The 72,089-nt window shown below is 40.9% G+C and overlaps 2 protein-coding genes across 6 annotated transcripts; both read right to left on the bottom strand.

Annotated features, from left to right (window-relative positions):
• Nucleotides 1-43,678: 43,678 nt before the first annotated feature.
• Nucleotides 43,679-62,213, bottom strand: LOC309620405 (inter-alpha-trypsin inhibitor heavy chain H6-like). The gene is made up of 4 exons (XM_082376746.1): nt 55,225-62,213; nt 53,353-53,522; nt 48,219-48,335; nt 43,679-46,801 (listed from the first exon to the last, which is right to left on the bottom strand). The coding sequence occupies exons 1-4, from the start codon at nt 55,340-55,342 to the stop codon at nt 46,745-46,747; spliced, it is 462 nt and encodes a 153-aa protein (XP_082232872.1). The 5' UTR covers nt 55,343-62,213; the 3' UTR covers nt 43,679-46,744.
• A 102-nt stretch (nt 62,214-62,315) lies between these two features.
• MAGED2 (MAGE family member D2) lies at nt 62,316-70,564 on the bottom strand. 5 transcript variants are annotated; one of them, XM_082376627.1, is made up of 13 exons: nt 70,414-70,564; nt 68,833-68,906; nt 67,971-68,462; nt 67,092-67,400; nt 66,908-66,971; nt 66,571-66,650; nt 65,931-66,025; nt 65,160-65,239; nt 65,024-65,066; nt 64,617-64,679; nt 63,416-63,530; nt 62,637-63,043; nt 62,316-62,450 (listed from the first exon to the last, which is right to left on the bottom strand). In XM_082376627.1, exons 2-12 carry the CDS (start codon nt 68,875-68,877, stop codon nt 62,645-62,647), a joined length of 1,785 nt encoding a protein of 594 aa, XP_082232753.1. In that variant the 5' UTR covers nt 68,878-68,906; nt 70,414-70,564; the 3' UTR covers nt 62,316-62,450; nt 62,637-62,644. The 5 variants fall into 5 exon arrangements, with proteins under 5 accessions (XP_082232753.1, XP_082232756.1, XP_082232754.1 ...); XM_082376630.1 differs by lacking the exon at nt 70,414-70,564 and adding an exon at nt 70,347-70,371; XM_082376628.1 differs by lacking the exon at nt 70,414-70,564 and adding an exon at nt 69,782-69,858.
• Between the last annotated feature and the right edge of the window lie 1,525 nt (nt 70,565-72,089).

Here is a 72,089-nt window from a genome sequence, read left to right as displayed (position 1 = left end):
AGCCATAAATAAATAAATTTAAAAAAAAAAAAAAAAAAGAAAATGGTAATAGGAACATACATGTCAATCATTACCTGAAACTTGAATGGATTAGACGCTCCAACAAAAGACACAGGCTCGCTGGATGGATACAAGAACAAGACCCATATATATGCTGTCCACAAGAGACCCACTTCAGACCTAGGGACACATACAGACTGAAAGTGAGGGGATGGAAAAAGATATTCCATGCAAATGGAAATCAAAACAAAACTGGAGTAGTAATTCTCATATCGCACAAAATAGACTTTAAAATAAAGACTATTACAAGAGACAAAGAAGGACACTACATAATGATCAAGGGATCAATCCAAGAAGAAGATATAACAATTATAAATATATATGCACCCAACATAGGAGCACCTCAATACATAAGGCAACTGCTAACAGCTATGAAAGAGTAAATCGAGAGTAACACAATAATAGTGGGGGACTTTAACACCTTACCTACACCAATGGACAGATCATCCAAAATGAAAATTAATAAGGAAAAACAAGCTTTAAATGACACAGTCGACCAGATAGATATAATTGATATTTATAGGACATTCCATCCAAAAACAGCAGATTAAACTTTCTTCTCAAGTGCACACGGAACATTCTCCAGGATAGATCACATCTTGGGTCACAAATCAAGCCTCAGTAAATTTAGGAAAATTGAAATCATATCAAGCATCTTTTCTGACCACAAGGCTATGAGATTACAAATCAATAACAGGGAAAAAACGTAACAAACACAAACACAAGGAGGCTAAACCATACTTTACTAAATAACGAAGAGATCACTGAAGAAATCAAAGAGGAATTCAAAAATTACCTAGAGACAAATGACAATGAAAACACGATGTTCCAAAACCTATGGGATGCAGCAAAAGCAGTTCAAAGCGGGAATTTTATAGCAATACAAGCCTACCTCAAGAAACAAGAAAAATCCCAAATAAACAATCTAAACTTACAGCTAAAGGAACTAGAGAAAGAAGAACAAACAAAACCCAAAGTTAGCAGAAGGAAAGAAATCTTTAAGATCAGAGCAGAAATAAATGAAATAGAAAAAAACCAGTAGCAAAGATCAATAAAACTAAAAGCTGGTTCTTTATGAAGATAAACAAAATTGATAAACCATTAGCCAGACTCATCAAGAAAAAGAGGGAGAGGAGTCAAATCAGTAAAATTACAAATGAAAAAGGAGAAGTTACAACAGACACGGCAGAAATACAAAGCATCCTAAGAGACTACTACAAGCAACTCTATGCCAAAAAAATGGAAAACCTGGAAGAAATGGACAAATTCTTAGAAATGCACACGCTTCCAAGACTGAACCAGGAAGAAATAGAAAATATGAACAGACCAAACACAAGCACTGAAATTGAAACTATGATTAAAAATCTTCCAACAAACAAAAGCCCAGGACCGGATGGATTCACAGGTGAATTCTATCAAACACTTAGAGAAGAGCTAACACTTATCCTTCTCAAACTCTTCCAAAATATAGCAGAGGGAGGAACACTCCCAAACTCATTCTACGTGGCCACCATCACCCTGATACCAAACCTTACAAAGATGTCACAAAGAAAGAAATCTACAGGCCAATAACACTGAGGAACATAGATGCAAAAATCCTCAACAAAATACTAGCAAACAGAATCCAACAACACATTTAAAGGATCATATACCAACATATACCATGATAAAGTGGAATTTATCCCAGGGATTCTTCAATATACGCAAATCAATCAATGTGATACACCATATTAACAAATTGAAGAAGAAAAACCATATGATCATCTCAATAGATGCAGAAAAAGCTTTTGACAAAATTCAACACCCATTTATGATAAAAACTCTCCAGAAAGTGGGCATAGACGGAACCTACCTCAACATAATTAAGGCCATATATGACAAACCCACAGCAAACATCATTCTCAATGTTGAAAAACAGAAAACATTTCCTCTAAGATCAGCAACAAGAAAAGGATGTCCATTCTCACCACTATTATTCAACATAGTTTTGGAAGTGTTAGCCACAGCAATCAGAGAAGAAAAAGAAATAAAAGGAATCCAAATCGGAAAAGAAGAAGTAAAGCTGTCACTGTTTGCAGATGACATGATACTATACATAGAGAATCCTAAACATGCTACCAGAAAACTACTAGAACTAATCAATGAAATTGGTAAAGTAGCAGGACACAAAATTAATGCATAGAAATCTCTTGCATTCCTATACACTAATGATGAAAAATCTGAAAGTGAAATTAAGAAAACACTCCCGTTTACCATTGCAACAAAAAGAATAAAATATCTAGGAATAAACCTACCTAAGGAGACAAAAGACCTGTATGCAGAAAATTATAAGACACTGATGAAAGAAATTAAAGATGATACAAATAGATGGAGAGATATACCATGTTCTTGGATTGGAAGAATCAACATTGTGAAAATGACTCTACTACCCAAAGCAATCTACAGATTCAATGCAATCCCTATCAAACTACCAGTGGCATTTTTCACAGAACTAGAACAAAAAATTTCACAATTTGTATGGAAACACAAAAGACCCCGAATAGCCAAAGCAATCTTGAGAACGAAAAATGGAGCTGGAGGAACCAGGCTCCCTTACTTCAGACTATATTACAAAGCTACAGTAATCAAGACAGTTTGGTACTGGCACAAAAACAGAAACATAGATCAATGGAACAGGATAGAAAGCCCAGAGATAAACCCACGCACATATGGTCACCTTATCTTTGATAAAGGAGGCAAGCATATACAGTGGAGAAAAGACAGCCTCTTCAATAAGTGCTGCGGGGAAAACTGGACAGGTACATGTAAATGTATGAAATTAGAACACTCCCTAACACCACACACAAAAATAAACTCAAAATGGATTAAACACCTAAATGTAAGGCCAGACACTATCAAACTCTTAGAGGAAAACACAGGCAGAACACTCTTTGACATAAATCACAGCAAGATCCTTTTTGACCCAACTCCTAGAGAAATGGAAATAAAAACACGAATAAACAAATGGAACCTAATGAAACTTAAAAGCTTTTGCACAGCAAAGGAAACCATAAAGAAGACCAAAAGACAACCCTCAGAATGGAAGAAAATATTTGCAAATGAAGCAACTGACAAAGGATTAATCTCCAAGATTTGCAAGCAGCTCATGCAGCTCAATAACAAAAAAACAAACAACCCAATCCAAAAATGGGCTGAAGATATAAATAGACATTTCTCCAAAGAAGATATACAGATTGCCAACAGACACATGGAAGAATGCTCAACATCATTAATCATTAGAGAAATGCAAATCAAAACTACAATGAGATATCATCTCACACCAGTCAGAATGGCCATCATCAAAAAATCTAGAAACAATAAATGCTGGAGAGGATGTAGAGAAAAGGGAACCCTCTTGCACTGTTGGTGGGAATGTAAATTGATACAGCCACTATGGAGAACAGTATGGAGGTTCCTTAAAAAACTAAAAATAGAACTACCATGTGACCCATCAATCCCACTACTGGACATATACCCTGAGAAAACCATAATTCAAAAAGAGATATGTACCAAAATGTTCATTGCAGCTCTATTTACAATAGCCAGGACATGGAAGCAACCTAAGTGTCCATCATTGGATGAATGGATAAAGAAGATGTGGCACATATATACAATGGAATATTACTCAGCCATAAAACGAAACGAAATGGAGTTATTTGTAGTGAGGTGGATGGAGTTAGAGTCTGTCATACAGAGTGAAGTACGTCAGAAAGAGAAAATCAAATACAGTATGCTAACACATATATATGGAATGTAAGGGAAAAATAAAAGGTCATGAAGAACCTAGTGGCAAGACGGGAATAAAGACACAGACCTACTAGAGAATGGACTTGAGGATATGGGGAGGGGGAGGGGTAAGATGTGACAGGGTGAGAGAGTGGCATGGACATATATACACTACCAAATGTAAAATAGATAACTAGTGGGAAGAAGCCGCATAGCACAGGGAGATCAGCTCGGTGCTTTGTGACCACCTAGGGGGTGGGATAGGGAGGGTGGGAGGGAGGGAGATGCAAGAGGGAAGAGATATGGGAACATATGTATATGTATAACTGATTCACTTTGTTATAAAGCAGAAACTAACACACAATTGTAAAGCAATTATACTCCAATAAAGATGTTAAAAAAAATCCTAAGAAAGGCACTGATCTTCCCCCAATACCGTTTACATGAATATTATAGGAAAGTTGCTCCAGTGAAGTCAGACAGTGTGAACATTAAGACATAATAAAAGTGGGAGACTGGGAGAAAAAAAAAAAGAAGCATGTACCACAATACTCATTGCAACACTATTTACAATAGCCAAACCTTGGAAGCAACCTAAGGGTCCATCGACAGATGAATGGATAAAGAAAATGTGGTACATATATACAATGGAATATTACTCAGCCATAAAAGGAAACGAAATTGAGTTATTTGTAGTGAGTTCAATGGACCTAGAGTCTGTCATACAGAGTGAAGTAAGTCAGAAAGAGAAAAACAAATACCATATGCTAACACATATATATGGAATCTAAAAAAAAAAAAAAAAAGAAACATTGTTCTGATGAACCTAGGGGCAGGACAGGAATAAAAACGCAGAGGTAGAGAATGGACTTGAGGACACTGGGAGGGGGAAGGGTAAGCTGGGACGAAGTGAGAGAGTGGCATGGACATATACACACTACCAAATGTAAAATAGATAGCTAGTGGCAAGCAGCTGCATAGCATAGGGAGATCAAATCCGTGCTTTGTGACCACCTAGAGGGGTGGGAAAGGGAGGATGGGAGGGAGATGCAAGAGGTAGGAGATATGAGGATATATGTATATGTATAGGTACTTCACTTTGTTATAAAGCAGAAAGTAACACGCCATTGTAAAGCAATTATACTCCAATAAAGATGTTTTTAAAAAAATCCTAAGAAAGGCACTGATCTTCCCCCAATACCGTTTACATGAATATTATAGGAAAGTCGCTCCAGTGAAGTCAGAGGGTGAGAACACTAAGACTATAATAAAAGTGGGAGACTGTGAAAAAAAAAAGAAGCATGTACCACAATACTCATTTCAACACTATTTACAATAGCCAGGCCATGGAAGCAACCTAAGGGTCTGTCGACAGATGAATGGATAAAGAAAATGTGGTACACATATACAATGGAATATTACTCAGCCATAAAAAGAAATGAAATTGAGTTATTTGTAGTGAGGTCAATGGACCTAGAGTCTGTCATACAGGGTGAAGTAAGTCAGAAAGAGAAAAACAATACCATATGCTAACACATATATATGGAATCTGAAAAAAAAAAAAAAACATGGTTCTGAAGAACCTAGGGGCAGGACAGGAATAAAGACACAGAAGTAGAGAATGGACTTGAGGACACAGGGAGGGGGAAGGGTAAGCTGGGACGAAGTGAGAGAGTGGCATGGACATATACACACTACCAAATGTAAAATAGATAGCTAGTGGCAAGCAGCCACATTAGCACAGGGAGATCAGCTCAGTGCTTTGTGACCACCCAGAGGGGTGAGATAGGGAGAGTGGGAGGGAGACGCAAGAGGGAGGAGATATGGTGATATATGTATATGTATAGCTGATTCACTTGTTATAAAGTAGAATCTAACACACCATTGTAACGCAATTATACTCCAATAAAGATGTTAAAAAAAACAAAGATTGGAAATAATAAAAACAAAATCAGAAAATAATTAAGCAAGAATAATAAACAATAAAATTTCAATAAAACAAAAAATTGATTTATTAGAAATTAATAAAAGTTATAAATTACTACACAGATTGACCTCAAAGAAAGAGAACACCCAAACTGCCAATATCAAAAATTGAAAAAGAGAAATTGACTCAGCTACTCTAAACATTAAAAGATAAAGAACAGACGTCATGATATCTTTATCCTAAAAGTCAATTACTTTGATAAAATGCACAAATTCTTTAAAAGGTACAAGTTACCAAACCTCACTCTCAAAAATATGTAACCTGCGTAGTACTACATCTATTAAAGAAATTGAATTTTTAGTTTCTTTTAAGAAAACAAAAACACAAAAACCTCCAAATGGAGAAAACCCCAGGCTCAGATGGCTTCACTGATTAATTCTACCAAATATTTAAGGAAGAAATGACACCAACTCCATTGAAATTCTTCCAGAATATAGAAAGAAAGGGTAACTTCCAGGGTTATCTTCTGAGGCCAGAACTATCCTGATACTAAAGTTAGACATTAAATTTACAAAAACATAATAATACACACTTATGATCCTCATAAACAGAGACCCAAAAATTCTCAAAATATGAGCAAATCAAATTCAACAATACAAAAAAGGGTAATACATCATGGCTAATTGAGGTTTATCCTAACAATGCAAGAATCATTCATCATTTGAAAATCAATCTATATAATTCACCACATCAACAGACTAAAGGTGAAAAATATTTCTTTTCATATCTGTAATGTAGTGTAGTATGGTAGGCAGAATTCTAAAATGGATCCAAAGATTTCTAGCACACCTCCACATGTACAAGCCCTCCATAGTCCCTTAAATGGTCAATTTGATGGATTTTACTCCCATAATTTGGTTATGTTATATGGCACAGTTGACTTGAATAAAAGATTACCCAAGTGGGTTTGAGTTAATCACAAGAACCCTTTAAAAACGGAGCATTTTCTCTGGCTGGTCCAAGAAGAGAAAGTCAGATATTCATAGCATATGAAGGACTTGACACACTGTCACTGGCTTGAACGTAGAGTGGTATATGTGGAAAGGACCTGAGAGTGGCCTCTAGGAGCTGAAAGCAATCCCCAGCCTACACCCAACAAGAAAATAGGAACCTCAGTCCTATAAGCTCAAAGGACTGAAATCTGTCAATAACAAGAAAGAGCTGAGAAGTGACTTTTTCTTCAAATCCTCCAGATGAGAACTGAGTTGACTGACAAACTGATTTCAGGCTTGCAGGATTCTGAGCAGAGAACCTAGCTGCAGTGTGCCAGACTTCTGACCTACAAAACTGTGAACTAATAAATAGGTGTTGTTTTAAGTTGCTAAGTCTGTGGTAATTTGTTATGCAGCAATAGAAAACTAATGCAATGTAGAAAAAGTCTTCATCAAAACTGAACCATTAACGATTTTTTTAAAAAACACCCTCAGCAAGTTAGGAATAGGAGAAAACTACCTCAGTCTGATGAAGGTCATCTACAAAAAAAAACTAGAGTTAACATCAAAGTTTATGATGAAGGACTGAATACTTTCTCCCATACATCAGGGCAAATCCTCAACCCAACAGTCACTGGACACAAGGTCAATACCCAAAAAACAGTTAAATTTTGATATACTAGCAAGGAACAATTGAATATGTACTGAAAACAATTGAAATTTATAAAACATTACCACTCATAATAACACCAAAAACATAAATTACTTAGGTATAAACATTTTAAAATATAGGTTCTGTATACCGAACACTACAACTACCTAAACAATTGGAAAGATATATTATGGTCACCAATTGGAATACTCAAAAATTTTAAGATATCAATTCATGGTAAACTGATCTACATGTTTAATGCAGTTCCAATAAAAATCCCAGCAAGATTTTTTGTAGAATTTGGCAAGCTTCTCCTAAAATTTATGTAGAAAGACAAAGAAACTAGAGTAGCCAACAGGGTTTTGAAAATACGAGAACCATCACTACCTGATCTCCAGAATTACTATAAAGCTATAGGAATCAAGACATCATGGTGTTAGAGAAAGCACAAACATAAAGATCAATGAAACAGAATACAGAGTCCAGAAATAGACCCACACAACTATGGTCAATTAGTTTTCAACAAAGTTTCTTGTACAAAATGTAACTCAAAATGGATCATAAATCCAAAAGTAAACATAAAATTTCTAGAAGAAAACACAGTAGAAATTCCTTGTGATCTCGGTTGGATAAAGATTGCTTAGATAATGACATCAAAGTGTGAGCCAAGGAATGCAAGGAATATAGCTCTAGAAGCTGGGAAAGGGAAGGAAACAGATTCTTCTCTAGAGCCTCTAAAGGGGCCACAGCCTTGCTCATACCTTGATTTCAGCCCAGTGAAACTTGCAGTTTATGACATCCAGAGCTGTGAAAGAATACATTTCTGTCCTTTGAAGGCAACAAGCTTGTGGTAATTTGTTACAATAGCAGTAGGAAATGGATACATCCACTTTCACTAAACCGTTTCAGGTCTATTGTAAAAGCTGTGCCTGGGTACTGACCTCAGAGGGTCAGCAAGGAGGTAAACTACAGGGAAATCCAGAAGTACAACCCTGGGGGTTTGCCCTTTGGAACCACTCCCCCTATTATCGCTATCAAAGCATTATCACTGTCCCCCAAATAAACAATAAACCAGGATGTTACATGCCCTTGGGCTGCAAAGGACCTGAATATCCCCAGAAATCCAGGGGAATTATACAAAACCACACCTATAATTGCCAACCTGTCCGAAGTAGCTTCCCATTGCTCCTGAGCTCCGCCATTACAGTTCCATCCCTATGAAACAAGTCAAATGCACCTGGGAAGGGTATAAGTGAGTTTATGTAATCACCTTTTGGGAGCACCTTTTGATGTAATCACCTTTTGTGACAGAGAAAGAGTAGGAATAGAAAGGGCTGAGCTGAGTTGATCCTCAGCAGCTAAATACCAGTTTAGTTCAGTATGTGGGGAGGGGTCATCATGGCTCACTTCTCCACTCAGCCTATCAGGATCCCTCCAACTGTCTCTTAATGTGTCATGCTTTAACAACTGCTTTCATGGGATTGGGGTCCTGTTTATAGTGAGGCAATGATAGTTATCCTAGGAAAACAACCCTGCATACTCTAGAGTTCCCGTTAAACACCCAGCTTTGGGATTTTCCCGGTGATGTTGCTCCTTAAAATTTTAGTCAGTTTCCTGTGAGCTCATTTGAGGGAATTCAGTCCTACCCTTTGAATTCCTCAGTCTATGAAAAAGGACATCCAGAATGAGACCATCCACTTAAAGCTTCTTTTCCTTTGTAATATTTCCTTTAGAAATGGCTCTCCCTTAGCTCTCAATTTAACATTATATGCCTTAGGATATAATGCCTTAGGATGTGAATCAAAAGCAATTAGCTGGGTGGTACTTTTAAAATTTGGGACCAGATTATATATGCATTTCTCTGATAATTTCAATATTCTGTGTCACCCCAGAGATGATAACTCTTGTCTTTTCCCTTGTGAGATGTTGAGATTATCCTTCAAGTAATTTTGGATTGAATCCTGGACATTTTTAATAGTATGTTATAAGATTCTAGGTCTTGTTTAAATCCTATGAAGAATGTTGATTTTTGTTTATGTTTTAACACAAGATTGACCCAATTCGTTTCAGGTGGCAAGTTTCTACTTGCATTCTGTGATGCTATGGACTGCAATTTTGTGTCCTCCCAAATTTTATGTGTTGAAATCTTAATCACCAATGTGATGGTATCTGAAGGTGGGGGCTTTAGGAGGTGACTAGGCCACAAAAGTGGAGCCCTCATGAATAGAATTAATACCCTTATTAAAGACACCCCAGAGAGCTCTCTCACCCCCTTCTACCACATGAGGATACAGAGCGAGAGAGAAGATGGCCACCTATGAACAAGGAAGCAGGCCCTCACCACACACCAAATCTTCCAGCACCTTGATCTTGGACTTTCCAGCCTCCAGAACTGGGAGAAATAAATGTTTGTCATTTAAGACACCCAGTCTATGCTATTTTTGTTATATCAGCCCATAAATGGACTATGATATGTGAGCTGTGCTTCCAATATAATTTAACTTTTAAAGCCTTTGTAGTGTTATTCCAATCTGTCATGCATGTGTGCCATCCAACAGCTTTTCTAGGCTGTGGGTAGTGGTCTACCCCATAGTTTGGTGCTCAAAGCCTTTGGTAAGTTGCTTAAGGTCAGAAGCTCATACACAAATTTATGAGATGGTTTTATTGAGCTCTCTCATCTCCATTATCTCTGTGACTCTTTATGGTTCTCAGGAGAACACTCCCCCCAACAATGGCCCTCTGACTAGAAAGCCAGGGCTTTAATTTCTCCCACTCTGCTATGAACTTCCCATCTACTACATCTGCCTCTGGGATCAAGCATCAAGAGAAAAGAGAAAAATTAAAAGCAACAGGGATTACCCCCATGTTCTTTGGACAATTGTTATTCTGGTCAAAGAGAAGGGTTTACCTCCCTTGGAGTTTTGTTGCCTGGCTAGACATTGCTACTATTGCTGCTACTGATGCCACAAAATTCCCTAGGAAATAGAGTGGGAGTTTATGGAAAAATAAACAGAGGATATCACCTACTGTTTCTGACCCATAGGGTTTCCCTTTCCTGCTCTTCAGACCAGAAACAGTAACCTTTCCTTCAGCCCTTTATTTCCACACCAGTGCACAATTTTAGGCTGTGTTTGAGTCCAGACTGGGAGATACTGAAGGAAAAAAATTGGAAACCCACCACCAGTCCAGTTATACTTTGAGTTCTGGTTTTCTTCCCCAATTGTAAGTGGCAGGCTTACTATTTATTTAAAGAGTCCTTAGATAACTGTTAGTTGCATTCAGTGGGAAAGAAAGGGTGAAGTGTGCTTACTCTTTCTTAGTTGGAATAAAAACATTTTTCCTTCCTTTTCAATCTTCTGAGACAATTTATAGAGAATTTGACCTGACTGGTCTTTGAAATTTTCATTGAATTCCCTTGTGAAACCATGTGACCTGGTGTTTTTTGCTTTGATATCTTTTTCTATTTCCTGTATGAAAATTCAATGCTTAAACATTATATCCCTAATGAAGTCAATTTTAATAATCCATATTTCCTTAGGAAATTATACATTTCATCTCAGTTTTCTAATTTATTTGCATAAATATATGTAGTCTCCTATAATTTTTGAGGTAAAATTCACATAATATAAAATTAATCATTTTAAAGTATATGATACAATAACATATAGTATATTCACATTGTGCAACCATCACCTCTATCTAGTTCCACATATTCATTACCTCAAAAGAGACACCCTGAATTCATTTAGCAGTCACACTCCAATCCTTCTCCCACAGCTTCTGGTAACCACTAAACTGCTTTCTATATCTAAGGCTTTATCTTTTCTGGATGTTTCATATAAAAGGAATCATACAACATGTGACTTTTTGTGTCTGTCATCTTTTATGTAGCAAAATGATTACAAGGTTCATACACTTTATGTCATATATCAGTACATCATTCATATTTATGACTGAATAATATTCCATTGAATGAATATACCACATTTTGATGAACACTTGTGTTGTTTCCACATTTTGGCTATTATAAATAGTGCTGTTATGAACCTACATGTACACGTTTTTGTTTGAACACCTGTTTTCAATTGTTTGGGGTATATACCTAGGTGTGGATTTGCTGGGTCATGTGATAATTCTACACTTAATTTTTTTAGGTCAACCAAACTGTTTCCCACATCAGCTGTACCATTCTACATTTGCACTAGCTATGTACAAAACTTCCAATTTCTTCACATCCTTGCCAACAATTGTTATTTCTCATCATAGCAATCCTAGTAGATATGAGGTGATATCATTGAAGTTTTGATTTGCATTTCCCTAATATCAGTGATGCTAAGCATCTTTTCATATGCTTGTTGGCCATTTGTTTATCTTCTTCAGAGAAATTTATATTGAAGTCATTTGCTCATTATTTATTTGTTTTTTGTTGTTGAGTTGTTCTCATAATCCTTTTTACCTCTGTAAGGTTGGTAGTAATATTCTCATTTTCATTTTTTATTTTACTTTTTTTTTATCTTCTCTCTTTTACTCTAAAGGTTTATCAATTTTGTTCACCTTTTCAAAGAACAAACTTCCAGTTTCATCAATTTTCTCTATTGTTTTTCTGTTCTCTATTTTGTTTATCTTTGCTGTTATGTTTTGTATTTCCTTCCTTTTGTTAGCTTTGGATTTATTTTTCTCTTCTATTCCTAGTTCCTTAAGGTGTAAAGTAAGGTTATTGATTTGACATCCTTTTTTAATTTAGACATTTGCCACTATAAATTTTCCTCTTATGATTGCTTTTGCTACATCGCATACATTTTGGTATATTGTGTTTTTGTTTTTACTTCTATCTAAGTATTTTCTAATTTCTCTTATAATTTCCTAATGGTTAATTAGGACTGTGTTCTTTAATTTTCACATATTTGAAGATGGCAGATTAGGAAGACCCTGAGCTCACTTCCTCCCATAGGCACACCAAAATTACTATTTACAGAGAAAATATTGATGAGAATGACCTGAAGATTAGCAGAAAAATCTTCTACAACTAAAGATATAAAGAAGGAACCACAAGGAAATGGGTAGGAGGGACAGAGACACAATATACTCAAGACCTCAAGACCATACCACTGGGTAGGTGACCCAAAAATGGGAGGATAATTACAATTGAAGAGGTTCTCCCAAAACAGCAAGGGGTCTGACCTTCACATTGTACTCCTGAGCCCGGAGGTCCTGCACTGGGAAAATGAACCCCCAGAACTTTTGACTTTGAAGGTCAGTGAGGCTTAGTTTTGGTAGGACCAGAGGGCTGCAGAAAATAGAGATTCCGTACTTAAAGGGTATACACAAAATCTCACATGCTCTGAGACCCAGTGCAAAAGCAGTAATTTGGTCAGACAAACTTAAGATCTTAGAGAGCTCCTGTAGAGGCAGGAGGCCACTAGGACTATTTCTGGAGACATAGACACTGGCAGTAGCCATTTTGAGGGGCTCATTCTACCAGGAGGGAACTGCTGCTGGCAAAACCCCTTTTGAAATCCCTTCTCTAGCATATTAGGGCCAAGACCCAGCCATGACAACCAGCCAATCAGCACTAGTTCTGGGATGCCCCAGGCCAAGCAGCTAGCCAGGTGGGGAAACAGCTCCAACCACCAGCAGACTGGCTGTTGTAGGAACCCCTGAGGTCCCAGCTGCCTCAGGACATGGCCCTATCCACTAGAGGGCTCAGGACCTGGCCCCTCCCACCAGTGACCTGACACTAGCCCCAGGATCCTGGGGCCCCACAGCCAGCCATTGGGACACAGCCCTGACCACCAGCAGGCTGACACCAGCTCTGGGACCTAGGCTCACACACCAGTGGGTGGGCATCTGCCAGGGGATGCCATGGGCCACAGCCCCTTTCATCATCAAGCCTACTTCAGCTCCAGGACCCCAGGGCCCCACAGCCACAGACTCCAGGACGCGTTCTACCTATCAGCAGGTCAGCATTAGCCCTGGGACTGGCCTCACACACCAGAGGGCAGGCAGCAGCCCCAAGACTCCCTGGGCCCTGGCCCTGCTAACCAGTGGGCTGAAACCAGGTCTGGAACCCCCTGTAGTAAGATCCTCAAGACTTATCTCCACCCACTAGTGGGTCAACACTAGTGCCAGAACATGGCCTCACCCACTGGTGGGTTGCTACCAGCCACAGGACCTCCTGGGCTATGGCACCACACATCAGCAGGCAGACAACAGCCCCAGGAGCACCAAGGTCCCACAGGGAGCAGTGTCAGGACCAGGCACACCCACCAGTGGGGCAGCACTAGCCCTAAGACCACCAGGGTTTCACAACCAGCAGCCTTGTGACCCAGGTCTGCCCACCAGTTGGCTGACACCAGAACAAGAACTCTCTCAGATGTGCAACCAGCTGTGCCAGGACCCAGCCCTGCCCAACAGCAGCCAGCAGCCTCCACACTAGGCAGAGCCTGGCAACCAACCAAACCATAGGTCAACAATACCTACCAGTGCACCCACAGTAGTCAGCTCACCACAACAGAGGAGATAACACAGCTCACATAGAGGGCACCCCTAGAGCATATAGCTCTGGTAACCATAGGGGAATGTGATGCTGGACCCCATAGGACATCTCCTACATAAGGCTACTTCTCTAAGATTGGGGAATGGAACCAACTTATCAAATATATAGAAATAAAAACAGAAAATTAGACAAAGTGAAGTGACAGAATATGTTGCAAAAGAAAGAACAAGATAAAACCTCAGAAGAAAAACTATGTGAAGTGGAGATAAGCAATCTACCTGATAAACATTTCAAGGTAATGATCATAAAGATGCTCAGACAACTCAGGAGAAGAATGGACGAACACAGTGAGAAGTTAGGAAAGAGAAAATATAAAGAAGAACCAAACAGAGCTGAAGAATACAATAACTGAAATAAAACATACACTAGAAGGAGTCAACAGTGGATTAGATGATACAGAGTCATGGATTAGTGAACTGAAAGACAGAGTAGGGGAAAGCACTCAAGCTGAACAGAAAAAAAAAATTTAATAAGGACAGTTTAAGAGAACTCTGGGAAAATTTCAAGTGTACTAAAATTCACATTATAGGGGTTTCTGAAGGAAAAGACAGAAAGGGGCAGAAAATATATTTGAAGACATAATAGCTGAAAACATCTCTAATCTGAGGAAGGAAACAGACATCCAGGTCCAGGAAGCACAGAGTGTCCCAAATAAGATCAATCAAAAGAGGACCACACCAAGATACATTGTAATTTAAATGGCAAAAGTTAAAGATAAAAAGAAAATATTAAAAGCAGCAGGGGAAAAGCAACTAGTTAGGTACAAGGGAACTCCCATAAGACATTGAGCTGACTTTTCAGCAGAAACTCTGCAGGCCAGAAGAGTGGCATGATATATTCAGTGTTGAAAGGATTTTGAAGGAGAGGTAAAGAGTTTCACAGAAAATCAAAAACTAAACAAGTTAGGCAACACAAAACCAAATTTACAAGAAATGTTAAAGGGACTTCTCTAAGCAAAACAAAGGAAAGGCCACAACTAGAAATATAAAAATTATGAAAGGAAAAATCTCACTAGTAAAGGCAAACACACAGTAAAAGTAGTAGATCAACCACTTATAAAGCTAGTAGGAAGGTTAAAACACAAGAGTAGTAAAATTAACTATATCCACAATAAGTATATAAGGGATACACAAAGCAAAAATATATAAAATACAACATAAAAAACATTAAAAGTGAGAGATAGGGTGGTTAGAATGCATTTGAACTTAAAAGACCATCAATATAAAATTATTATTATTATATTTCTATTTATTAAATATACAATAATTCTATATATGAAAGGAACCAAAAAGAACTACAACAAAAAACAGAAAACAATTAACAGTATTATAGCACATTTTACATTGAAAAAAGAGGCCCATTCTAAGCTGTCTTTAAAAGTTTTGCAACATTATATAATTAAAAAATAAAATATTCTTAAGATAAATAAAATTTTTTTCTTATAAAAAAACAATTAACAAAATGGCAATAAGTATATAACCGTCAATAGTTACTTTAAATGTAAATGGAATAAATGTTCCAATCAAAACATATACAATGGATATAGAGGACCTACAAGATGGCGGAGGAGTAAGACATGGAGATCACCTTCCTCCCCACAAATACATCAAAAATATATCTACATGTCGAACAATTCCTACAGAACACCTACTGAATGCTGGCAGAAGACCTCAGACTTCCCAAAAGGCAAGAAACTCCCCACGTAACTGGTTAGGGCAAAAAAAACAGAGAGAAAAGAATAGGGATGGACCCTGCACCTCTGGAAGGGAGCTGTGAAGGAGGAAAAGTTTCCACACACTAGGAAGCCCCTTCACTGTAGGAGACAGGGTGTCGGCGGGGGGGAAGCTTTGGAGCCACAGAGGAGAGCACAGCAACAGGGGTGCAGAGGGCAAAGTGGAGAGATTCCTACACAGGGGATCGGTGCCGACCAGCACTCAGCAGCCTGAGAGACTTGTCTGCTCACCTGCCAGGGTGGGTGGGGGCTGGGACCTAAGGCTCGGGCTTTGGAGGTCAGATCCCAGGGGGAGGACTGGGGTTGGCTGCGTGAACACAGTCTGAAGGGGACTAGTGCACCACACCTAACAGGGAGGAGTCTGGGAAAAATTCTGGAACTGCCTAAGAGTCAAGAGACCATTGTCTTGAGGTGCGCAAGTAGAGGAGATTCAGAACACCACTTAAAGAAGCATCAGAGATGGACGTGAGCCGCGGCTATCAGCACGGACACAAGAAACGGGCATGAAATGCTAATGCTGCTACTGCAGCCACCAAGAATCCTGTGTGCAAGCACAGATCACTATCCACACCTCCCTTTCCAGGAGCCTGTGCAGCCCACCACTGCCAGGGTCCCATGATCCAGGGACAACTTACAGGGAGAACACACGGCACACCTCAGGCTGTTGCAAAATCACACCAGCCTCTGCCACCACAGGCTCACCCCACATTCTGTACTCCTCCCTCCCCCTAGCCTGAGTGAGTCAGAGCCCCCTAATCAGCTGCTCCTTTAACCCCCTCATTTCAGGGTGAAGAACAGACGCCAGAGGGCGACCTACATGCAGAGATGGGGCCAAATCCAAAGGTGACCGCCAGGAGCTGTGCGAACAAAGAAGAGAAAGGGAAATTTCTCCATGCAGCCTCAGGAAAACGGATTAAATCTCCACAATCAACTTGATGCACGTTGCATCTGTGGAATACCTGAATAGACAACAAATCATGCCAAAATTGAGGTGGTGGACATGGGGAGCAACTGTAGGCTTGGGGTATGCTGTATGCGACTGACTAGTTTCTGATTTTTAAGTTTATCTTAGTATAGTTTATAGGACATATTATCATTGGTGGATTTCTTTATTGCTTTGGTTGCTCTTTTCTTTTTTTTACATAATTTTAAATTTTAATAATATTTTTAAATTTTTTATTTTAATAACTTTATTTTATTTTATTTTCTATTTTTTTCTCCCTTTTCTTCTGAGCTGTGTGGCTGACAGGGTCTTGGTGCTCCGGCTGGGTGTCAACCTGAGCCTCTGAGGGGGGAGAGCCGAGTTCAGGACATTGGTCCACCAGTGACCTCCCAGTCCCATGTAATATCAATCACCGAGAGCTCTCCCAGAGATCACCGTCTCAACGCTAAGACCCAGTTCAACTCAACGACCAGCAAGCTCCAGTGCTGGACACCCCATGACAAACAACTAGCAAGACAGGAACACAACCCCACCCATTAGCAGAGAGGCTGCCTAAAATCATAATAAGTTCACAGACACCACAAAACACAACACCAGACGTGGTCCTGCCCACCAGAAAGACAAGATCCAGCTTCATCCACCAGAATACAGGCATGAGTCCACTCCACCAGGAAGTCTACACAACCCACTGAACCAAACTTACCCACTGGGGGCAGACACCAAAAACAACCAGAACTACGAACCTGCAGCCTGAAAAAAGGAGAATCCAAACACAGTAACTTAAGAAAAATGAGAAGACAGAGAATTAAACAGCAGATGAAAGAGCAAAGTAAAACCCCACCAGACCAAACAAATGAATAGGAAATAGGGGGTCTACCTGAAAAAGAATTCAGAGTAATGATAGTAAAGATGATCCAAAATCCTGGAAATAGAATGGAGAAAATACAAGAAACGTTTAACAAGGACCCAGAAGAACTAAAGAGCAAACAAACAATGATGAACAACACAATAAATGAAATTTAAAATTCCCTAGAAGGAATCAATAGCAGAATAACTGAGACATAAGAACGGATAAGTGACCTGGAAGATAAAATAAATGGAAATGTGGAATAAATGTCTCTGTGGAAATGACTACCACAGAGAAGAATAAAGAAAAAAGAATGAAAAGAATTGAGGATAGTCTCAGAGACCTCTGGGACAACATTAAACACGCCAACATTAGAATTATAGGGATCCCAGAAGAAGAAGAGAAAAAGAAATGGACTGAGAAAATATTTGAAGAGTTTATAGTTGAAAACTTCCCTAATAAGGGAAAGGAAATAGTCAATCAAGTCTAGAAAGTGCAGAGAGTCCCATACAGGCTAAATCGAAGAAGAAACATGCCAAGACACATATTAATCAAACTATCAAAAATTAAATACAAACAACAAATATTAAAAGCATCAAAGGAAAAGCAACAAATAACATACAAGGGAATCCCCAAAAGGTTAACAGCTGATCTTTCAGCAAAAACGCTGCAAGCCAGAAGGGAGGGGCAGGACATATTTAAAGTGATGAAAGGGAAAAACCTACAACCAAGATTATTCTACCTGGCAAGGATCTCATTCAGATTCGATGGAGAAATGAAAATCTTTACAGACAAGCAAAAGCTAAGAGAATTCAGCACCACCAAACCAGCTTAACAACAAATGCTAAAGGAACTTCTCTAGGCAGGAAACACAAGAGAAGGAAAAGACCTACAATAACAAACCCAAAACAATTAGGAAAATTGTAATAGGAACATACATATCAATAACTACCTTAAATGTAAATGGATTAAATGCTCCAATCAAAAGACATACACTGGCTGAATGGATACAAAAACAAGACCCATATATATGCTGTCTAAAAGAGACCCACTTCAGATCTAGGGACACATACAGACTGAAAGTGAGGGGGTGGAAAAGATATTCCATGCAAATGGAAATCAAAAGAAAGCTGGAGTAGCAATTCTCATATCAGACAAAATAGACTTTAAAATAAAGACTATTACAAGAGACAAAGAAGGACACTACATAATGATCAAGGGATCAATCCAAGAAGAAGATATAACAATTGGAAATATTTATACACCCAACATAGGAGCACCTCAATACATGAGGCAAATGCTAACAGCCTTAAAAGGGCAACTCAACAATAACACAATCACAGTAGGCGACTTCAACACCCCACTTTCACCAATAGACAGATCATCCAAAATGAAAATAAATAAGGAAACACAAGTTTTAAATGACACATTCAAAAAGATGCACTTATTTGGTATTTATAGGACATTCCATCCAAAAACAACACAATACACTTTCTTCTCAAGTGTTCATGGAACATTCTCCAGGATAGATCATATCTTGGGTCACAAATCAAGCCTTGGAAAATTTAACAAAACTGAAATCATACTAAGTATCTTTTCCAAATATAACGCTATGAGAATAGATATCAATAACAGGAAAAAAAACTGTAAAAAATACAAACACATGAAGGCTAAACAATACACTACTAAATAAGCAAGAGATCACTGAAGAAATCAAAGATGAAGTCAAAAAATACCTGGAAACAACTGACAATGAAAACACGATGACCCAAAACTTATGGGATGAAGCAAAAGCAATTTTAAGAGGGAAGTATATAGCAATACAGTCCTACCTCAAGAAACAAGAAATATCTCAAATAAACAACGTAACCTTACACCTAAAGCAATTAGAGAAAGAAGAACAAAATCAACCCAAAATTAGCAGAAGGAAAGAAATCATAAAAATCAGATCAGAAATAAATGAAAAAGAAATGAAGGAAACGATAGCAAAGAGCAATAAAACTAAAAGCTAGTTCTTTGAGAAGATAAGCAAAATTGATAATCCATTAGCCAGACTCATCAAGAAAAAAGGGGAAATACTCAAATCAACAGAATTAGAAATGAAAAAGAAGTAACAACTGACACTGCAGAAATACAAAGGATCATGAGAGATTACTAAAGGCAACTATATGTCAATAAAATGGACAACCTGGAAGAAATGGACAAATTCTTAGAAAAGCACAACCTTCTGAAACTGAACCAGGAAGATATAGAAAATATAAATAGACCAATCACAAGCACTGAAATTGAGACTGTGATTAAAAATCTTCCAACAAATAAAAGCCCAGGACCAGATGGCTTCACAGGCGAATTCTATCAAACATTTAGAGAAGAGCTAACACCTATCCTTCTCAAACTCTTCCAAAATGCAGCAGAGGGAGGAACACTCCCAAACTCAATCTATGAGGCCACCATCACCCTGTTACCAACACCAGACAAAGATGTCACAAAGAAAGAAAACTACAGGCCAATATCACTGATGAACATAGATGCAAAACTCCTCAACAAAATACTAGCCAACAGAATCTGACAGCCCATTAAAAGGATCTTACACCATGATCAAGTGGGGTTTATCCCAGGAATGCAAGGATTCTTCAATATACACAAATCAATCCATGTGATAATAACAAATTGAAGGATAAAAACTATATGATCATCTCAAAAGATGCAGAAAAATCTTTCGACAAAATTCAACACCCATTTATGATAAAAGCTCTCCAGGAAGAAGGCATAGAGGAAACTCACCTCAACATAATAAAGGCCATATATGACAAACCCACAGCCCACTTCGTTCTCAATGTTGCAAAAACTGAAACCTTTTCCTCTAAGATCAGGAAAAGACAAGGTTGCCCAGTCTCACCACTATTATTCAACATAATTTTGGAAGTTTTAGCCACAGTAATCAGAGAAGAAAAAGAAATAAAAGGAATCCAAATGGGAAAAGAAGAATTAAAATTGTCACTGTTTGCAGGTGACATGTTACTATACATAGAGAATCCTAAAGATGCTACCAGAAAACTACTTGAGCTAATCAATGAATTTGGTAAAGTAGCAGGATATAAAATTAATGTGCAGTAATACCTTCCATTCCTATATACTAATGATGAAAATTTGAAAGAGAAATTAAGGAAACACTCCCATTTACCACTGCAACAAAAAGAATAAAATACTTAGGAATAAAACCTACCTCAGGAGACAAAAGACCTGTATGCAGAAAACTATAAGACACTGATGAAAGAAATTGAAGGTGATACAAATAGATGGAGAGATATACCATGTCCTTGGATTGGAAGAATCAACATTGTGAAAATGACTATAATACCCAAAGCAATCTACAAATTCAATGCAATCCCTATCAAACTACCACTGGCATTTTTCACAGAACTAGAACAAAAAATTTCACAATTTGTATGAAAACACAAAAGACCCCAAATAGCCAATGCAATCTTGAGGGAAACAAATGGAGCTGGTGGAATCAGACTCCCTGACTTCAGACTATACTACAAAGCTACAGTAATCAAGACAGTACGGTACTGGCACAAAAACAGAAATATAGACCAATGGAACAGGATAGAAAGCCCAGAGATAAACCCACACACATATGGTCACCTTATCTTTGACAAAGGAGGCAAGAATATACAATGGAGAAAAGAGTCTCTTCAATACATCATGCTGGGAAAACTGGACAGCTACATGTAAAAGAATGACATTAGAACACTCCCTAACACCATACACAAAAATAAACTCAAAATGGATTAAAGACCTAAATGTGAGACTGGACACTATAAAAGTCTTAGAGGAAAACATAGGCAGAACACTCTATGACAAATCACAGCAAGATCCTTTTTGACCCACCTCCTAGAGAAATGGTAATAAAAACAAAAATAAACAAATGGGACCTAATGAAACTTCAAAGCTTTTGCACAGGAAAGGAAACCATAAACAAGATGAAAAAACAACCCTCAGAATGGGAGAAAATATTTGCAAATGAAGCAACTGACAAAGGATTAATCTCCAAAATATGCAAGCAGCTCATGCAGCTCAATATCAAAAAAAACCCAAACAACCCAATCCAAAAATGGGCAGAAGACCTACATAGACAGTTTTCCAAAGAGGATATACTGATTGGCAACAAACACATGAAAGGATGCTCAACATCACTAATCATTACAGAAATGCAAATCAAAACTACAATGAGGTATCACCTCACACCAGTCAGAATGGCTGTCATCAAAAAATCTACAAACAATAAATGCTGGAGAGAGTGTGGAGAAAACGGAACCCTGTTGCACTGTTGGTGGGAATGTAAATTGATACAGCCACTATGGAGAACAGTATGGAGGTTCCTTAAAAAACTAAAAATAGAACTACCATATGACCCAGAAATCCCACTCCTGGGCATATACCCTGAGAAAACCATAATTCCAAAAGAGATATGTACCACAATGTTTATTGCAGCACTACTTACAATAGCCAGGACTTGGAAGCAACCTAAGTGTCCATCGACAGATGAATGGATAAAGAAGATGTGGCATATATATACAATCGAATATTAGCCATAAAAAGAAATGAAATTAAGTTATGTGTAATGAGGTGGGTGGTCCTAGAGTCTGTCTTACAGAGTGAAATAAGTCAGAAGGAGAAAACCAAATATCATATGCTAACACATGTATATGGAATGTAAAAAAAAAATGGTTCTTATGAACCTAGGGGCAGGACAGGATTAAAGTTGCAGGCGTAGAGAATGGACTTGAGGACTCGGGGAGGGGGAAGTGCAAGCTGGGACAAAGTGAGAGAGTAGCATTGACATACATACCACATATTCTTAAGCCAATCATCTGTGGGTGGACACTGGGTTGCTTGCATGTCTTGGCTATTGTAAGTAGTGCTCATATGAACATTGGGATGCATGTATCTTTTCAAATTAGAGTTTTTGTTATTTCTGGTTATATACACAGGAGTAGAAATGCTGGATCATATGGTAGCTCTATTTTCAGTTTTTTTAAGGAACTTCCATACAGTTTTCCATAGTAGCTGCACCAATGTACATTACCACCAAGAGTTTAGAGAGGTTTCCTTTTCTCCATATGCTCTCCAGCATTTATTATTTGTAGACGTTTTAATGATGGCCATTCTGCCTGTTGTGAGGTGATACCTCATTGTGGTTTCGATTTGCAGTTCTCTAATAATTAGCGATGTTGAGCATCTTTTCAGTTGCCTGTTAGCCATCTGTATGTCTCCTTTGGAAAACTGTCTATGTAAGTCTTCTGTCCATTTTTTATTGTGCTGTTTGTGGGGTTTTTTTTTTTTGGTATTGAATCATATGAGCTGTTTTTATATTTTGGATATTAACCCAATATCAGTGATATCATTTCCAAATATTTTCTCCCATTCCATGCATTGTCTTTTCATTTTGTTGATGGTTTCCTTTGTTGTGCAAAAGTTTTTAAGTTTAATTAAGTCCCATTTGTTTACTTTTGTTTTTATTTCTTTGCCTTGGGAGACAGATCTAAGAGAATATTGTTATGATTTATGTTACAGAAGGATTTATCTATGTTCCCTTCCAAGAGTTTTATGGTGTCATGACTTACATTTAGGTCTTTACACCATTTTGAGTTTATTTTTGTATGATGTGAAGGAGTGTTCTAATTTCATTAATTTACATGACTTACATGTCTACCTTTCCCAACACCACTTGTTGAAGAGATGGTCTTCTCTACATTGTGCATTCCTGCCTACTTTGTTGTAGATTAATTGACCATAGTTACGTGGGGTTATTTCTGAGCTCTCTATTCTGTTGCTTTGATCTATATTTCTGTTTTTGTGCCTATACCATGCTGTTTTGATTACTGTACCTTTGTAGTATTGTCTGAAGCCTGGAAGACTTATGACTCCAGCTTTGTTTGTTTTTTCTCGTAATTGTTTTAGCAATTCTAGGTCTTTTGTGGTTCCATATAAATTTTAGGATGATTTCTTCTAGGTATGTGGAAAATGTCATGGGTATTTTGATTAGGATTACATTAGATCTGTAGATTGCTTTGGGTAGTATGGCTATTTTAACATTATTAATTCTTCCAATCCAAGAGCATGGGATATCATTCCATTTCTTTGAGTTATATTCAATTTCGTTTATCAATGTTTTATAGTTTTCAGAGTATAGTTCTTTCACTTCATGCTTAAGTTTATGCCCAGATATTTTATTTTTTGACATGATTTTAAACAAGATTTTTTAAACTTTCTCTTTCTGATATTTCATTGTTAGTATAAAGAAATCCAACAGATCTCTGTATATTAATCTTGTGTCCTGCTACCTTGCTTAATTCATTTGTTAGTTCTAATAGTTTTTGTGTGGAGATATTAGGGTTCTCTATATAGAGTATCATGTGATCAGCAGATAGTGACAGTTATACATCTTCCCTTCCAATTTGGATATTTTTATTTCCTTTTCTGCTCTGACAGCTGGGGCTAGAACTTAAATACTATGTTGAATAGAAGTTGTGAGAGTGGACATCCTTGACTTGTTCCTGAATTTAGTGGGAATGTTTTCAGCTTTTCACCGTTGAGGATTATGTTGACTGTGGGTTTGTCATAAATGGCTTTTATTATGTTGAGATATGTTCCCTCTATACCCACTTTGGTGAGAGTTTTTATCATGAATGGATATTGAATTCTGTCAGATGCTTTTTTGCATTTATTGAGATGATCATGTGGTTTTTGTCTTTCCTTCTGTTAATATGGTGTATCACATTAATTGGTTTGCATATGTTGAACCATCTTTGTGACCCTGGAATAAACCCAACTTGATCATGGTGTATGGTCCTTTTTATGTATTGTTGGATTCATTTTCCTAATATTGTGTTGAGGATTTTTGCATCTATATTCATCAAAGATATTGGCCTATAATTTTTTATTTAATTTTTATCAGAGTATAATTGATTTACTATGTTGTGTTAGTTTCAGGTGTACAGCAAAGTGAATCAGTTATACCTATACTTATATCCACTCTTTTTTTTTTAGATTCTTTTCCTATATAGGCCATTACAGAATATTAAGTAGAGTTCCCTGTGCTATACAGCAGGTTTTTATTAGTTATCTATTTTATATATAGTAGTGTGTATATGTCAATCCCAATCTCCCAATTTATCCCTCCCCCTCCCCATCCCCTGGTAACCATAAGTTTGTTTTCTACATCCATTACTCTACTTATGTTTTGTACATAAGTTCATTTGTACCCATTGTTTTAGATTCCACATTAAGTGATATCATTTGATATTTGTCTTTCTCTGTCTGACCTACTTCACGTAGTATGACAATCTCTAGGTCCATCCATATTGCTGCAAATGGCATTATTTTGTTCTTTTTTATGGCTGAGTAATATTCCATTGTATATGTAATTTTTTTTTTTGTAGTTTCTTTGTCTGGCTTTGGTATAAGGGTGATGGTGGTTTCATAGAATTTGGGAGTGTTCCCTCCTTTCAATGCGTTGGAATAGTTTGAGAAGGATAGATATAAGTTCTTCCTTGTATGTTTGGTAGAATTCCCCAGTGAAGCCATCCAGTCCTGGATTTTTGTTTGCAACGTGTTATTTTTATTAGAGATTTTATTTTGCTTTGAGTGATCAGTCTGTTCAAATTATCTGTTTCTTCTTGAATCAGTTTTGGGAGGCTGCCTGTTTCTAGAAACTTGTCCATTTCTTCTAGGTTGTGCAGTTTGTTGGCATATAACTGCTCATAGTATTCTTTCTTTCTTTTTTTTCTTCTTTGTATTTCTGTGGTATCAGATGTTATTTCTCCTTTTTCATTTCTTATTTTGTTTATTTGGATCCTCTTTTCTTCTTGGTGATCCTAGCTAGAGGTTTGTCAATTTTGTTTATCCTTTAAAAAAGAACAGCTCTTGGTTTTATTGAACTTTTCTATTGTTTTTATCTCTATTTTATTTATTTCCTCTCTGATCTTTATTATTTCCTTCCTCCTGCTGACTTTGGATTTTGTGTGCTGTTTTTTCTAAGTCTTTTAGGTGGTAGGTTAGGTTGTTTATTTGAAAATTTTCTTTACTCTTGAGGAAGGCCTGTATCACTATGAACTTTCCCCTTAGAACAGCTTTTACCCCATAAATTTTGTAAGGTTGTGTTTTCATTGTCATTTGTCTCAAGGTATTTTCTGATTTCTTCTTTGATTTTATAATTGACCCATTTTTAGTAGCATGTTGTTTAGTCTCCCTGTGTTAGTTCTTTTTCCTGTTTTTCTTTCTGTTGTTGATTTCTAGTTTCATACTGTTGTGGTCAGAAAAGATGCTTGAAATAATGACAATCCTCTTAAATTTAAAATTGCTGTTCTGTGATCTAGTATGTGGTTTACCTTAGAGAATGTTCTATCAACACTTGAAAAGACTGTGTTTTCTGTTTTGTTTTGTTTTGTTGATGTAGTGTCCTGTAGATATCAGTTAAGTCCAACTGGTCTATTGTGTCATTTAGGACTTCTGTTGCCCTATTGATTTTTCTGTCTGAATGGCCTGTCTATTGATGTCAGTGGGGTGCAAAGTCTCCTACAATTATTGAATTCCTGTCAATTTCTCCCTTTATGTCTGTTAGCATTTGTTTTATATATTTATGTGCTCCTGTATTGGGTGCATGTGTGTGTGTGTGTATATATATATATATATATATATATATATATATATATATATATATATATATATATATATATATGCTTCTATCTCCTGTTCTGTTTAATTTCCATTATTCTATCTTCCAGACCACTTATTTGTTCTTCTGTATTATTTAGTTTTTCATTTGTTGCCTTTTGTTCGGTTTTCATCTTGGCAATAGAGTTGTCTAATTTTGATTGGCTCCTCTTTATAAGTTCTAGTTCCTTGTCACAGTGATCTGCATTTCTATCAATAGACTTTCTTAATTCCTTCAGCATTTTTATTACAGCCTTTTTGAACTCGGGTCTGGTAGACTGGAGAGGTCTGTTTCATTGTTCTTTTAGGGGCTTTCTCTTGTTCTTTTAATTGGGAGTGGTTCCTCTGCCTTTTCATTTTACTTATATTCCTCTGACTCTATGAATTTAGGAGATACATTTACCTACTGTGGTCTTGAAGGACTGTTTTTATGTAGGAACATCCTTGTGTAGGCTGTGAGTTCAATATTTTGGTGCAAGGGCTGTATTTGGTATGGATGCCTGCCATGTCCTTTCTCAGAATGTGTTGTTCATTAGCCCCTTGCTAGTGGTGTGATTGGCGTTGTGGTGACCAAAGCCTGCAGTGGATGTTGGGTGGGACCTCCTCTTTGCTCTGTCAGGAGCAGGGTTTGCTCCCCGGTTGTTGGAGTAGAGGTCCCACCTCTACACTATGGTGTGAGATAAGTGGGACTGGAGCACTCCCACTGGAAAAGGAGCTCCTGTGTTTTCCTCCCCAGGAGCTGCCCCTCAGGACATAAAACTCTATGACATCACCTGTCACCCAGTGTGTTTGCTCACAAAGTACACTGTTGTTGGCACTGCCCTCGGCCCCTCCTAAACTGTGGGGATGCTGGTAATCAGCTCGGATTTCAGCCTCGCTTCTGCCTGTGTGCCCGCAAAGCCTGCTGCTGCTAGCACCCAACACAACCCAGCCATGAGAGCACAGTAATCATCTCAGATTTTCCCAGGTGCTGCACTCACAAAGCCACCAGCATGAATCTGCTGAAGTCGCACACCCACCAGGAATCCGCTTAGATTTCAGCTCTGCTTCCACGTGTGGGTAACCCTCTGGTGCTTGCACAATCCCAGAGCTCTGCTGTATCCCCTATGAACACGCTAAGAATGAGGCTGTTATGGCAGGGCCACACCCCACACTTCACAGGCACATTAACGGTGGGGCTCCTACAGTGGACCTAGGCTCCATAAAGTGAAACTCATAGAAACAGGGGGTAAAATGGTGATTAATGGGGGCTGGGAGGCTAGTAAAATGGGGATATGCTGGTCAATGGATACAAGTTTTCAGTTATAAGATTAATAAACTCTGGGTGTCTAATGTACAGCATGGTGGCTATAGTTAATAACATTTAATGTATACTTGAAATTTGCTAAGAGAGTAGATCTTAAACATTCTCACCACACACAAAAAAAAATATGTAAAGTGATGGATGTGTTAATTAATGATTGTGTTAATCATTTCACAATGTTTATGTTTATCAACTCATCAAGTTGTGCACTTTACATATATATGATTTTCTTTGTCAATTATACCTCAATAAAGTGGTGGTGGGGGGAATAAAGTCCATTTAAACACGAAAAAGAAAGGATTCTCAGTTGACAGTTCTTTCAGCATCTTAAATATGTTATTCCACTGTCTTCTGGTCTCTGAGTTTTCTACTGATAAATTGGCTGATGATCTTATTGAGGACTCATAAGTTATGTGTTGCTTCTCACTTGCTACATTCAAAATTCTCTCTTTGTCTTTAGCTTTCAACAATTGAATTATATTTCTTGGTATGTATTTTTTTGTGTTTATCTTGCTTGACATTTATTGAGTTCTTGGACTTGTAGAGTCATATCTTTCCTTTCATTTGGCAGATTTCTAGCCATTATTTCTTCAAAAAATCTCTTTGTCACCTTCTCATGTCTCTTTCTGGGACTCCCATAATTCATATATTGTCCTGCTTTATTGTGTCCCATAAGTCCCTTAGGCTCTCTTCATTGTTTTCATTCTATTTTTAATTTCTGCTCCTCAGACTCACTAATTTCAAATGTCCTATCTTCAAGCTCACTGATTTTTCCTTTTGTCTGCTCAAGTCTGTTGATCTTCCCTAGTGAATGCTTCTATTCTGTTGTTATAGTTTTCAACTCCAGAATTTTTGTTTCCTTCTTATAATTTCTCTTTGTTGATATTCTTATTTTGATCATATATCATTGTCCTGATTTCCTTTAGTTCTTCTCTTTGTTGTTGTTGTTGTTTTAGCTTTTTGAGCATATTTAATTCAGTTGTTTTAAAGTCTTTGTCTAATAAGTCTGAAGCCTGCATGTCTTCAGGGATGGTTTCTGGTTCCATCTTTACTTTTCTCCCTTAGAATGAGCCATGTTTTCCTGTTTCTTTGTGTGCCTTTTAATTTTGTTGTTGTTATTGTTGCTGTTGTTGTTGAAAATTGGGCATTTGAAAAAAAACTGCCAACTCTCTCAATCTTTGCAGACTGGCTCTGTGCTGGGGAAGTCTTTCACTAATCAGCTGAGCCTTGGTTCTGAGGCTTCTGATAAGCATGAGGAAAAAGCTTAATATCTCCTTGGACCTTTTTTGAGCATGTGTCTTGACTCAGCCTCTGTGTAGCTTTTTTAAATTTCTCCACATACTTGGTTGCTTTTAAATATCATAACTTCTGAAAGAGTCTTTTCTTGAAGACTTTGATGGTCTGGTGTATGTTTCACTTGTCAATGTTCCTGCAGCCTTCCCAAGGTGTCCCCACTGCTTCTCCTGCCTGAGAACAAAGTTGAGCAAAATAGAGAACAGTCCATTAGACAGCCCTCAGACTAGTTAAATTGTGGCAAATAAAGTCTGCTCTGCTCCCTCTAATTTAAAAGAGGATATTGGGAAGTGGGCTGCTGCTTCCTCCAGACCAGGACATGCCAAGCCTGGGAGGGTGTGGCATAAAAGCAAACAAATATATCATGGAATTTTCTACCATTTTGAATGTGGCATTTTCTTGACTGGGCAATCTCTTGGGTATTGTAGATCTTTTATTGTCTTCCAGAACTCCTATAAAGGCATTTTTTGTCATTATCTAGGTTTTTTTTTAATGTTTCTATGGAGAACCAGGGCCTGGAGTTTCCCAATACATCATTTTGTTGATGTCACTCAGGCTTATCTCTATTAAGGAAATTGGATGAATAACTAATAACCTTCCAAATCAGAAAACACCAGACCCAGAGGAGTTCACTGGTGTATTCTACTAAACATTTAAGAAGAAAGTATATTAATTCTCTAAAATCTGTTCCAGAAAATAAAAGTATAGGAAATACTTCCTAATTTATTCTGTGAAGGCAGCATCACCCTAATACCAAACAAGTCAAAGACATTATAAGAAAGAAAGCTACAGACCAATATATATCATGAACATAGATTCAAAAATCCTCAACAAAATACTAGCAAATAGAATCCAACAATGTATAAAAAGAATTACACACCAAGTGGAATTTATTCTAGGTATGCAAGGCTGCTTCAACTAATGAAATCAATTGATGTGATCCATCATATCAGCTGGCTAAAGAAGAAAAGTCAATCAATAGATGCAAAAAATGCATTTGACAAAACTCAACACCTATTTGTGATAAAAACTCTAAACAAACTGGGAATAGAGAGAAATTTTCTCAACTCGGTAAAGAACATCTACAAAAACACCTACAGTTAACATCATACTTAATGGCAAGAAACTAGAGATGCTTTCCCACAATCAGGAACAAGGAAAGGATATCCTCACTCACCACTCCTATTCAACATCATACTGCAAGTCCTAGCTAATACAATAAGACAAGAAAAGTAAATAAAGGCATACATAGTTGGATGGAAGATCTAAAATTGGTTTTGTTTGTTTGTTGTTTTTGTAGATAGCATAATTGTCTATGTAAAAAAATCCAAATAATCAGCAGAAAATCATCCTGGAAATAATGATTATAGCAAGACTGTAGACAAGGTTAATATACGAAACTCAATTGCTTTCCTATGCACCTGCAGTGAACAACGGGAATTTGAAATTAGAGCAGAATGCCATTTACATTAGCACGAAAAGAATTAAACACTCAGGTGTAAGCCTAACAAAATATGTGCAAGATCTATATGTGGAAAACTAAAATACTCTGATGAAAGAAATAATAGTGAGAAATTAAGATAAAAATGCAAAGTAAGATACAAATTAAGTAAGATGCGAATACCCTTTATCAGATCGAAATCAAGCTTGCCAAGAGTTTTAATCCTGAACAGGTATTGACTTTATCAATTCTCTTGGTACATCTACTGAGATGGCCATTTTTTGCTTTATTATGGTAATGCAAAGAATAACAATCATTTCATTTTTAAGATCAAATTTATTGAGGCATGATTTGTATACAGGATAATGCAGCCATTTTACATTTACAGTTTAATGAGTTCGACAATGTATACACCCATGAAACAGCCTCTGCAATCAAGATATAGAATATTTCCATCACCCAAAAAAGGTTCCCTCATGCTCCAATGTCTAGGCAACAACTTATCTTCTTTCTGTCAAAAAAAGATTATTTTGTCACATGAATAGAATTTATAAAAGAATTTACAAAAGGAATTTATAAAAGGATATCATATAAATGGAATTATATACTATATACTCTTTTGAGAGTGGCTTTTTTAACTCATCATAATGTATTTGAGATTTCTCCATGATTTTGCATACATAAGTTTATTCTGTTTATTGCTGAGTTGTTTTACATTATATAAAGATACCATTATGTTTATCCATTTGCCCATCAAAAAGTGTTAGGCTCTTTTCCAGATTGGAGGCTCTTATGAATAAAGCTTCTATGAACATTTCTGTGCAAGTCATTTATGGACATGAGTTTATTTCTCTTGAGTGAATACTTAAGAATGAGATTGTTGAGTCATATGGTAAGTGTATATTTAAACTTATGATTTTTTCCAAATTGTTTGCCAATGTAGCCACAATATTTTGCACTCCCACCAGCAATGCATGAGAGTTTCACTTGTTCTACATCCTCATAAGCACTTGGAATTTTCAGTCTTTTAATTTTATTCATCCAGTGGTTGTGTAGTGGTCTGTTAGTGTGGTTTTAATTCTCATTTACCTGAGAGGTGGTGATATTAAACATCTTTCACATGCTTGCTGCATATTTGTACATCTTCTTTTGTGAAGCATTTGTTCAAATATTTAGCCCAATATTTAATTTGTTTTTAATTTACATGTGGTAAATTTTATATTTTGGTGTACGTTCTATGGATTCTAACAAATGCACAGATGCATATTATTACCCTTATGATAAAAAGAAACAAAACAGTTCCATGACCCCCCAAAATTCCACCATATTAAACCTTTGTAGTCAAACCCTCCAAACAACTTTAATTCCTAGTAACCTCTAATCTGTTCTCCAACCTATAGTTTTGCTTTCCCAAAATGTCATATTGTATGATTTGGAACCTGGCTTCTTTCACTTAGCATTGCTTATCCTAGTTCTTAATTGGTTTTGTGTGTTCTTATTGTTGACTTTTAAGAGATCTTTATTTATTCTGGATTTTTCTTTCTAACATACATTGCAAATATATACTCCCAGTCTGTGGTTTGCCTTTTCATTTTATTGATAGTGTCTTTCAAAGGGCAGAAGTTTGTAATATTGACAAAGTCCATTTCATAAAGTTTACCCTTTATGATTCATGCTTTGTTTTTTGCATTGATAAACACTTTAGGTTGTTTCCACATCGTGGCTATTGTGAATAGTGTTGCAATGAACTCGGGAGTGAAGATATCTCTTCAAGATAGTGATATTGGGGCTTCCCTGGTGGTGCAGTGGTTGAGAATCTGCCTGCCAATGCAGGGGACACCGGTTCGAGCCCTGGTCTGGGAAGATCCCACATGCCGTGGAGCAACTAGTCCCGTGAGCCACAACTACTGAGCCTGCGCATCTGGAGCCTGTGCCCCGCAACAAGAGAGGCCGCAACAGTGAAAGGCCTGTGCACCGCGATGAAGAGTGGCCCCCACTTGCCACAACTAGAGAAAGCCCTCGCACAGAAACGAAGACCCAACACAGCCATAAATAAATAAATAAATAAATAAATAAATAAATAAATAAATAAATAAATTTTTTAAAAAACCCAAACATATTTGGCCAAGTTTGTATTAGGACCAGAGATAAAATGTATAAAATGTTTGACATATGGTAGGCACTCACTAAATAGGAAGTATTTTTAAAAAGCATAAAAAAAAAGATAGTGATATTGTTTCCTTCAGATATATACCCAGCAGTGGAAATTCTTAACTTTTGAGGAATCTCCATACTCTTTTCCATAAAGGTTGCACCATTTTGCATTCCCAAGAGTGTGCAAGGGTTTCAGTTTCTCCACATCTTCACCAACACTTGCTCTCTCTCTCTCTCTCTCTCTCTCTCTCCCTCCCTCCATACACACACACACACACACACACACACACACACACACACACACACACACACACTAGCCATCCTGACAGGTGTGAGGTGATATCTCACTGTGGGTTTGATTTACATTTCCCTGACAATTACTGATGTTGAGCATATTTTTTTCATGAATCTGTTGGTCATTTGATGTCTTCTTTGGAAAAATGTCTATTTAAGTCCTTAGCCCACTTTTAAATCAGGTTGTTAGTTTGCATTTTATTTTGTTTTGTTTTGTTTTCTGTTGAGTTGTAGGAGTAGTTTGTATATTTTGGATATTAACCCCCTATTAGATATAAGGTTTCCCATTCTGTAGATTGCCTCTTCACTCTGTTGACTGTTTCATTAACTTCCATTCCTGAAATAAATCTCTCTTGGTCATGATGTATTAGCCTTTTCATGTGTCGTAGGGTTCAATTTACAAATAGTTTGCTTGCAATTTTTACACATTCATGAAAGTCAATGACATATTTTTCTTATAGTTTCTTTGTCAGGTTTTGGTATCAGGGTAAGTCTGGTCTCATAACACAATTTGCAAAATGTTTCATCTTTATTATATTCTCTGACAGAGTTTATGTAACATTGGTAAATATTTCTTTCTTAAATGTTCCAAGAATTTGCCAGTGCATCCACCTACATCTGAGTTTTCTTGGTAGAAAGGAATTCAATTACAGATTCGATTTATTTAACATATAGAGAGTTATTCACACTTTTGATTTGATCTTGTGTATATTTTGGTAAGTTGTATTTTTTTTAGGAAATTTTATCTTTTTACTGAAGTTATAAGCTTTACAAGCATAAAGTTTCTCATAATAAGTACTTCTTATTACTTCTGTTATTTGAATTGGGTAGAAGTTACTATTTTTGATTTTATGATTTTGGTAAATACATATAGTCACATAATCTAAAACAAAAGAAAGATACAGAACAATTCCATACGTCAAAAAAACTCTCTCATATTGTCCCTTTGTAGTCAACTCCTCCACCCCTCCTAGGTCCTAACAACAACAGATCTGCTTTTCAATAACACTGCCTTTTCCAGAAGGTCTTATGTATGGAATTACACAGTATGTAGCCTTTGGAATCTGTAGTTTTTCTTTTTTCTCTTACCACAACACATTGGAGATTCATCCATGTCATTGCATGTATAAGTAGTTTGTTTATTTTGCTGCTGAGTAGTATTCTATTGTATGAATGCATCAAAGCTTTTTTTTTTTTAATTCACCAATTGAAGAACATTAGAGTTGTATCCAGGTTTCGGCAATCATAAATAAATCTGCTATATTTGTATACGGATTTTCATGTGAACATGAGTTTTCATTTCTCTAGGGTAAATACCTGGCATTCCATTGTATGGGCGTAGCACTGTTTATTTAACCATTCACTAGTTGAAGGACATTTGAGTTGTTTCCTTTTAATTGGTAAGTATGAATAGAGCCACTAAAACATTTCTTTACAAAGTTTATGTGAATTTAAGTTTTGTGTTCTATTGGAAAAAATATAGGCTAGGAATAGGATTTCTAGGTTATATGGTAAGTTTTTTTTTTCGAAATTTATGTGAAATTCCCAAACCACTCTCCATAGTGGCTGTACTATTTTGCATTCCCACCAGAAATATTTGAGAGTTTCTTTTTGTATCCTCACCAGCACTTAGTATTATGAGTTTTTGGTTTGCCTTAGTTTGGTTTTGTTTTTTAAGACATTCCAATAGGTGTAGTGTATCTCGTTGTGATTTTAACGTGTATTCTAAAATTTTTTGAAAAATGACATACCCCAGAGTGTGGTCTCTTTTGGAAATTGTTTCATGCACACTTAAAAGGAATGTGTATTCTGCTATCATTTGGGGTAGTGCTTTATAGATGTCATTTATGTCAAAACTGGTTAATATTGTTGTTCAAATCACCCATATCCTTACATATTTGTTAACTAAATGTCATCAGTTACTAAGAGAAGCATGCTAAAATCTCTACTTATGATTGTGAATTTATGCCTCCTTTTATTTCTATCAATTTTTTGGTGGGGGGAGTTTAACATTTATTGAGAATAAAGTTTATTTTTTTCCTCTTTTTATTTTTTTCTAATTTTTTATATATATCAAGCCTGTGATAATTGGTGCATACAAATTTATAAATGTTATATCTTACAATTGAATATAATTACAAAATGATTATCATTACAAAATGTTCCTCTTTATCTTTGTCTTGATTCAAAGCCTGTTTGGTCTGACATTAATACAAGACACCAGCCATCCTTTTAGTTTCAGCCTGTGTCCTTATATTTAAGGTCCATCTATTGTTTAATAAAACATATAATTGAATTCTATCTTTTTAAGTCTTTTCACTGAAGTGTGAGGTGTATTTATATTTAATGTAATGAGGACACGGTTCAGTTTGACCCTAATATCTTTTTTAAAAAAATTGTATTGAAGTATAGTTGATCTACAATGTTATGTTAGTTTCAGGTGTACAGCTGAATGATTCAGTTATATATATATATATATATATATATGATTAATGATTCAGTTATATATATGTATGTATATATATATGTATATACAGTCTTTTATATATGTAGTCATATATATACATAATTTTCCAGATTCTTTTCCCTTATAGGTTATTACAAAATATTTCAAATATCCTGCATTTGAACTCACCTCCTCTCATGATTACTGGTTTAGATATCATATTTGTGTGAGGATGATTTCCTACCTTTACTATATGTTTGCCTTTACTGGTGAGTTTTGCTATTTTGTAATTTTCTTCTTTCCTGTTGTGGCCTTTTCTTTTCTGCCTAGAGAAGTTCCTTTAGCATTTGTTGTAAAGGTGGTATGGTGGTGCTGAATTCTTTTAGCTTTTGCTTGTCTGTAAAGATTTTGATTTCTCTGTCAAATCTGAACAAGAGTCTTGCTGGGTAGAGTATTCTTGGTTGTAGGTTTTTCCCTTTCATCACTGTAAATATATCATGCCATTCCCTTCTGGCCTACAGAGTTTCTGCTGAAAAATCAGCTGATAACCTAATGGGGATTCCCTTGTATGTTATTTGTTGCTTTTCCCTTGTTGCTTTTAATATTTTCTCTTCATCTTTAATTTTTTTCAATTTGAGTAATATGTGTCTCAGCATGTTCCTCCTTGGGTTAATCCTGTATGGGACTCTCTGTGCTTCCTGGACTTATGTGACTGTTTCATTTCCCATGTTAGGGAATTTTTCAGCTATTATCTCTTCCAATATTTTCACAGGCCCTTTCTGTCTCTCTTCTCCTTCTGGGACCCATATAATGCAAATGTTGGTGCATTTGATGTTGTCTCAGAGGTCTTTTAAACTGTTCTCACTTCTTTTCATTCTTTTTTCTTTATTCTGTTCCACAGCAGTAATTTCCACCACTCTGTCTTCCAGCTCCCTTATCCACTCTTCTGCCTCATTTATTCTGCTATTGATTACTTCTAGTGTGATTTTTATTTCAGTTATGGTATTCTTCAACTTTGGTTTTCTCTATATTTCCTAATTCTTTGTTAAAAACTTCTTGTACCTTCTCACTCTGTGCATCCATTATTTTCCTGAGTTCTTGGATCATCTTTATGATCATTACCCTGAATTCTTTCTTGGGTAGATTGCTTATCTCCACTTCACTTAGTTGTTCTTTAGGGATTTTACCTTGTTCCTTTGTCTGGAACATATTCCTCTGCTGTCTCATTTTGTCTAAATTGTATGTATATTTTTATGTATGTGGAAAGTTAGATATGTTTCTCAACCTTGGAGAAGTGGCCCTCTGTAGGGGATGTCCTACACATCCCAGGAGTACACTCCCCTCTCTTCACCCATGTGCCAGGCACCAACTGGTCCCAGGGTAGGTCCTGACCTGTTTGAGGACTCAGTTCTACTGGCTGAGGAATTGTAGGGTTTTGTTTTTGGTTTTTGGGGTGTTTTGTTTTGTTTTGTTTTGTTTTGCTTCTGGTGTCTGTCTCCTGGTGTGTGAGGCTGCTCTAGAGACTTGTACAGGCTTCCTGGTGGGAGGGGCCAGTGCCTGCCCACTGGTGGGTGGAGCTGGATCTTGGCCATCTGGTGGGCAGAGCCATCTCAAGGGGCATGTCTAGAGGCAGCTGTGGGTTCAGAAAGTCTTTAGGCAGCCTGTCTGCTGATGGATGGTGTTGTGTTCCTGCCTTGTTGGTTGTTTGACCTGACTCATACCAGCACTGGAGCCTACAGGCTGTTGGGTGGAGCCAGGTCTTGGTGCTAATTACCCAAGCAACATGTCTGTCTCCAGCAAGAGTTCAAGTAGATGAACACTCCCTTATATTTCTGCCACTAGCTTTTATGACCCCAGAGAGGGCCACAGCCACCCCCCAATTCCCCAGGAGAATCTCTAAGAGCAGCAGGTAGGTCTGGCCCAGCTTCCTATGAAGTCACTGCTTTTGCCCTGGGTCCCTGTGCACATGAGACCTTGTGTGTGCCCTGCAAGAGTGGAGTCTCTGTCTCCCACAGTCCTGTGGTGGTCCTGCAATCAAGCCCCACTGGCCTTCACAGCCAAATGCTCTGGGAGCTCCTCCTCCTGATGCCAGGCACCCAGGCTGGGGAGCCTGACATGGGTCTCAGAATTCTCACTCTTGTGGGAAAACTTCTGCAATATAATTATTCTCCAGTTTGTGGGTGGACCACCCAGGGAGTATAGGATTTGATTATATCACGAGTGTGTCCCTCCTACCATCATGTTGGGTTTCTTCTTTATGTCTTTGGATGTAGAATATCTTTCTTGGTAGGTTCCAGTCTTTTTCTTATTGGTTGTTCAGCAATTAGCTGTAATTTTGGTGTTCTTGTAAGAGGAGGTAAGCTCAAGGTCCTTCTACTCCACCATCTTGTCTCCTCCCATAAACCTAATATCTTAATACTACTTTTCTATTTGTCCCATCTGTTCTTTGTATCTTTAGTTCTCCTCCCCTGACTTCTTTTGGATTAATTAGCACGTATTGTTCCATTTTATCTCGTTTATTAAATTTTTAGTTATATAATGTTGTATTGTTGTCATGTTTACCCTAAATACTACACTATGCATTCTTGCCTTATTATAGTCTACCTTAACTTAGTAGTTTAACCACTACTCAAAGAATGAAAGAACCATAAAACCATTTAACTCCATTTATTTCCTTTATGCACTTTACTTTAAAAATATTTTTAGTTCTACCTACTATAAATCCTATAGCAAGTAATTAACATTGTTGCAAAAAACAGTCAGTATTCTTTTACATTTACTTATATGTGTATCTTTTCCAAGGGAACTTCAACCCGTTCTACAATTCTGTTTGTCCATCTAGGTTCATTTTACTTTAACTTAAAGAACATCCTCTACTACTTATTGTAGCTTGAGTTTGCTGGAAATAAATTCTATCAGTACTTGTCCAAAAATGTCATAATTTTACCTTAATTTTTTTTCTCTTTTTATTTATTTATTTTTTTGATGGTTCTTTTTTGTTGTTATTATTGAGAAATACTGACATACAACATTTTCAGTTTTAGGTGTACAACATAATGATTCGATACATGTATATATTGTGAAATGATCACCAAACTAAGTCCAGTCAACACCCATTACCACATATAATTACAATTTTTTTCCCTTGTGATTAGATCCCTGAAGATCTACTCTCCTAGCAACCTTCAAATATACAATACAGTACTATTAACTACAGTTATCATGCTGTCATTACATCTGCAACACTCATTTATTTTATAACTGGAAGTTTACCCTTTGTCCACATTTACCCATTTCACTCATACCCCAGCAGTGTCTAAACTAGAATACCAGTACCCCTGGAAATGCATGAAAACATCCTTACATCACTGAAGGATTTTTTGAGAAGTCAATTTCAAGAATCTCAAGAAGCCTTTCTCACAATTAATCTGTGTAAGAATGAGCTTATGTTCATAATAATAATTATCTTACTTTACAAAAGAAGTATATATTCCTCATCCAACCCAAATATTAGCACGATACTTTCCCCTGGGTTATATTTCCAGAGCATCAAACAAGAGCATAAATTAAAATGCTAGTTTGGGAGAAATCTGCTTTAACAATAAATCAAAGCACACTAACCCATAGGGCTTCCTATCTTGCTTAGTAAGACTTAGCATTAGATATTGGATATTTTGGCCCGCATTAGGGTATTCTGAGTTCAGAACAGATGAATCAATATAAATTAGTGAGGATTTTTCTTTTCAATATAAATAGAATACATATTTAATATATGTTATATATTTATGTATAATGGAATATTTGGGAGACTCCCAAATTTTTTGAGATACACTGACTGAAACCTACAGATAAATGATGTTTTTTATTCAATTAAGTATTAAAACCAAATTTGTCAAATCATATAATTAAATATTCCTGTTAGTTAATTCTCATCTTATAAATGTTTACTATTTCTTACCTAATTTTATCAAAAAATAAGTGTATTCAGATATAGAGAACAAACCAGTGGTTACCAGTGGGGAGAGGGGGGAGGGGCAAGGTAGGTAGGGGTAAGGGAGTGGGAGGTAAACACTACTGGGTGTAAGGTAGGCTACAAGGATGTATTGTTCAACACAGGGAATATAGACAATATTTTGTAATAACTGTAAATGGAGTATAACCTCTAAACATTTTATAAAAAATTAAAAATTCAAAAAAGTCATAAAAAAGTATATTTATATTTATGGTGAAAAATCACAAACAACTTAAAAACTGTAAGTAGGTTGATTTTTTTTCAAAATTCTTGTAGAGAATATACTAACACAAATGTATAAAGAAAGGGTTGTGCTCATCTTTAAGTGAGTGTGAGCAGTGACCATAGTTTTATTTGGCAAGCACTATATTTAAAAATTTTTTAAACCTGAATGTATTTAGGTAGGGTTGGGGGGAGGCATACTCTCTTGAATTCTTCACCACAGAGCCTTCCACTCCCTATTATTAGCACTTAGCTCAGTTAATTCATTTACTATTCCTGTATGGCCCCTCTTGGGCTTTGAGTTTACAACTCCTATAAAGATATAGTATGTGTTTGGAATAATACTAGGAGGTAGTTGTTGAGAGTCAATTCTCCAAGGGTCTCTAACATTTATGCACATCTTGCAACTGATGCACATTTTCCCTTTATTCATACTATCTTTTTTTTTTCACACACACACACTGTATTTTATTTTTACAAGAGATAAATAGACTGACACCAAGCATTGTACATGGATGACCACAACAAAAGCAACAATGATTGCAATTACCAAACATGAAACACACTCATACTATGTCATAATATTGACATTCAGTCCAGTAATCCTCCACTGTAACAGCTCCTTTACTTTGCAGTGAAAATTGATTTGTATATTCTTTGCCTCTGAGTCCTTGTGGGATTTTTTTTTTAAATTCAGACAGAAAGTCACAAAAATTATACTCATCCTCATCAGTTCACTCAATCCCATGTAATTAATTTTTTTTTCATCTTGATCTTTTGTTAGCACTTTTATGAGTTCATCAGTTTTTCATTAGAGTTCTGAAAATGTTTATTCATTCAGTTCAGCAGTACAGTCAGTTACCAGAAACCTGTACTTGTCAGAGTCTTTTCCATGAATTTCTTAAAGATGAAACCCTTTTATAGGAACATATTTGCAAAAGCATCAGAGTACACACAGAACTGTCTGTAAATGACAAAAGACTTAAAAATGACCACAGTTAAAAATTTGATGAAAGTTCATAATAATGCAGTTGACAAGAAAATTAGTTATTTCTGAGATATACATTGTAAGGTAATAACTAGGATTATGACTTATAACATTATACCAGAACATATAAGATTTTTAGAAATTTCATGTAATGTCTAAAACATTTATATTAACATATTCCCATACAAATAACCCAATGAAAGTTTAGTATTAGTTGTTTTGTTTGTTTGTTTTTTATACTGCAGGTTCTTATTAGGCATCAATTTTATACACATCAGTGTATACAAGTCAATCCCAATCGCCCAATTCAGCACACCACCATCCCCACCCCACCGCAGTTTTCCCCCTTGGTGTCCATATGTCCGTTCTCTACATCTGTGTCTCAACTTCTGCCCTGCAAACCAGCTCATCTGTACCATTCTTCTAGGTTCCACATACATGCGTTAATATACGATATTTGTTTTTCGCTTTCTGACTTACTTCACTCTATATGACAGTCTCTAGATCCATCCACGTCTCAACAAATGACTCAATTTCGTTCCATTTTATGGCTGAGTAATATTCCATTGTATATATGTACCACAACTTCTTTATCCATTCGGCTGTTGATGGGCATTTAGGTTGCTTCCATGACCTGGCTATTGTAAATAGTGCTGCAATGAACATTCGGGTGCATGTGTCTTTTTGAATTACGGTTTTCTCTGGGTATATGCCCAGTAGTGGGATTGCTGGGTCATATGGTAATTCTATTTTTAGTTTTTTAAGGAACCTCCATATTGTTCTCCATAGTGGCTGTATCCATTTACATTCCCACCAACAGTGCAAGAGGGTTCCCTTTTCTCCACACACTCTCCAGCATTTGTTGTTTGTAGATTTTCTGATGATGCCCATTCTAACTGGTGTGAGGTGATACCTCATTGTAGTTTTGATTTGCATTTGTCTAATAATTAGTGATGTTGAGCATCTTTTCATGTGCTTCATGGCCGTCTGTATGTCTTCTTTGGAGAAATGTCTATTTAGGTGTTCTGCCCATTTTTGAATTGGGGTGTTTTCTTCTTTAATATTGAGCTGAATGAGCTGTTTATATATTTTGGAGATTAATCCTTTGTCCGTTGATTCGTTTGCAAATATTTTCTCCCATTCTGAGGGTTGTCTTTTTGTCTTGTTTATGGTTTCCTTTGCTGTGCAAAAGCTTTGAAGTTTCATTAGGTCCCATTTGTTTATTTTTGTTTTTATTTCTATTACTCTAGGAGGTGGATCCAAAAAGATCTTGCTGTGATTTATGTCAAAGAGTGTTCTTCCTATGTTTTCCTCTAAGAGTTTTATAGTGTCCAGGCTTACATTTAGGTCTCGAATCCATTTTGAGTTTATTTTTGTGTATGGTGTTAGGGAGTATTCTAATTTCATTCTTTTACATGTAGCTGTCCAGTTTTCCCAGCACCACTTATTGAAGAGACTGTCTTTTCTCCATTGTATATCTTTGCCTCCTTTGTCATAGATTAGTTGACCATAGGTGTGTGGGTTTATCTCTGGGCTTTCTATCTTGTTCCATTGATCTATGTTTCTGTTTTTGTGCCAGTACCATATTGTCTTGATTACTGTGGCTTTGTAGTATAGTCTGAAGTCAGGGAGTCTGATTTCTCCAGCTCCGTTATTTTCCCTCAAGACTGCTTTGGCTATTCGGGGTCTTTTGTGTCTCCATACAAATTTTAAGATGATTTGTTCTAGTTCCGTAAAAAATGCCATTGGTAATTTCATAGGGATTGCATTTAATCTGTAGATTGCTTTGGGTAGTATAGTCATTTTCACAATGTTGATTCTTCCAATCCAAGAACATGGTATATCTCTCCATCTGTTGGTATCATCTTTAATTTCTTTCATCAGTATCTTATAGTTTTCTGCATACAGGTCTTTTGTCTCCCTAGGTAGGTTTATTCCTAGGTACTTTATTCTTTTTGTTGCAATGGTAAATGGGAGTGTTTCCATAATTTCTCTTTCAGATTTTTCATCATTAGTGTATAGGAATGCAAGAGATTTCTGTGCATTAATTTTGTATCCTGCAACTTTACCATATTCATTAATTAGCTCTAGCAGTTTTCTGGTGGCAGCTTTAGGATTCTCTATGTATAATATCATGTCATCCACAAACAGTGACAGTTTTACTTCTTCTTTTCCAATTTGTATTCCTTTTATTTCTTTTTCTTCTCTGATTGCCATGGCTAGGACTTCCAGAACTATGTTGAATAATAGTGGTGAGAGTGGACATCCTTGTCTCATTCCTGATCTTAGAGGAAATGCTTTCTGTTTTTCACCATTGAGAATGATGTTGGCTGTGGGTTTGTCATATATGGCTTTTATTATGTTGAGGTAGGTTCCCTCTATGCCCACTTTCTGGAGAGTTTTTATCAGAAATGGGTGTTGAATTTTGTCAAAAGCTTTTTCTGCATCTATTGAGATGATCATATGGTTTTTCTTCTTCAATTTGTTAATATGGTGTATCACATTGATTGATTTGCGTATATTGAAGAATCCTTGCATCCCTGGGATAAATCCCACTTGATCGTGGTGTATGATCCTTTTAATGTGTTGTTGGATTCTGTTTGCTAGTATTTTGTTGAGGATTTTTGCATCTATATTCATCAGTGATATTGGTCTGTAATTTTCTTTCTTTGTAGTGTCTTTCTCTGGTTTTGGTATCAGGGTGATGGTGGCCTCATAGAATGAGTTTGGGAGTGTTCCTTCCTCTGCAATTTTTTGGAAGAGTTTGAGAAGGATAGGTGTTAGCTCTTCTCTAAATGTTTGATAGAATTCACCTGTGAAGCCATCTGGTCCTGGACTTTTGTTTGTTGGAAGATTTTTAATCACAGTTTCAATTTCATTACTTGTGATTGGTCTGTTCATATTTTCTGCTTCTTCCTGGTTCAGTCTTCGAAGGTTATACCTTTCTAAGAATTTGTCCATTTCTTCCAGGTTGTCCATTTTATTGGCATAAAGTTGCTTGTAGTAGTCTCTTAGGATGCTTTGTATTTCTGCAGTGTCTGTTGTAACTTCTCCTTCTTCATTTCTGATTTTATTGAGTTGAGTCCTCTCCCTCTTTTTCTTGATGAGTCTGGCTAATGGCTTATCAATTTTGTTTATCTTCTCAAAGAACCAGCTTTTAGTTTTATTGATCTTTGCTATTGTTTTCTTTGTTTCTATTTCATTTATTTCTGCTCTGATCTTTATGATTTATTTCCTTCTACTAACTTTGGGTTTTGTTTGTTCTTCTTTCTCTAGTTTCTTTAGGTGTAAGGCTAGATTATTTACTTGAGATTTTTTTTGTTTCTTTAGGTAGGCTTGGATAGCTATAAACTTCCCTCTTAGAACTGCTTTTGCTGCATCCCAAAGGTTTTGGGTCGTCGTGTTTTCATTGTCATTTGTCTCTAGGTATTTTTTGATTTCCTCTTTGATTTCTTCAGTGATCTCTTGGTTATTTAGTAACGTATTGTTTAGCCTCCATGTGTTTGTCTTTTTTACATTTTTTTCCCTGTAATTCATTTCTAATCTCATAGCATTGTGGTCAGAAAAGATGCTTGATATGATTTCAATTTTCTTAAATTTACTGAGGCTTGATTTGTGACCCAAGATGTGATCTATCCTGGAGAATGTTCCGTGCGCACTTGAGAAGAACGTGTAATCTGCTGTTTTTGGATGGACTGTGCTATAAATATCAATTAAATCTATCTGGTCTATTGTGTCATTTAAAGCTTCTGTTTCCTTATTTATTTTCATCTTGGATGATCTGTCCATTGGTGTAAGTGAGATGTTAAAGTCCCCCACTATTATTGTGTTACTGTCAATTTCCTCTTTTATGGCTGTTAGCAGTTGCCTTATGTATTGAGGTGCTCCTATGTTGGGTGCATATATATTTATAATTGTTACATCTTCTTCTTGGATTGATCCCTTTATCATTATGTAGTGTCCTTCTTTGTCTCTTGTAACATTCTTTACTTTAAAGTCTATTTTATCTGATATGAGTATAGCTACTCCAGCTTTCTTTTGATTTCCATTTGCATGGAATATCTTTTTCCATCCCCTCACTTTCAGTCTGTATGTGTCCCTAGGTCTAAAGTGGGTCTCTTGTAGACAGCATATATATGGGTCTTGTTTTCGTATCCATTCAGCAAGCTTGTGTCTTTTGGTTGGAGCATTTAATCCATTCACGTTTAAGGTAATTATCGATATGTATGTTCCTATGACCATTTTCTTAATTGTTTTGGATTTGTTTTTGTAGGTCCTTTTCTTCTCTTGTGTTTCCCACTTAGAGAAATTCCTTTAGCATTTGTTGTAGAGCTGGTTTGGTGGTGCTGAATTCTCTTAGCTTTTGCTTGTCTGTAAAGCTTTTGATTTCTCCATCAAATCTAAATGAGATCCTTGCCGGGTAGAGTAATCTTGGTTGTAGGTTCTTCCCTTTCATCACTTTAACTATATCATGCCACTCCCTTCTGGCTTGTAGAGTTTCTGCTGAGAAATCAGCTGTTAATCTTATGGGAGTTCCCTTGTATGTTATTTGTCATTTTTCCCTTGCTGCTTTCAATAATTTTTCTTTGCCTTTAATTTTTGCCACTTTGATTACTATGTGTCTCGGTGTGTTTCTCCTTGGGTTTATCCTGTATGGGACTCTCTGCACTTCCTGGACTTGGGTGGCTATTTCCTTTCCCATGTTAGGGAATTTTTCGACTATAATCTCTTCAAATATTTTCTCTGGCCCTTTCTCTCTCTCTTCTCCTTCTGAGACCCCTATAATGCGAATGTTGTTGCATTTAATGTTGTCCCAGAGGTCTCTTAGGCTGTCTTGATTTCTTTTCATTCTTTTTTCTTTAGTCTGTTCTGCAGCAGTGAATTCCACCGTTCTGTCTTCCAGGTCACTTATCCGTTCTTCTGCCTCAGTTATTCTGCTATTGATTCCTTCTAGTGTAGTTTTCATTTCAGTTATTGTATTGGTCATCTCTGTTTGTTTGTTCTTTAATTCTTCTAGGTCTTTGTTAATCATTTCTTGCATCTTCTCAATCTTTGCCTCCATTCTTATTCCGAGGTCCTGGATCATCTTCACTATCATTTTTCTGAATTCTTTTTCTGGAAGGTTGCCTATCTCAACTTCATTTAGTTGTTTTTCTGGGGTTTTTTCTTGTTCCTTCATCTGATATATAGCCCTCTGCCTTTTCATCTTGTCTATCTTTCTGTAACTGTGGGTTTTTTTCCACAGGCTGCAGGATTGTAGTTTTTCTTGCTTCTGCTGTCTGTCCTCTGGTGGGTGAGGCTATCTAGGAGGCTTGATGGGAGGCTCTGGTGGTGGGTAGAGCTGACTGTTGCTGTGGTGGTCAGAGCTCCGTAACACTTTAATCCACTTGACTGTTGATAGGTGGGGCTGGGTTCCCTCCCTGTTGGTTGTTTTGCCTGAGGCAACCCAACAGTGGAGCCTACCTGGGCTCTTTGGTTGGGTTAATGGCAGACTCTGGGAGGGCTCACGCCAAGGAGTACTTCCCAGAGCCTCTGCTGCCGGTGTCCTTGTCCCCCCAGTGAAACAGAGCCACCCCCCGCCTCTGCAGGACACCCCCCAACACCAGCAGGAAGTCTGGTTCAGTCTCCCCCAGGGTCACTGCTCCTTCCCCTTGGTCCCGATGTGCACACTACTTTGTGTGTGCCCTCCAAGAGTGGGGTCTCTCTTTCCCCCAGTCCTTTCGAAGTCCTGCAATCAATTCCCACTAGGCTTCAAAGTCTGATTCTCTAGGAATTCCTCCTCCCATTGCCGGACCCCCAGGTTGGGAAGCCTTACGTGGGGCTCAGAACCTTCACTCCAGTGGGTGGACTTCTGTGGTATAAGTGTTCGCCAGTCTGTGAGTCACCCACCCAGCAGTTATGGGATTTGATTTTACTGTGATTGCGCCCCTCCTACCGTCTCACTGTGGCTTTTCCTCTGTCCTTGGATGTGGGGTATCCTCCTTGGTGAGTTCCAGTGTCTTCCTGTCAATGATTGTCCAGCAGCCAGTTGTGATTCTGGTGCTCTCGCAAGAGGGAGTGAGAGCACGTCCTCCTACTCCGCCATCTTGGTTAATCTCTTACCTTAATTTCTGAAGAACATTTTGGCTGGGTACAGAACATAGCTTGGGATTTTTTTTTTATATATAATTCCTTTAAAAAAGTCATTGCATTGCCTATGACTTCCATAGTTTCTTTTCAAAGTTCATTTCTAAGATGTATTGCTATTTCCTAAAGATAATAATTCTTTCTCGATGCTCTTGACATTTTTTCACTTCCATTGGTTTTAAACAGCTTGCTCATGGTGTACCTAGGTCTAGTTTTCTTTCTGTTTTCCCTAACTGGTATTCTCTAAGCTATTAGAATCTATATATTAATTTATTTAATCATTATCACTTTTATGTGGACTCTAAAATCTGGCACAAATGAACATATCTACAAAAGAGAAACAGAATAAGAGACATAGAGGATAGACATGGTGCAAAGGGGAAGGGGGACGAGGGAAGGAATGACTGGGAGTGTAGTATTAGCAAATGTAAATTATTTATAGGATGGGTAAACAGCAAGGTCCTACTGTATAGCACAGGGAACTATATTTAATATCCTGTGATAAACCATAATGGAAAAGAATATTTTAAAAAAAGAATGTATATATGTGCATAACTGAGTCACTTTGCTGTACAGCAGAGATTGGCACAACACTGTAAATCAACTATACTCCAATAAATAATAAATAAATTTTAATAAATAAAAATAAAATTTATTTCCTCATTTGGCTTTCTGACACATGTTTATAACTCTTTACTATATTATTTTCATTATCTTGGGTGTCTTTGCCTCAATTAAGGTACTTTCTAGTGATCTCTTGAACTCACTAATGCTGATTTCTAAAACTAAAAAAATAACATACCCAAAATTAGGTAATCACTAAATATATTTAACAGTAGACTGGATATGAAGACAGGGTTAGTCAAAAGATACTATGGTTAAGTGGCTGAAAAATCACTCTGGCCCAGGATATCTAGGCTTAGGGATTTGGAACTTATGATGTGAAAAAAGAAATCCTAACCTTCCACAGTTTAATGTCCAATAACTTCATGAGATCTTAAGCACCCAGGTACCCAAGATGCTAAAATTCAGGGGATATTGCATCCCATAGCTTTGCTCCAAAGAATTATGTGGTTCTTTCAGTAACAAAGGCTATACTGCCAAAGGATATCAGAACTTTATAATTCTAGAACCACAGAGTACTATGGTTTGAAACGCTGCTTCCAGAACTTTATGGATTCAGGCTCTAAAGTCAAAATCTCTTTGGCCTATGGCTCCAGGATTCTGTTTCAAGGGTGCTCTTGTAGGTGGGGTACAAGACTGAAGCCTAGATGGACCCAGGACTCTATGGCTTCTAAGCACTATAAGGCCAGTGCACTGTATTCTTCTGACTATATAGTCAAACAAAACCAAGCAAAACAAAGCTGTGGTCCCTTGACAGTTCTGGATCTAAAATGACTACAGTTTTAATGTTTTTGACTCAGGCTTTATGATGCCAGAGTACTCTAGCCCAAAGTCTCTATGACTCTGGGCCTTTATGAGACCTGGAGGTTTGTGGTTGAGGCTCATGATGGGTTCAGGCCCCATAGTCCTATGTTTCAGTGTTCCTAGGATTCTGTGGCTCCATGTCTACATGGCTCCTGATATGTAAGGTACCAAGACTCTAAGGTAGGCCTAGGCCTATAAGGTCCAAAGGTGATGGGATGGCAGGGTGTCTTGTCTCAGGGAACCACTGTACCAGCACTCTCTGCTTTCTGAGCTTTCTAAATCAAGAGCTAGGAACGATCCCCAGGGTCCTTGTTACCTGCTTCATTTTGGTACCAAACATGGAGCCGCTCGCATCAATAACAAGCACCACGTTTTTCTCAACAGGTGGAAGGCTTCTGGGTGCAAAGTAATGAACAAAATAGCCATCGCAAATCTGGAAAAAAAGAAGTGGAATCAACAAAAACTGTGAAAGCCAGTCTAAATCAAGTCCCCTCTTATTTTGCTGCATAAAACCCTGCTCTTTTCCTTCCTAGGCCTTATCACTGTTGCTATTAAATAGGCATTTGTGGGATTGTTTGCTCAATGTCCATCTCCTCCACCAGAAGTGTATCTCTGCTGGTCAGGCTGCCAGCCCAGGGCCTGCCCCTGAGCTGTGGAGAAAATGAGACTGGCTTGTGGCCCAAGGCTCCAGGGATCAGGATCTCTGTAATATGTGAGTTCCTGTCTGTGAGAGCTGGGCTTGCATAGTCTTGAGGGCCCCTAGGGACGTTTTGCCTGGGCTCCAGGAACTGAGAGTGTTGTTTTAACCTCCCTCTATAGAGTGAGCCTGAGGCCCGGCTCCATTGCTGCCAGGGGCTGGGAGTTTGCAGGGCCTCCCTCTCCTCCTTAAACCTCCTTTCTGCTGTTGCTGGGCAGAGCAGGGAGGGGAGGAGGGAGCAGAGGCTGAGTGAGCTATTTGTTCAGAGGGGATTGGTTAGACCAGGTGCAGATGCCTTGGGCTATCGGGGATATGATTGGCTGCTGACCCCCTTCCCCCACTCCATCTCTCCTTCTGCAGAGCCTGGGGCCTGGGACAGTTGAGGGAAGCGGAGGGGGAAGCTGGAAGGGCCCCCAGGACCAGTGGCAGCTCAGCCTAAGGAAGTATAGGCTTGCTGAGGGTCTGTGCTGCCCAGGAGCCTGAAGCAAGTTCTGTCCTGGGATAACCAGCTTATTCTCCTCTCAGCCCTTCAGGCATTCTCTGGTCACAAAGCTGGACACACTATCTCCTCCCGTCTTGGAGGGCGGGAGGGGGGTGGTGGAGAGCAGGAAGGAGATGGGAGGACATCTTGCTCTTCCCCTCCACCCCAGCCTTTGAATTAATTCACAAGCACAAGCGTAGGTTTTGTCTGCACTTTTTCCTGGCACTCTACAGCAGTTCCCCAAGTCCTGGGTCAACCATCCTGCAATTGCCCACGCCACAGGCAGAGTCCAGCTGTCCTTCTGTGTTCTTCCCATACCTGGGTAGGTGAGAGCTTCTGGGAAAATCACATTCCTACCTCTCCATGGTCCCAGGCTCACCAGTGGCCCCACACCTCACATCCTATTATATAAACCAGAGGCATGACCCAGGTCACCAACCTCTCACACTCCCTTCAGCTGTCATGCCACCCCATTCTCAGGAAATGCCTCCCCTCCCTCCTCATGAAAAAATTAAGGGCACCAGGCCATGTCCCTTGGACTGCCCACCCCACCCTTGCACAGGGTCCACACACCTATATGCCTCCTCCCTCTACTGAAAGACAAAACAATCCTTCCCTGACCCCATGCATGCCCAGCCTCCAGTACCTCCTCCACCAGCCAGACTCCTACTCTCCAACCCAGCCCATGCACCCGACTGGGTCTTCTTTAGAGTTTAAAAATGTTAGGGTTTCCCTGGTGGCGCAGTGGTTGAGAGTCTGCCTGCCAATGCAGGGGACATGGGTTTGGGCCCTGGTCTGGGAGGATCCCACATGCTGCGGAGCAACTGGGCCCGTAAGCCACAACTACTGAGCCTGCGCGTCTGGAGCCTGTGCTCCGCAATAAGAGAGGCCACGATAGTGAGAGGCCCGCGCACCGCGATGAAGAGTGGCCCCCGCTCGCCACAACTGGAGAAAGCCCTCGCACAGAGGCGAAGACCCAGCACAGCCAGAAATAAATAAATAAATAAATAAATAAATAAATTTAACAAAATTATGTTGGTGTCTTTTCCATCCACTAAGACAACCTCCATTCATCCCGATCCCACCCAAACTTCAAATCAGCTCCTTTCTTCCCAGTAGCATGCCAAGGTAATGAACTCGACAGCTGTAATGCTCTTCTCACCTCCGGTTTACTCCTCTGCCCACTGCAGACTGGCTTCCAGCCCCACCGCTGATCCATCTCTCACCAAAGGTAGCAACGACCAGTTGGTTGGAAAACTCAGTGGGTGTGTTTCAGTTCTCATCAGACTGCACCTCCCTGATATATTATTTCACAATTGACAATCACTTCTGGTCCTCAGAAGAATCATTTCCCCTGAGATTCAGAGATGATGAACGCTCCTTATTCTCCTACCAGCTCTCAGGCCCATCGGATTCAGTCTCTTTCTTCAGCTGCATTTCCCCCCCCTGTCCCTTAAACAGTGTTGCCTAATATTTGTCTGTCATGGCATGCAAAGAAAATGATTACGTTTGTGTAGCACAGTGGAGGGAAGTGGTGGGGATTTAGAGCCCTGAATAGGCTGATGGCAGCTCGTGGGGCCAGATACCCCAAGGGCTGTGGAGATCAATAGCTCCTAGACTGGGAAGCTCTACCTTAGCAACTGCCGTCCTGGATCTGTTCTTCCGACTCTATACATTTGGCCTGGGTCAACTCCCTAGCTCTCTTGGATTCAACCCCTGAATCTCCACTGCTGATCCCACAGCTCTTTCCCCAGTCCAATGCTCTTCACTCTTCCCCCTCCACAACTTCATACCCACTCACCATTGGACCTGTTCCCTTGGATGGCTGAAGCCTCCAATGTATGCTGCTCAAACAACAAATTCATTACCTTCCTCCCGTCTCACCCTTGCGTGTCTTTGTCATTTAGAGGCACCATCATGCACATGGTCACTCCAGACACAAACCTGAGTGTCACCCCTGAATCCTCCTGTGTCCCTCACTCCTCACATCCAACCAGCCACAAATTCATGCTGGTTTGATCTGCTGGATATGTCTCAGGTCCACCCCTTCTCGCCATCCCAAACTAACGAAGCCCAAATTTAGGGCTCCTTTCCCTCGGGTTTCCCTGTTTCTCCTGGGGCCCCTCCCATCCATGCATCGTTGTAGCAGCTGCACGGTCTGGTCTTTCAAAACACAAACCTCATAGTGTCATTCCCTCTCAGGGCTCCCTGGGCATGTTCAACATAAATTTTATGTTCCTTATCAAGCCCCTGCAGCACTCATGGCCTTCAATCTCACCTCTTAGCATTTCTTGGGCCTCAAATCAACACTCCAGGAACTCCAATCTACTTGTAGTTCCCTACACACCCCTGGATATTTCCAGCCTCCATTCTCTGTATCATGCAGCCCTCAGTTTACTAGACTGCCTTTGCCTTCTGAGAGCCCCCTTCCCAACTTGGTACACTTCTTTGAATTCTTTAAGACCCAGGTCAGGCTCCCTGACCTCCTCACCCCTCATGATGGCTTCCATCATACTTATGTTGTCATTGACAAAGCGCTTCTCATCTTGCGTCATTCTCGTGTCTCTCTGTTTCACCTGGAGACAGTGAATAAGATCTGTGTGTGATTCACTTCAGGGTTCCTGACATCAGCCAGCAGTGGGCATACCGGATTAGGTGCCCATGGAGTGAATGTGTTGGGCTTTGAAAGGCGGGCATACTCATGTAAAATGGGAGGTGAATTGAGGGGTTCTTGGTTGGGGGATGCAGGAATCATAGCACACAGTGGATGGGAGTATCAGTCGTACTATTTAATGCCTAGTTCCGTCTGTTCTATCTGTATCTTTACTCCAGGCAATGGTGGGAGAGGTAAAGAATGAACAAGCAGACAAATGCCTCAGTTCACACGTGCGTGCGCACACACACACACACACACACACACCCCAGAACACCAGGTTAAGGCCCTGCTGCCACCTACTGGCATGATACCCTCAGCTCCTATTCTGAGAGGGTGAATTCCTTCTATTCCCCTTACACATCAGGCCTCTGTTATACCTCTGTGCCTCTGCATATGCTATCCCCCTCTCTCTGCATGCCCTCCCGTTCATCCTATCGGTCCAGGTGGAGGTAAAGTCTATTCAGTTTTCCTATGCTAACTTAAAGGCCAACTCGTTCAGGAAGGCTCTCGTGAAACCCTCCTCAGTGGTATCCATACGTAACCCATTACAGATTTATACACAGCCCTTAGAACCTTTTATGACTGCTCTGGCTCTATGTATTGGGTTACCTCAGGATGGGACATTTCCAAAGGGAGATTACGGCTGTGTCCAACTCATTCCTGACTTCCCAGAGTCACTGAGGGCAGGACTGGGCTAGAGCAGTTTCCTGCTTGATGGAGATGAGTCCACATATGAATGAGTAAGTAAGTGCATGAGGAGAGGTGTAACCAAAGCACTATACTAGCCCAGAGCAGAGAGAGGAATTGTACGTGGGGTGGGGTCATCATGGAGGTGGCCCTGAAGCAAGGTTTTCAGGGATGAGGAGGACACTCACCAGTGGAGAAAGGAGGGAGAAGACATTCCCAGGGCGGCAGATAGTATGAGCACATAATCAGGCACAGATGACTGGCGGGTGCAGGTGATTTGGGACATTGGTGTGTGGTGTGGCATGGTGTGAGGCAGCTGGAGGATGGTTTGTGTGCTGGAGGCAGTGAGAGGTGTGGTGGGAGAAGCAGGCTGGGACCAGACATCTCAGGCTGCCATGCAATTGTTGTTGTCAAGCCAAGGGTCCCGGATCAGCCTCTACCCCTTTGGTAGAGCGTGGGACCTCTGCACGTTCTTCGTGAGTGTGTGAGCTCAGAATTTAAGGGCTCCCTGTTTAGGCAAATGGCTCAAGTGAGGCAAAAAGAATTTTTAAAACTTAGAGACATCCAGAAAGCCCAAGAGAACATGAGAGTATCAGAGCTGCAGAAAGTGGGAGAGACTAATCACTGGCCAATGGTTGCCTTTCCAAAAGGTCTGGTTAAGAGTGGGCTATGACTTGCTTCAGTTAGGAATGTATTCAACTGGATCTTGATTCAGTTTATACAGTTCCGGGTCTCCAACTCTTTGGGGGACATATGTGCTTCACCAGGTGTGAAGTCATGTGTCGCTACACACCGTCCTGTCCGTGTTCACTAGTCCTCACTGATCCCTAGGGAGAAACAAACGCGCACCTTGTGGAGGCCAGCGCCTTGTTTCCCAGGCCTGTCTGACTCCAGAGCCCATGCTCTTTCCATTCTCCTGGCCCTCTCACCTGCACGTCTCCAACGATGTCCTCCATGACTACATCATACTGGACCACGAAGTCGGCCCTGATGCCTGAACTGGAGAAGGCAGACTGGTCTTGCAGTGTCACGCAGACGGTAATTCGGACACTGGTCTCTGCCCTCTCAATCCTGGTGGATGGGGGCGAGTCAGCCTCACCTGCATGGGTGGGGAGGGGGTAGGTGGGATGGAGAGCTCGCCAGGCAGAAAGCCAGGTAAAGGGACATCAAAAGAGGCAATATCTGGGGAGGGTGAGAAGTAAGCCCTGCACCACCTGCTGCTCCTTTTGCCTGCAACGCCCCTCCACCTGCCCAAATGCTACATTCCTCTCCCAATCCTACAACCAGCTCCCCCTACTCTGCCTCTTCCACGAGCCCAGCCTGACAGACCCAGCCCCCACTCAGCTCCCAGGCTCTGGCAGCCTGGCCCTCACTCACAACTTCATCCTGGCTCATTTGCCATCCATCCCGGGAGCCCAGTCTCTGGAGGAGTGTCACGTCCCCAGGAGCCTGGATCTCCTCCCGGAGAGACCGTGTCGTGTGTGTTGTGGAGAGAGACAGATACACAGTCAGGGCCTCGGTCTCCTCCCATGCCCCTTACTGCTGTGGGAAACTGCAGCCCAGCAACGTTCTCTTCTAGATAGAATTTCATGTGTTTTCTTCCCCCTCTGGCTTCTTGACTCTCAGAATCACGTGTGTGAATAAGACTTTTAGCGCCTCATGAAATCACAGATGAACTTCTGGTCCCGGATGTTTGCTGAGCTGGCCACAAGATCAACTCCTCTGGAATTTCAGCCCAAGACAAATGTCCATTTAGACATGCCTCTGTGCCTCCTTTTTTCCAGAAAATGGAAACTAGGGAATTCTGCTCCCCGCCCCCCTTTCCTGCTACAGCTGTCAGGAAGCTTAGGGGCAAACTGAGCCCCCATACTCTCTGAGGCGCCTGCTTACATACATTCCCTTGGCTTCCTTCCTTTCAGAGGTCTTTGTTCTGTTTTATCCCCACAGGATTGGCTCTCCCCTCCGTTTTAACCTTTAAGGAGAAGGGGGGGAGGGAGCTGCCATTTATAGCTCAGGGTTTAAGCGTGCAGGCTCCAAGGACTCAGATGCTGCCTGTGGGCCCTTGGACAAGTTATTCACACTCTCTAAGCCTCAGGCTCCTCATCTGTAGCACAGGAAGGATAATAGCTCCTCTTTCATAGACAGTGTTTGTGCGAATTCAATGAGATCATTTATGTGAAGCATTTGGAACCATACTTGGATCTTAGTAAGTGCTCGATAATGCTAATGATTACAATTATCATCAGGTCTTCATTACTCTGTACCGGTGATTTGCAGAGAGGAATTTTCTCAAATTCTCACAGTGGTCCTGGGCCATCGATTGCATGTCGCCATCGTACAGACGGGAAAAGTGAAGCAGAGCCAGTGAGTGATTTGCCTGCTGCCCCACCTTTGGAGAAGGTCAAAGCTGGGATTTGAACCCAGGTCTGTGTCTGTCTCTCTCCTGTCTGTATTCCATACTGTCTCTCTGGGTCAGCAGGGTCCAAGTAGGTAGGACATCCGAAGCTAAACAGTTTAGTGAGAGTGGCCACATGACATGGGTGATTTCTCTGTGCCTGTCCACTTGTCCCTCAGCGGAGGCGTCTAGGCCGGATCAGTGGTTCTCCAATCTGACTGGACATCAAGTTCACTTGCAAATGGGTCAAAAAGATAGGTTCCTGGGCCCCTCCCCAACCTATTGAAGCAGACTCCAGGAGGGTGGGGTCCAGGAATCTGTATTCTGACAACTCACATAGCGATTCTACTGTAGCCAGTGTGGCCTTCAAACACCTTGAGATGAAAACAAACAAACAAACAAACACCTTGAGATGAAGTTTGAAGCAAGCCTGGCAGCCAGGATGTCTCTCTGGCATACAGGGCCTGAGATGATGTCCTCTGGGGCAGCCTGCACTTCACACTGTCCTCCCATTGCCCTTCCATTCTCAGTGGTGATTCCAGAGGAAAGCAAGTGTGGCCTCTGCATCCCTTAGTAGAATAAATAGGAAAAGGTTACTGATCAACTCATTCAGTCATTCACTCATTCACATTTACTGATTCATTCATGCATTTGCTCACATTACATTCACCCCCTCTTTCCTTTACTCACACATTCAGTCATTCCCCTTTTCTTTCCCATTTACTCTCTTCATCAGTCAGAATGCCATCAAAAAGCAGATGGCTCACTCAATCAGTAAGCTGAAGATAAATTAGCGAAGACATAAGTCTCCTGGGGCACAAAGTACTCTGTGTGCTACCCGTCTACTATCTAACGTGACGCTCACGAAGACCAGGTTGGGTGAGCTAATGCTCTTCGCATGTTACAGGCAGCAGGCATGAAGCCACAGAGGGCCAGGGACATGCCCCAGGCCACACAAGGACCCTGTGAGGGAGCCGGGGTAGTTTAACCCTTGTCGCCTGTCTCCCAGTCAGGACTCCTTCCACCAGAGCACACTGACTGCTGACTGGTATTCCATAATTAGCATGCGTGTACACAATGCCTATATTTGTACATAAAAATGTGTGCCTGTAACTGTACATTTGTGCAGATGTTCCTCACACAACATCTGTGATTAATAACATGCCTATATGCAGAAGAAGGGTGAATCACTTGCTCATCTGGGCTCCCACAAATGCAAGTGGTTCCTTTTGGTGCTGTCACTGTTTCCCCTCACTGTTCTTGAGAACAGGCCACCCCAGTACCCAGCATGGGCCATGAACACTGTAGTCACTAGCAGAGGTTTGTGGAATGAACAAGTAAATGTCTGAGTGAGTTGAGTGAGCGTCTGTGACAGATTGGGATGATGCGTGGGGCCTGTGACAAGCCCCAAGCAGAGAATCAAAGCACAAGTTTCTAGAGTTTTGGAGCATAAGCCATGCTCTTTGTCAAATAATTACCCTCCTTTTGAGAAACAGCTCCTGGCACCTGATGATTGAGTTAACAAAGTTAAATCACTGGCCCTGGTAGAGTTTGAACACCTAACCATGGGACCCCAAGTGACCACGCAAACTGAGCTGCCCATCCTAAGCTTGGTGCCATCTGATCCACCAAGCCATAAATTTGGACAGGCAATAACAACACTCCAGGGTTTCCCTGGTGGCGCAGTTGTTGAGAGTCTGCCTGCCAATGCAGGGGACACGGGTTCGAGCCCTGGTCTGGGAAGATCCCACATGCCACGGAGCAACTAAGCCCGTGTGCCACAACTACTGAGCCTGCGCGTCTGGAGACTGTTCTCCGCAACAACAGAGGCCGTGATAGTGAGAGGCCCGCGCACCGCGATGAAGAGTGGCCCCCGCTCGCCGCAACTAGAGAAAGCCCTCGCACAGAAACGAAGACCCAAAACAGCAAAAATAAATAAATAAATAAATAAATAAAGTTCCTACCAAAATTCTAAAAAAATAAATAAATAAAATAACAACATTCCATCACCAAAGAGTAGCGGTATAAATAAAGTCAGTCTGGAGCAGGTCCGGAAAGCAAAAGCGAGTTATAGGAGGCACAAACTCCCATAGTCCTTACTCATGCCACATTGCTTGCTCTCCTTCAGCTCACTTCTAGGCCCTTGTGGTGAGTTCCCAATAACCAGCTCACTGAAGAAGAAAAAACCCAGGAGCATGGTTTGCAGATGATGCTGTATGATAAGTAGGAACTAACCGGAAGTTAACAGCCCCACTTAGATGTGACCCTGATGGGAAGTAAGGAAGGGAAATTCTCCTAGGAGGCAAAACTCGGAGCTGTGCGTCTGGTTGATCTCTTAATTCAGAAAGTGACCTGGCCGGGGCACTGATCAATGCCAATTAACAGTCTTGTCAGATGGTCAGACACTGGGAAGGAACAAGATTGGAGAACTGAGCAATAACAACAAGGCAGCAAAATACTTAGAGAGCACTTATTACGTGTAAGGCACAGTCTAATTGCTTTGCGTACGTATATATGAGGAGTAAGTGAACGGATCTCTCGGAATGGGCTGAGTGTGAGAATATTTGTGTCTCGTGTGAATGCTTACAAAAGGGAGCATGATGACCCAGCCTGTGGAAATCTGTCAACCTCTTTCTCTAGACATTCCAGTGCTTGTTAGATGAGCCAGTGAACAAAACTGCCATTGTAGAAGGGATGGATGTTATGCAGGGATTTGACATGGATTTACCATCACATGGGTTGACTTGGCTACCAACACTGTTGAGTGCCCAATTTCTCAACAGCAGAAACCCCAATATGTCACCATTTCCTGGGGAGACCAACAAGTCCTTGGATGATGGAGGGATTGGACCTCTTCCATCAGGGAGTGGGCATCAATTTATCCTTATGGAAATAATCACATATTCTGGAATGGATTTGCCTTCCCTGGTGCTTTTACCAGCACCACCATCCTTGGATTTTCTAATTACTTTATACACTTTGTACATCATTGAGATATCCCATACAATTTTTTTTTCTGGTCGAGGAACACATTTCACAGTGAAAGAGGTAAGACAAATGGTCTAACAACGATGGGTGATCACCCATAAGCAACCGCCTTTGCAGAAGGGTGGGATGGCCTATGGAAGATTTAGTTCTGGTAACAGTTAGGAAACAACACTTTGTGAGGTCTGGGGGCCATCCTGCAGAATTCAGTGTGTTCTGTGAATCAACAACCAATATATGATGCTCTTTCTCCCATAAACAGAATACATAGGTCTAGAAATCAAAGGATGGAAATGGGAATGGCACCTCTCATCACTTCACTTAGTGAAACAATTGCAAAAATTTGATTCACAGGAAGTTGAGACTTCCACCTGGCCATTTGGAGTTCCTCATGACATTGAACCAATAGGCAAAGAAAAGGGTGTTTACTATGTGGCTGGGATGAGTGGTCCCAACTATCAAGGGGAAATAGGGAATCTCTCTGCTACACAATGGGGTAGGGAAGAGCATGTCTGGAACTCAGGAGATTCATTGCATGATCCTAGCACTGCCATGTTCAGTGGCAAAAGGTCAATGCATATTACAGCCAGCCAATACAGGTAGGACCCCCAAGAGCTCAGATTCCACACAGTCATTGTGGAGGCAACCTCTAGGGTCTCAGGAGCATAATACACAACTTGCAGTTCAGGATTGCTCGACCCACTGGAGCAGGGCTTAATCTACCTTCTATATATGAATATATGAGTCCCAGGAAATCCCCTAGTACCTTCATCCACATCATACACAGTGATGATCCAAAGATTATCCAAATGATACAATACCCATACACTCACAGGACATGGTGGTTCAACGTACAATCTAGTTCATAGCTTGTAGCATATCTAGAATGGGTTGCGAGGTAGGTAGAAAAGGAAAGGACATCACCCAAAAATTCCTAGACTGGAGGCTGGAGATAGTAGGTAATAAGATTTGGGGTGATCTCCTTTTGAAGGGATGAATGGCAATTGTACATGGATTAATAGTATTATGTTGAACCAAAGCATTTTTGAAAGTGTAAGTTTGGAGAAAAATATTGTTATCCATTTTGTTTTCACAAATGGTTGGTCTCTAGTAGATATTTGTTTTCTTTTCCTCCCTCCCTCCCTTCCTTTCTTTTCTTCCTCTCATTCCCCCTCCCTCTCTCTCTCTCTTCTTCCCCACACCCCACTCAGCATTCATTCTACCTTGTTTTATTGAGTCCAGGTGAAATGTTGCTGTAGGGTTTCTATTCTCAATGCAGGGGTAAAGGGCAGATAGGATGGTGGGTAATCACCCCCCAAGGGAGTGAAAATTGGTCTTTGTGGGGGACAAAAATCACAAAAAACTTTCACAAAAATTACAATAGTTTGTGGCCCTCTAAAGCTCAGCCCTGCCTGAGGAATCTTACTCTTTAATATTTAATTTCTGTTACTGGATTTTCTTGGGTTTCACATGAGAAACAATGAGGAAAATACACAAAATGTATGCAAGATCAACACTACAGAACCATGGCAAATAGATGGCTATGATTGGAAGACTTTCAATCTATTGCTCATTCTTGCAGAAGTGACCTGCTTGTGCCTGTTGGCTGCCATTGACTGCCTTTATGTTTGATCCTCAGTGGCTCTGTGTGTTGTTTGGGCTTTGAGAATTAAAGAAAAATGGCTTTTATTTAATTCTACAAAAGTTATTCAATCTATCACTAATTATGTCAAGTACTGAAAAGAAAAATGTTGATGATACCTGAATGAATATCCAGCAGCTAGTTAAGTTTTCTCATATCCAGCAACACTTAAAAGTTAATTACACTAAAAATAATTTTTAAGAAATTAATTTAAAACTTCATTTGTTTTACTTCTGCTGAAAAAATAAGTTTTGAATAGTATTTTAAAATTTTGATTACACTGCTAATATCATCAGTTATATAAATTGCTAATTTACATATGTACTCTGATATCTTACAGTGTAAATAGGTTACATTTAAAGTTGCTCAGCAAATAAAGTTAAATGTTCATAGCTTTTACAAATTGTTAAACTTTTAAACATTTTATTTAGTCATTATAAACCCTGTATTGAATAAAATATCTTCTTATGTATAAAGTGCAAATGTACATAGTTATTAAATAGATATACAGTTTATCTGTGGTATTCAAATTTCATGGGGGGTAGCAATTAGGACAAAAATGTCTAAATAGGCTTCTTGGGGAGTGATAATAAAAAATAGATAAACTGCTCTAGGGGCTTTTCCCACTCCTAGCCAAATGGAGGATATATGATACATTCTAGAATTATTTGGAATTAATGATATACTGTGGGAGTTCTTTCATTGTAGTAGTGGCCTCCAAGCTGATAAAGGTGACAAAAAACATGAACCAGGGTCTATCCCCATTTCCCCTGGCACTCCCTCTTCCTAGTTCTGGCCACTCCCCACTTGCCTGGAACTGGACTTGATTTCTTCCTCCCTGCCTCACATGCCTTCAGTCCTTACACTTGGGTAGTGAGAAAAAGTCCATCACTTGTCCTGTCAAGGTCTAAGCTTTGTAGGAAAGGAGAAGAGGTAGGGAGCCCTGCAAACCTAGTGGTCTGCAGAGGGAAGGTAAGTGGGAAGGTCAGAGTTCTTCATGACTGATTCACCCTTATCTCTATCAAGCACTTTGAACTAAATTTTTATTAGAATCATAGTCCCCAAGTTCCTTGTCACCCCTCACCATCACCGCCCCCCCAACCCATTCCATTTTCAGATGGACATAACCTGGAAGTCTGAGAGGGCCCTGGACGTGGTACCCACCCACTAGAGAGTCCTTCCTAGGTCTAAGCTGCCTCTGGCCTTGTCTACCTCTCCCAGGTACTATCCACCCCGAGGGGACCATGGCCTATGGAATTAATCGAAGAACCTTTGCCTCCAGTGAAGAACACCTCGGCAGCAAAAGCAGGTCTCAATTCATGACCACAGGCAAGTAACTAACTTGCTCCAGGTGCAGCTTTTTCTTTTTTAGATCTTGTTCCCTAAGCAGCAAACCTTGTTCCTTTACTGCTTACAGAGTCTACAGGAGGGGAAAGGCAGCTGTTACTAGAGCCTCATTGTCTGCAAGACTCTGTCCCAGATAAGGAGTCTGGTAATGTGGCAATTAGATGATGAGAGCTTCCTGGAAAGAAAGGTCCAGGGAAATACTCCCCAAAACAGGGCAAAGGTGGATCTCTGATTGCCTGCGGGCCGCATGCCTTAGTGGGCACTGGAGCTGGGAGGACATCTTCAACTACACGAGGGGACTTTGGCACTTGCCTCACAGTGCTCTTCCCTACCCCAACTCCTGCCTCCATCCTGGGTGATTTCACTGTCCAAATGGATAACCCAACCAATACCCCATCTTCCCAGGCCATTGACCCCTCATGTCTAGGAACCATCACCTTCTCTCCCGTTTAACCACCTACTCCTTGGACCTTCCCATCACCCAGAGTTCTCTCTGCTGTCTTCTTAAATATAATCATCCCATTGTCTGACCATCTGACTAGTGCCCCAGTTTATCCTTCCAGTTCTCTCAACATTCCTTCCCAGACACCTAGAACATGGCACGTAGCAAGCACTTAGTATATTCACTTAATGTTCTGCCTTGTTCATAGACTTCAGAGACTCCTGTCCACAAACCCCTGCACTGTCTCCCAGTCTGTCACACAATCTCATCTTCCTCACCAAGCCTGCCTGGGTCCCATGGTCCATCTCTTCCACCATTCTGTGAACCTACTATGTGTCAGACACTGTGGATACAGTAACGAAGATTCAGACTCACACTCACTGCCCTTGGTCTTGTCCTTATTCCACAACCAAACAACAGAACGAAAACCTTGGAATAAACTAACACTCATCTTGATTCCTACAAGATTACTGAGCACCTTGCCACGGGGAAGGGGTCTCCCAAAAACCATGGGCTCCATGCTCTACTGGGGCCTCCCCACTGCCTAACATCCTTCCACAGTCCCCTCTCCAAGTCCTTTCTGTACAGTCCCTTCCCACAGGTCCTCCCCACCCACCTCCTCAGGGACTGGGCTGCACGAGTCAGCCTTCAACATCTCCCTGTCTTTTGGCTCCTGCCTGCCCAATCTCTCTCTTTCCCAAGAAAATCCCTACTTGTTCCTGTATCTCCCTTTAGCTACCTCCCTCTCCCTCTTTCTTGTCTCACCCAAATTTCTCAAAAGGAGAGTCTATACTTGTTCAATCTCCTCTATTTTTCTGCTCCAGACTTGCCCACCTCAGGGCTCTTCTTCGAAGTGTGCCCTCTATGCCTACAATCCCCATGACTCCTCACACCACTGCAATCCTGCCTGCTCTATAGGCTAGAGATGGGGCCCAACCTATCCCAGAGAAACATGCTAATTTTGCTCTACTGAATTTGACAATGTCACCTAAAGCTAAGCACAGATTGAGGTGGAAACTTTCCCAATTCATTTTAAAATGTGATACCAAAATGTGACAGCCCACCAAAAAAAGCAATAAACTCAGAAATGGCAAATAGATTTAATGTAGAATGTCAATTTCGATTGATTGATAGTGGCTGCCTAGAGCGCTGTGTTGAGTAGGTTTCTGAGGATGCACCCTGGCTCGAAGAGAAAGACTGCTGGGATTAGGAATATCTGAAAACACAAGTAAAAGAAAATCAAAAAGTCAATTGATATCCACCAAAAAAGAAGGAATAAAATGCCAAAAGTAGTGTTTTCTCACACTCTCCATGTGGTCCTCCAACCTTGGCCTTCCTATAACCACCCAGCTCCTCATCCCATTCCCATGAGGCCCGGCTGCCCCCAAGTCTAAATAGATACCTGAAATCTCACTTGTAGGAGAAACCACAGGCACCAGAGCTGCCACTGGTGCTGGCACCAGCTCCACCAAGGCCCGCGAACAGCCCAAACGTGAGAGTGGCTGTCAGGCTGGTGCTAGCACCAAAGCTGCCACTGGCACTGGCACCAGCGCTGGCACCACCACTCTCCTGGGCTTTGGCTTTAGCTTCAGCTCCCGTCTGGATCCGGGCTTTGGCCCAGGGTCCAATATCAGCTTCGTCCCAGTTGCAGGGCCCAGCAGCATTCTCAGAGCCGAGCCCAATGCCCATCCGAGCTCTAATCTCAGCCCTTGCCTTGGCTTCAGCTGCAGCCTCAGCTGCAGCCTTCATATCTGCTTCCATTGCCTCTCGGTACTGAGCTGCCCATTCCTTGGGATCCTTCTTTTGTACCTGAAACAGGAATAACAACCATCTGAAGGATCAGAATCTGAGCATTGAGTGCCTACAGGATGCAAATTATAGTAATACAATAAATACTACTAGTAATTATACACCTAATATTCCATCCCTGCTCTGACACTTACTATCTCTGCGACCTTGGACATAACACCTGACAACCTCTCTGAGCCTGAGTTTTCTCATCTGCAGTAAGGCAATGACATGTCAGTTGTAAGGATTAAACTATTCAGATAAAGTGTTTGCACATTAATACAGGCTTCAGAATGTTCATGCATGAGCTGCAGGCTGCTCTGCACACAGCCTACCCCAAACAGTGGCACCCCATGCTCTTGGTATGCCAAGCTTGGACAGCTCTCCAATTACCTTACAGGCAAACTTGAGGACTTTCATCTTGCTGGTCTCATAGTAAGAGCGCAGGCCCCAGAAGAACTCATACTCAGGCGGATTACTATTAGGGACTCTGGCATAGTCCAGGTACCTTGAAAAGAGAGGTTCAAAGCCTTTATGTCTGTAAGACCACTCATGGCCCACTCATGCATTTAGGTGGCAAACTCCCCCACTAAATACTGCAGCTTTTCTTCCAATATTCAGCCCTATCTCACTGGTCCTGCCCAGCAGCCATGTGGAGGGGCAGGGGGCACGTGTAGGGTATTTGTTCATAGGAAGGCCATGAGTTTTGTGCCCCTTGTCACAATAACCCAGGTTCCTGTTGGGTGTGTTGTAAACAGAGGAGCCATTTCTTCAGGCCCCCTGCTCTGAGCACACCCCACCATGGGGCTCGTCCGTGGCCTGGCTGAACCCTGGGACAGTCCACCCTAGAAAATGACTGTACGGGAAGAAACAGTCAACCAAGAGCAGTGGACTCCATACATACTCTCGACCATTTGTGTGTGAGCCCACAGGTGTGTGCTGGTACACCTGTATGAGTGCCCACATGTTCTCCAAGGACCAAGAACAGGGTGGGCCCTGGCCAGAAAAGTCAGGAGGTCTGGGCTTCAGGTCCAAATGGATCCTTTACCAGCCGGGGCCATGCTCAGACTTCCACTCTCCGAGCCCTAGGCTCCTCAACTGATACAGGGGATGAGGTGACAGCAGCTATTCTGCAGGGTAGTTATGAAAATGAAATGAGATGTACTAGTCAAGACCCCAGCACAGTACCTGGCTGCTTAAAGCTACCATTCTATGGCATTTCTTTATGGAGATTAATTTCTATGAAGCCCTAGCTAGCATAGTAAAAAAGAACCAAGGTATTGGGGCCAGGATCTAAATACAACTCTTCCGTTTGCTACCTGTATAATAACCCTGAGCAAATTACTTCACTTCTCTGAGCTTTAGTTTCCTCACGCGTACAATACTGGTGATGACAATCCCTCCCTTGAAGAATTGTTCCAAAGGCATATGTGAGAGTACAAGTAGGTCAGTAAATGTGTGCTTCTGTTCTCTGCCACTACCTCAGGAATAAACTACCACCTGCATACGCACACGCACGTGCACCACAGCTTTATTACTCAGTTCTAAGACAGGCAAAATGCATGGAACACAGGAACACTAGACAGACACTTACTTCTGCTTCACAAACTCATCAGTAATGAGCTTCTTCACATCCCCAAAAAGCGAATGATGTATCCTGACAGCAGAAAATGATAAAATACATACATACATACATAATTGCATACATAGATAAATATAATCAGGGCTGTTGCACTTCCCAGATGTGGGCAGAGACATTTCCAACATGGAAAAGAGGCTTCCAACATAAGATGGAAGCTCCACAGAAGCCCAAGAGTCAGTGAGACAGACAGCAGAGTTCAGGACCATTTCCCCATCCACCCAGGTCAGAACCCTGGACCCTCTACCCAGTCCAGCAACCCCGCCCACTCCACCAGACCACCAGGCTGATGCAATCCTGGGACCATCTTCTCTTGCCAAAGGACAACACAGACAGCAAGCACTGACAGAGCCCAATCATACCCAGGGCGCAGCCCCAACTTGCGCAGCACCTCCCAGATGACAGCTGCAAGGGGAGGCAAAAGGAAACAGGGATAGAAAATGAACATGTGGAATTCTGACCATGATCCCCCATTCAGCTGCCAGCCCAGCCACTCACCCTCACTGGACCTATTTCCGTTCATGAAGATGATGCTAAGAAGCACCATGAGGAGACCCAGCTTTGGTGAGTCCTTGGTCCTAGGGGAATAATGGGACAGAGAGAAGGTTTACATCCAGCAGCCATCTGCAAAAAAAAACACACCAGCCAGCTCACTAGGCTAGCTTCTCCCAGATTCTTCAGATATGAGAGAATTCTGCCCAGTCTGTGCTTCAAGCTCTATGTGACCCTGGGCAAGGCACTTAGACTCTCCTATTCATAAAATGGGAAAATCACATTCTCCTCTCCCCAGGTTGCTGAGAGGATAGAATTGTACTTGTACTTGTCAACCCAGTACAACCCGGACACCCAGCCAATGTGAGTCCCTTCTTTCTCTTCCAGACCCCTCAGCTCCAATAGAATTCTAGGCACGGCCCCACTGATGTTCCTGCCCTTCAACCCTCATGATTCACCCATACCAGGAAGCCCTCCCTTGAGAACCACTCTACCAAGGTCAATAGGAAGAGACAAGCAACAACAGGGAAGCTTCTGGAGATACAGAAAACTTGACAGTAGGAATGACCTGCCTCAGGCTTCTACATCCTCCAGTCAATCATAATCAGGTATCACTATTGTGTGCAGGGCTCCAACTACGTGCAGGAGCTAGAATAGGGGTTTTTAGGCTCTGTCTTTCCTGACTTCCTAAGGTGATGTGGGGAGAGGACAGGGATGGAGTAGTACCATGGGCAAAAGCAGAAGCCTCCCTCCCACCCCAGCCCTTTCCCAGCTTACGTTCCTAGTATGCCTGCATCAGTGGGCTCTAAGGTGCTGAGAAGAATGTACAAGTGGTCATTCTTATCAATTTCCTTTAATTGGATCCCAAATACCTGCGGATGGGGAAAACAGCTTGTGAGATCACAGAATTCAGCTTCCTGGGCATCCCACAGCTCCCCCTGTGCCTAGGGGTGTGTGTGTGTGTGTGTGTGTGTGTGTGAGAGAGAGAGAGAGAGAGAGAGAAACATCAGTGAGATAATGCACTTAAAGCACTTAGTTTAGTGGCCAGCACATGGCAAACAGGCAACAAATGCATTACTTTTAATCAACATCATCTTTGTGATTAGTGGGAATCTAGGCAGCCAGAGAGTGGGGAATGAAAGGGAGAGATGAGCATCTGAAGTACATTATAGGACATGTCCAGCAGTGGACAGAAGTCAGGACTAAGCTGGGTGGCTTGGGTCCTAGCTGTGATTTTACCACTGACTTGCTATGTGACCTCAAGCTAGTCTATGCCCCTTGCTAGGCCACTGTCTGCCCATCCTCACAGTGATGGGGCTGGATTAGTCTCTGTGGTACCCCCCCAGAAGAGACATGTACACCTTTGTTTGATTCAAGGCTACCCCATTGCACCCATCCCCCAGGTCCGCCCCTTCACCTTCTCCAAGGAATAGCCTGCTCGTTCAATGATTTCAGGGTACACATCAGTGTATTCTTTGATGATGTCCTTCAGCATGTCTGCAAGGGGAGAGTGTTGCGAGCACCTGGGCAGAAGTGAAGCCGGGTGGCCCCCATACCCAAACTAAAGACCCTTTACCAACCCTGCTGTGGGTGGCACAAACAGGTTCTGAGCTAATGAACAGAGGTACTACTACTGCCATTAGAACTTTAGGAGGACATAAGTGGGAGCAGGAGAGCAAGAAATGCCCTCAGCACATGGGGGAGAGGGCAATGGAGAACAGAGCTGGGGGAAAGGAGGGTTAGTAGAACTCTACCTGAGCGTTTGATGGGAATCTTCGTCTGGTCTTTAACCAACAGGTACTTCACCAAATCATTGGCCTGGGAGAGGAGGAAAAGATGGAACGATCAAAACATGCTTGCAGAAGACTTGAGAGGATGGCAGAGAAGAGGGCAGGCAAAGCAGTGAATAACGCTGAGTGGAGAGGACAGGTTTCTTACCCTCCCTTGCAAAAGGGCTACATCCCGAGGTGGTGGTGTTTCAGGCTCTTGGGATGACTGGAGCTTGGCGGCTCTGCGGCGAGCCTTGCCCCTACGGGCCTTAGGTGACCTCAGAGAAAGCAAAGCTCTCCGGGCCCAAGCAGCCAAACGAGTCCTTGATGCCCTGCGGGCCCAGAAGGCTATGGGGCCCCTTGAAGCCCTGCGAGCCATTGAGGCCATTAGGGCCTTTGAGATCCTTCGGCCGCCCGTGGTTCCAGAAGCCTGACTCTGATCACTGCTGCCATCCTCTTCCCCATTCAGATGCTTCACCTGCATCAATGGAGAGCAAGCACAACATTGCCAGATGGTGCAGATGGTCCTTTTTCCTCATCTTCTCTCTTCCTGAAGTCCCCTCTAATCCCATCCTTGTAGTAACAGCCTGAGTCTTGGATTTGTCTTTCACTGTTTTCCAAGCAGGAGTTTCACCTTCCCACCAGGCCAGGAGCAACCCAAGGGTGGGGCCTGAGGCTTCTCCTCCTGTGTGCACCACTGGCTCTGCTTATACCACCCTGGACACGTCACTCCACCTCTCTGGGACTCAGCTTCCTTCTCTACAAAACTAGATTACTTTCAGGATTTAATGAGATAACCTGTGTGAATGTGCCTAGCTTAAGGCCTGACATATGGTAGCTAATATGTAAATATAAACTGCATTTCGTTCAGATTGCAGCTGTTCGTATTCCTGTCTCACGTGCCCACCATTCTGTGAGCTTTCTGAAAACAGGAATTATATCACATTTCTCTTAGTGTCCCGCCACAGCCTTGATGAGCAGAGGGAACTTTCTAAAGGTTTACAGAACCATGAACCAACTGAGAGAAATAGAAAGACAAGGGTCTTACCTTTCGGGCTTTCTTGGCCTTGACCTTGGGCCGAGTATCCTGATTCTCCTGAGCCTGTGCAGCTGCACCCTCAGGCTCAGGTTCATCTGCCAGAGCCTGAGAGGCAGCAGCCTCAGTCTCCAGGGTCTTTGTATTGACCTTCGTATCAGCCCCACAGCTGACCTTTTTGGTCTCAGTAGCAGGCATTGTCACAGCCTGAGGGTCAGTATTCTGCATCTTGGTTTCAGCTGCCGGATTCTTCGTTTCAGCTGCCAGAACCTGGGTATCAGTCAGCTTAGTGGTAGCTGAGGCCTGAGTGGCAGATACCTCCTGAGCCTCTGTGGCCTTTGAGACCTCTGTGGTCTTTGAAACTCCTGCAGCACTTGAGACCTTCATGGCCTTTGAGACCTCTGGTGCCTTTGAGGCCTTCGGTGTCTCTGAGACCTCCAAGTTCTGGGTCACTGTCAATAGGGTCTGCATCTTCAAGCCACGGTCCTCTTCTGAAGCTTCAGCCTGCAAGAGGAAACAGGGAAGCTCACAGACCTTCTCCCCACCCCCAACTAGGCAAATGGCCCCAAAATTCCAGGGCCTCACTTCTCTGACCTATACTAACTCCTACTTGCAGTGTGCTCTGACCACCTCAGCCCAACAAGGTCTCCCTTTCCTCTGAGCAGAAGAGGGGCGGGCCTACCCTCCCTCCCGCCTGCCTTCCTTCCTCCCTCCTTCCTTCCCTCCTCCCTCCCTCTACTTGGGGGAGGGAGGCGGCAACGAAGCAGGGAGGTAGATGGAGAAGGGCTGGGGAGGGGAGGTGCCAAGAGATTTGGGGCAGCAACAGGGGCTGGAGAGCAAAAGCAGCTAGGGAGAGGGCAGAAGGAGGGCTTACCTGGAAGTGGGTTGGACCCGTACCACTCTCGCTTGTGTCAGACATGTCTCAAGTTGGCCTGGCAAGAGCTGAGCCTGAAGAAGAGAAGGCCTGGGTCAAGAGGCGAGCTCACTTAACGTCCTCTCTCCCGCTCTGCCTGGAGGCTGATACCCACCTTCCCTAGGGTCCCAATCCCAAACCTTCCCCCCACCCCCCAAGGACTCCGTTCTCAAATTCAGTAATCCAGAGCGCCTAGATCTCAATTCTCTGCAGCCGTACCCTCCCCTACTCCAGGAAGATGTGCCAGCGCGGCAGCTCTGAGGACCCCGCCCCTTTTCCCAGTGCACACCCCCCCCAGCCGCAAGTCGACAGTGCGCATGCGCATCCGTTGCAGGGCCCATCTCAGCCCCGCCCGCTTTCCCAGCAGAAGCTCTTTCTTTGATGTCCACCGTGCACATGCGCATTCGGCAGCTGGCTCGTCTCCAAGCTGGCCCTTCACTACACGCCCCTTTCCAGAGATCCATAGTGCGCATGCGTAATAGAGACTCAGTCCAGTACCTTTTTCCAACACGCCCCTCTCCAAGTTCGTAGTACCATTCGGTCCCGCCCCCTCCCCAACAAGCCTCCCTCTCAAATTGTCGCAGCGTCTGGTGGTCCAGGCCCCTCCCCTACCGACATCCAGCCCAAGTCCACAGCACCGTCCGGTCCCGCCCTTTTTCATTATACGCCCCTCTCCAAACAGGGGCCAAGCGCATCTTGGTTCCGCCCCTTCCCTAATACACCCCCCTCCTCAAATCAGTATTGAGCTAGTGATTCCATCTTGGGCCCAGCCAAACAGGGTCCTGTGCCCTCCCTTCCCGGCCGGATGGATCCGGTACGATCCGGTCCTTAGAGCAGGATTTCTCCAGATCCCAGAGGGTGGGGCCGACCCCTCCCGGGCTCGGATCCAGAGCTGGGCCTCGCTGCTCACCTCGTCTTTCTACTACTCCTGAGTGCGTCCACTCCCTCTAAGCCCCTCATAAACTCAGAGACTGCCCTCCCCCCTCCAGGCCGGAAGTGGTCCCGCCCCTTTCCGCCTCCCTAGGGGGCCTCCGTCCCAGCCAGTCTGCCCTTCCCCCCGCCCGCTCCTCATTCCTTATCCCCCACTCCGTACCACTCCGTATTCCCTCTGCCTTGCTCCCTGCTCCCTATTTCTCCATCGCTGTTCCTGTTTACCCCACAGAATTCCTTATTCCCATTCCTTACATCCTCCTTCATGCTACCATTGCACCCCCTCCCCCAGTATTCCTTAACCCTTCTCTACATCCCCTGTTTTCTTCTCTGAATTTCCACTTCCCCTCAGTATTCCCCTTCCCCCTCATATTCTCCATCCACTACTCAACACGCCCGGTTCCCAGTTTTTCTCCCCCTCTTCCTCAACTAGCCTCTGCTCTCCAGTCCATACAGCCTCCTACTCTCTCGGTCGTCTTCGTTGCCTACATCCCACTCCGAGTAACCTCTCCCCTAGCTTCAGTGGTGCAGTAAAAATTGCCCACCTGCCTGGCTCTAGGTTCGAGTGGACTGGAACCACTGTCTGGAAACCCCGATCTCAACGTCCCTCACCTTGTCCTCTAGCGAGTCCGGAATTCGTCTGCCCTCTCTCAGTCCCTCTCGAAGTCTCAGCCTCCTGGACTAGAGCTGCAGCCAGCCCAGCCCAGCCCAGCCCAGCCCCTTTCCGCAGCCCCCTGCCACCCCCCTTCTCCTTCCTCGGGGGTGGGGCAATGGGGCCCCGCTCGGGGCTGTCTGACGCCGAAGCCCGTGTTTATGCCACTGTACCAGGCTCGGTCTGAAGCCATTCCAAACCAAAACCACCGCCTCAAAGCGATTCATTCATTGAATATATTTATTTTTATGTATATATATATTTTTGCTTATTGCAAAAGTAACGTGTTGTAGTTGTGAAATTTCAAATTATGCAGAAATATGTAACATACCAATGAAAGGCCACCCTTATCTCATGCCCCAGAAACAACCACTATTAACGTTTTGATATACATTCTTCCAGATTTGTTTCTATTTATATACTAATTATTTGGGTTTTCTCCCCACAAATGGTACACTATACCTACTGTTCTGTGACCAGGGTTTGGTGTTTTTTTTTCCAAGTTATATATTCTAAACAGCTTTCCATAGTGCACATTTTTCTTAACTGCTCCATAATCTTTTCTCTGTAAATGTCCCATAATGTATTTAACCAGTCCAAGATACATAGACATTTAGATTGTTTCCATTTTTTATTTACTATTACAAGCAGTGCTGACTCCATTTTGATACAAAACTTGTCAACTTTAAAAAGATACACAGAATAACATTTCTACCAGCAATGTCTCTTGCACGTTTATGTGTTGCATATACTACAAATATTTTTCATGTTATTTAGGATAATATTTGCTATACAAAAAGGTTTAATTATTATGTAGTGAAATGTATCAGGTTTTCCTTTACCATGACTAGATTCTGCTTCATGCTTAGAGATGCTTTCCACACTCCTATGTTATAATAATCACTGCTTTTATTCCAAGCAGTTTTATGGCTTAATTATTTGCATTTAAATGTTTGATCACTCCATTTATTTTGTATAAGGATTAATTATTTTACAAAAATATAGCCTCATCCCTACACCATGTGCAAATTAATCCATCTTTTCCCCCACTGATTTGAAATGGCACCTTTACCACGTAATAAATTCACATAAGTATCAATAATTGGGTCTATTCAAGAAAACAAAATAAGATGTATAAAAAATTGAAAGTAGACAACATTATCATTAATTACAGAGTATATGAATGCAGACCTGGACAACCTGAGAGCATCAATTAATGTTGTTAGAAACCATAATAAAAGTCAACACAGTGGTCAGTTATAGAATTAATATTCAATATGTTTCCTATATCAAAAGTAGTTCAAATGGTTATGTCTTCTGCTTTATGAAGTCACCTTTTCCTCTATTATGCAAATAAAATATGAATCCCTATGTTCTATGGACAATTCAACATACACATGCACACGTATACACATACTTCACAGATATTCATGGTGGGCTTCTGTTCTCCTGACTTTTTCTCTAAATTGTTGCTCCCTCCAAGTTTGTGACATCAGCTCACCACTTTCTTGCCTCCTAGGTTCTCTCCCCCCATCTACAGGGCTTTATTTCACACTAGACACAGCCCTTCCTTTCTTCCAGTTCTAGTACCCCAAATTCCCATCCCTTTCAAATCATGGCAAGCCTTGAATGCCAA

This window comes from Balaenoptera borealis, assembly GCF_965194805.1.
Source record: "Balaenoptera borealis genome assembly, chromosome: X".
Classification (NCBI taxonomy): domain Eukaryota; kingdom Metazoa; phylum Chordata; class Mammalia; order Artiodactyla; family Balaenopteridae; genus Balaenoptera; species Balaenoptera borealis.
Note: the sequence above shows the minus strand (reverse complement) of the source record. Positions and strands in the feature narration are given on the sequence as shown.

What these genes read in the sequence shown, in the direction of transcription:
- LOC309620405 (XM_082376746.1), bottom strand. Translation starts at nt 55,342, where the DNA reads ATGGAAGGGCAATGGGAGGACAGTGTGAAGTGCAGGCTGCCCCAGAGG. An exon ending in GCTTCAAACTTCATCTCAAG is followed by an intron (nt 53,523 to 55,224) that starts GTGTTTGTTTGT and finishes CCACCCATGCAG; the next exon opens with GTGAGGCTGACTCGCCCCCA. An exon ending in TTGGTACCAAAATGAAGCAG is followed by an intron (nt 46,802 to 48,218) that starts GTAACAAGGACC and finishes TCTCTTTTGTAG; the next exon opens with ATATGTTCATTTGTGCCAGA.
- MAGED2 (XM_082376627.1), bottom strand. Translation starts at nt 68,877, where the DNA reads ATGTCTGACACAAGCGAGAGTGGTACGGGTCCAACCCACTTCCAG. An exon ending in GATGCAGGCATACTAGGAAC is followed by an intron (nt 65,240 to 65,930) that starts GTAAGCTGGGAA and finishes TTATTCCCCTAG; the next exon opens with GACCAAGGACTCACCAAAGC. An exon ending in TCCTCAAGTTTGCCTGTAAG is followed by an intron (nt 63,044 to 63,415) that starts GTAATTGGAGAG and finishes TTCCTGTTTCAG; the next exon opens with GTACAAAAGAAGGATCCCAA.